The sequence below is a fragment of the Euphorbia lathyris genome, chromosome 1, assembly GCF_963576675.1.
Source record: "Euphorbia lathyris chromosome 1, ddEupLath1.1, whole genome shotgun sequence".
Lineage (NCBI taxonomy): Eukaryota > Viridiplantae > Streptophyta > Magnoliopsida > Malpighiales > Euphorbiaceae > Euphorbia > Euphorbia lathyris.
In genome coordinates, this window is record NC_088910.1 from 102312750 (window position 1) to 102383497 (window position 70748).

General features: G+C 37.1%; 8 protein-coding genes and 1 non-coding gene across 10 annotated transcripts; 5 read left to right on the forward strand and 4 right to left on the reverse strand.

Annotated features, from left to right (window-relative positions):
• Nucleotides 1-4160: 4160 nt before the first annotated feature.
• On the forward strand, nt 4161-7227 carry LOC136209251 (uncharacterized). Its single transcript, XM_066000677.1, has 5 exons — nt 4161-4732; nt 5241-5339; nt 5547-5591; nt 6231-6368; nt 6655-7227. The coding sequence occupies exons 1-5, from the start codon at nt 4349-4351 to the stop codon at nt 7015-7017; spliced, it is 1029 nt and encodes a 342-aa protein (XP_065856749.1). The 5' UTR covers nt 4161-4348; the 3' UTR covers nt 7018-7227.
• A 405-nt stretch (nt 7228-7632) lies between these two features.
• LOC136209261 (DNA repair endonuclease UVH1) lies at nt 7633-13204 on the forward strand. 2 transcript variants are annotated; one of them, XM_066000689.1, is made up of 9 exons: nt 7633-8632; nt 8856-9076; nt 9166-9251; nt 9487-9642; nt 10109-10927; nt 12079-12189; nt 12269-12529; nt 12612-12835; nt 12933-13204. In XM_066000689.1, the coding sequence occupies exons 1-9, from the start codon at nt 7761-7763 to the stop codon at nt 13141-13143; spliced, it is 2961 nt and encodes a 986-aa protein (XP_065856761.1). In that variant the 5' UTR covers nt 7633-7760; the 3' UTR covers nt 13144-13204. The 2 variants fall into 2 exon arrangements, with proteins under 2 accessions (XP_065856761.1, XP_065856768.1); XM_066000696.1 differs by having other exon boundaries at nt 7645-8632; nt 9163-9251.
• A 487-nt stretch (nt 13205-13691) lies between these two features.
• LOC136209275 (phospho-2-dehydro-3-deoxyheptonate aldolase 2, chloroplastic-like) lies at nt 13692-17490 on the forward strand. The gene is made up of 5 exons (XM_066000704.1): nt 13692-14212; nt 15291-15568; nt 15986-16262; nt 16499-16744; nt 16858-17490. The coding sequence occupies exons 1-5, from the start codon at nt 13733-13735 to the stop codon at nt 17140-17142; spliced, it is 1566 nt and encodes a 521-aa protein (XP_065856776.1). The 5' UTR covers nt 13692-13732; the 3' UTR covers nt 17143-17490.
• Nucleotides 17491-18535: 1045 nt separating this feature from the next.
• On the forward strand, nt 18536-18607 carry TRNAW-CCA (transfer RNA tryptophan (anticodon CCA)). The gene has a single exon. It is a non-coding gene; the product is annotated as a tRNA-Trp (tRNA).
• Nucleotides 18608-29020: 10413 nt separating this feature from the next.
• LOC136218900 (germin-like protein 9-3) lies at nt 29021-29882 on the reverse strand. The gene has a single exon (XM_066006071.1). It carries the CDS (start codon nt 29642-29644, stop codon nt 29021-29023), a length of 624 nt encoding a protein of 207 aa, XP_065862143.1. The 5' UTR covers nt 29645-29882.
• A 7492-nt stretch (nt 29883-37374) lies between these two features.
• On the reverse strand, nt 37375-40289 carry LOC136218907 (germin-like protein 9-3). Its single transcript, XM_066006082.1, has 2 exons — nt 39553-40289; nt 37375-37868 (listed from the first exon to the last, which is right to left on the reverse strand). The coding sequence occupies exons 1-2, from the start codon at nt 39686-39688 to the stop codon at nt 37375-37377; spliced, it is 630 nt and encodes a 209-aa protein (XP_065862154.1). The 5' UTR covers nt 39689-40289.
• A 3129-nt stretch (nt 40290-43418) lies between these two features.
• LOC136212628 (germin-like protein 9-3) lies at nt 43419-44192 on the forward strand. The gene has a single exon (XM_066002779.1). It carries the CDS (start codon nt 43446-43448, stop codon nt 44067-44069), a length of 624 nt encoding a protein of 207 aa, XP_065858851.1. The 5' UTR covers nt 43419-43445; the 3' UTR covers nt 44070-44192.
• A 1876-nt stretch (nt 44193-46068) lies between these two features.
• On the reverse strand, nt 46069-46744 carry LOC136212645 (germin-like protein 9-3). The gene has a single exon (XM_066002780.1). The coding sequence runs from the start codon at nt 46742-46744 to the stop codon at nt 46124-46126; it is 621 nt and encodes a 206-aa protein (XP_065858852.1). The 3' UTR covers nt 46069-46123.
• A 23143-nt stretch (nt 46745-69887) lies between these two features.
• LOC136218917 (germin-like protein 9-3) lies at nt 69888-70520 on the reverse strand. Its single transcript, XM_066006093.1, has one exon. The coding sequence runs from the start codon at nt 70518-70520 to the stop codon at nt 69888-69890; it is 633 nt and encodes a 210-aa protein (XP_065862165.1).
• Between the last annotated feature and the right edge of the window lie 228 nt (nt 70521-70748).

Sequence of the window (70748 nt, forward strand, 5' to 3'; positions counted from 1 at the left end):
TGAGTAAACAACAAGATACTGGCTTAGTCAACTGGTGACTAGGTCAGTTTCTTGGCTTGAGTCAGGAGATAGCACTTAGAGTCTATTCCTGAGCTCAGACGTTTAACACACACAACTCAACTTGACCTCTTTACTTGGTCAGTTTTTGGTTATTTTAAGCAAGCAATATAAATAAGGAGTTAAAGGTAAGAAATACTTTACTCAGCAGATTTATCCAGGTTCGGCTTCTTCTAAGCCTACGTCCTGTCCCCGGAACACGTTCCGAGATTTCGAATCCTCTACTAAGCTCTTTAAAGGTAGAGCCTCAAACCTTTTACAATCTTAGCAACTGAGTATAACAAGAGTACCTTCCTCTATACCTCTACTCAGTCCTAATCTCTCGCTGAGTACTATAACCGAGTACTCAGCCTCTCCTTTCTAATCTCTAGGAATGATAAGTGTTTTGTCCTATACAAAGATTTGCTAAGACACTTTAGACGATTGAAATAATCACTCTAGACTTTTACACAGATATAAGAATTGTAGTGTAAGATTTGCTTTGCTTCTTTGCTTACAGAACTTGTGTAGAAATTTGGTCAGCGTAATGGCTTGATCAAGTTCTGTGTTGAGTGAAGCTTCTGATGGCACTATTTATAGAGACGTCTGGGCATCGGTCATTTCGAATTTCGAAATAACCATTGGAGGGAAACGGCTACATGTCGTTGTCATCCTGACTTGCTCAGAGCTCTCGGCCAATCAGAATTGTGTATCTTCTGTCCTCGGTCAGCTCAGCAGACTGTCTCTCCTTTTATGGTAAAGTCAACTGGACAGCATACTGTGTCGTCTGAACTTTACTCGAAGGGGAAATACTTTGTCTGGAAGTTTTCCTTGGCCAGCTGCTGTCTTGTACGTTTGTCGAATCTACTCAGCAGCTTCATCTTGAAGTTGTTCCCGAAGGTCTTCTAGATCCTTCTTTTGCTGAGTTGCGTTTTGTTCAAAACGGCAACGTCTTGACAAACGCGGGCCGAGTTGTACTGAGTTGTTTGACTTGGGCCTTGACTTCCGTATTGAGCTTGGGCCTTTTAATTCTTGTGTCTTATAAACAGTTTTAACTCAACATTGAACAAACACATTAGTAGAATAAATCAAAGCATTTAAACTTAGTGTGTTTAGAATATGTATTTTAATTATACTTAAACAATTTTGTCAAATCAAAATTTATGTGGAAAGGTGTTTCAACAGAGTTGACTCGGCCTGTACAAGTAAAACGAACGTCTCGCTATATGTGACTTGACATTATCCATAGTCATAAGATTCAGTTCAAGGATGTAGTTGATAAATGATCGAATTATACTGTAACTAATACGGAAAGGTCAACGACAGAATCAACCTGTCTTCTTATAGCTCTGGGGGAATGTTTCGGATTTGCTAATCACATTTCGCGTACTCATTCCGTTATGCAAAGATTAAATATAATTTTGTGAAAATTAATTTAATAGTTGCATATGGCTAGAAACAATAAGAACCTAATGGGTCACACATAAGACTTGGAGCCCAAAAGAGAAACATATGTTAATTAATTAATGGAAGCCCAACTGAGTCCACTAAGGCCCAGTATATAGGGGGGGCGATTTTCATGTAAGAAATTACATGAATAATTAATTTGATTCTTAAACAATTCTAATTAGATTATGATTGTGAATTAAATTAAATTAATTAAATGATAAATAAGTTAGGAGTTTTAATTAGATTAAATTGCTCCTATTATTATCCTATAAGGTTACTATTATTATCTTTATATTTAAGATATAATTATAGATAATAAATAAGAATTATATTCCGAATTAAATTCTTATTTAATAACCTAATTCTATCTAACTAGGGTTTAGATACAAGAGAATATAAATACCCCCTACATGTGATTTTCGAAACAAACAAGTGCAATCGAGAGAGAGAATTTCGACCCCCCTTGTCGAGGACGAAATAATCCACCGCTTCCTACCGATTCAATTGATTTCATCTCTTTCTCTTTATCCTTGATCTTGTGTTGATTTATTAGAGACAATCTATTCTTGATTGTTTTAATACGGTTGATATCTAACTTGATTTGGGTTGTGTTTTGTCTTGTGCTCGGGAACTCGGAGTAAGAGTTGTGGGCACTTCGATTGCAACAGTAGATAGAACTTCATAAAGGTACTTCCTTCTATCCCTCTTTATATGAAATAACGATTAACGGATCTTGGGTTAATGGAAATAGGTTAAAATTTTTATATTTCCGCTGCCATAGGTTAGCCTTATTTCCATCACGTAGACCAATTGATACTTATGTTCATAACATGTCTTGATCCTTCAGATTTTTTTTGCTAATTTTGATCATGAAAGGCTGCTTTATTTTGCTGGGTTGTATTCAGAAGATTTTTCCTCCTTTGAGTTGAGCTTCACCATTAGCTTAAAAACTACGTTACTAATATTAGATTGAATGAAGCATTGCATAGTTTTCGTGATATTGGGGAGCTTGCAAAGAAGTTAGTGTAAAATAAATATCACACCACTATCGTTTGGTGTATCGATTAATCAAGTTATCATTGGTCTTACCTGTTGCAACAACTACAATTGAAATATGTTTATCTGGAATAAGCATTATCAAGACCGATTTGCACAACTGAATGAGATATGATTTGCTTGTAGCTTGTTTGATGTGTTACATTGAGGTCATTCCCTTCTATTAATAGGAACTAATTAATGGTGTATTTTTTAACTATCTTTTATTGGAATTATTGGTAGCTACTACTTTTTATATCGTTGATTTTTTTTTGAATTTTTTCGGTTGGTGCAAAATTGCCTCGCTCGGTTTGGTGTCAAATTGACTCCCTAGTCAAACAACTATGTATTTGCCACTGAGCATATAATAGTATGAAGATCAAATTGAAGAGAAGTTCTGTGCTGCTGAACTGATGTCACCTTGCAAATCGAGAATGGGGAGGGAGGGAGGGAATGGGTTTAGCCGTTTAGGTTATATAATTTTTTTTTTATTTCTTATGTTTTATTTAAATGAACTATATCGTTCCATTTGAGTGAAACTACTCCATTTCATTTTGTTATGTTATGTAACTTTTGACAATCTCTAATTTCACCCCACTTCTGACGGTTGCAACTAGGCTTAGTATGGATTTTGAAAATTCTTAAACTTGACCGAATACCAAATAAAAATATCCAAAACTAAATTGAACCGTTGACGATTTTTTAAACTGAACCGAATTATACTGTTGACTATATTAGATACAATTCTTCTTTCCGGTTAGATGGAGCTCATTGACTGGGGGAAACTAAAAAGCCGACTTTAAGAAGAAGGGCTCAAACTCGAGAAAAAGCATATCTCAAAGTCGGTGGCTTACTTCTTCACTAGCCTGCACATTGAGCGATTGCTGTTCATTTCGCAGCATTTGTAGCCTCCTTTCGAAGCCCCTGATCCTCTCTTCCGTTGCGTGCATAATAGAAGTGGGTTTGCTAGTTGTGATGCTGCTATATTGAAGGATCAGGGACTAGCTTAAGGTCTCAGAAGGAGGATTCGCGAGACCATAGTTAAACAGGAGGTTCAGAGGGAACTTGGAGTTCTCGCTAGAACTCTAAGTTTATCGAAGATTTCCAAATTTCCGGATTATATCGAACGATACTCATCCTTAGTTAGAATAGGGGAGCTCGATATTATTTTTCGAGCAATTATCCGAAACACTAGCCCTTCTAATTCAGCCCTTTTAATGGTAGGAAGGAAACTCCTTAGAGGTAACTTTTTAATTATTTCATTTTTTTCTTGGTGCAATCTATGGTTACTTTGTTTTTGACAAAGTAACCATTACTTTGTTTTTTTCATAATTGTATGATGAGATATAAAATTAATTTAATGGTGGAAAAAAACAAAGTCACCATCTAATGGTGAAAAAGATAAAGTAATGGTTATCTTATAAAAAAACAAAGTAACCATAGTGTCTTGGTGACAAATTTGGAATTTCTTTTCTTTCCCTAGAAAGAATTTCAATTTATTACCAAAAAAGAATGAATTGACACGGTGTCGTTCTCATGTTCTTGCTCTTCCCTTCCCTGTCAACTTCTCAAATGGAAACAAAACCAGCCGACTATACGCATCCATTTCACCCACTCCTTTTTCTCTCTTTCAACCTCCCTTCTTCTCCCTTCTCATTTTTATTATTATTAATTTGTCCGTCATAATGGCTGATCTTCCTCAGATTCTTCTCTCTCCCATCAGTCAACGCCAAGCCAAACACAAACACAAACCCAACATCTTCCTCTTTCTCCCCCATTTCACAGCTTCTAAATCCCGCCGTGTTTTGCTCTGCATTCCCAATCTCAAATGGGTCGCAGGCAAAACGACTCGGAAACTTCCCGTTTCTCATCTCTCACTCTTCTTTTTTTGGGTTTCATCTCCTGTGCTCTGGTCTACACTATTCTCTCATTAGTGCTTAATCCCAATTCAACTTTTTCAAATTTTGGAACTCAGTCGTTGGCATTGGTAGAGGAGAATTATGACGGAAATGGTGGAGGGTGCTGTCGAGGGATTGACAATTTGGAGCTTTGGGGAACTGCAGTGAAGTGGGGATCAGAGTTTAAGTTCAATTCTTCCAGGGAATGCTGCGAAGCTTGTAAGACTATGTGTAATGGCAGTGACGGGCCTTGCTTGTGTGATTCTTGGGTTTTTTGCGGGAATAGAGAGCTTTGTGGATCGAAATTCGGTGAGGTCAGATTGAATTTGGTGTTTGACTTTTCATTTTTGGCTTTGTGACTTACTTGGATTGCATGATCTACTGCACTTTTTTAATCCTGGATGCATCAGTGATCTTATCTGAAGTTAATTGCAGATTCAGAAATTAATAATGCGTGCCTTACGAATCATGATTAATAGTTTTCTTTAGCTCCAATTTTAGTTGGTTTAACTTTATAAACTATGAATTAGTTCAATTGCAAAGTCTTCTCTTGGCTTTATTGTTCAAGTGATTATAATAGCTTACTTTAAAAGCTTTTTGCCATTTATTAAGAACTTATATCTGATATATTAGTTTAAAAGCTTCCAGTAACTACATTTATTTATAATTAGGGGTGACAATTTCTGTCACGATTATCATTTTTCCTGCATTTATATCATATATAATCATAAGATAACATAAGAGGATTTTGATCCGATAATCTAGAATTGTCATCTCTATTTAGAATCTCATCAGGGCGACTTTCTTCATTTGTTTGTCCAGTGCTGGTTGAAGAAACAGAAGGATATATTCTCCCCTGATCAGCAGGAAGCAGGTGCCAAAGTTAGCTGGACTTCAGGACTCATCTTTGGAAAAGGAGAGGTATCCAATTTTGTTATCCTTTTTTCTTTCCTATTTCATTTGAGATTGAAATGCGTTTAATGTAATCTCACTGTGTAAATGTTCCTCTGCATCTTAAGGTTGTTGATTTTTTCTCTTCATTTTTTTTCTGTTATGCACTAATATCTTTGCTCTTCTGGTCATATTGAATTCAAACTATGTGCTGCTGACATTTTTGACTCATTATAGGGCATTATTGGCTTGGAAACAAAATATGGAACTCTTCACATAAAAGTAAGACTTCATGCTCTTGACTGGTGTACTATGATCCAAATATTTGTGACAAGAATTTGATTTGCTTCAATTGTGTTTGGCCAGAGTATCATATTTTGTAGTGCATATTTAAAGTTCAATTTGTTAATTTTTTCCAGAGGCAACTTCTATAGATTGTTAGCTAGCTAACCGGAGTAGCATCTGTACTTCTTGGTGATAAATGAACACAATCAAGAGATGACTATGTCGGTGTGTTTATTTCGCATTAGATGCTAAAGATTCAAGGAATTTGCATGTCATTAATTGCTCATCTGATTTCCAGAGTATCGTAATTTAGAACTTTGTTTTGTGTTGATAAAATGTAATATCTATTGACACTAATCATATGTCATATATTAGTTATTATTCTGCTAAGGTTTGTAATTAATTTCTATTGCTTTGAGATACACCTGTCTACATAAAAGCAATTAGGATTCCTGTCATCTCATATCATTATATATGTATATGATCATGTTTGTTTAATTGTTTTCCTATTTGAGTAATTTTGAAAAGTTTCTCCTGATTTATTAATTTCATCCTCTTTCTTTGGATTTATGTTTTCCATTTTTCTGTTTTCTTTCAAACAAATTTTCCCTTGGGTTGATACTTGGCTTTGTGCAGCTTTTCCCAGATTGTGCTCCTCATTCTGTTGCTTACATTCTTGAGTTGATAGCTTTGCACCATTGCGCTGGTTGCGAATTTTTCCGAGCAGAGAGCCGAGGCCAATTTTGGGATTCGGAAGGAAACCACATAAAAAATGTGAGGATTCATTTGATTCCTTTCCATTTCACCATTCAATTTTCTGCTGTATAAAACAAATTTAATTTGCATCTCTTAAGCATCAAATTGGTTTCAGCAGAACTCCCCATATTAGTTTTGTTTCTCTACATTATAAGCATTTATTACTTGAGGTGTCCAATGGATCGAAGCTTCTGCGTATTAGTTTTCGATTTGTCATTTCCATAGCGCAAATCTTTTTTTTATCTTAGCTATTTACTCACTCTTACATTCTGGAACTTAAGCCTCATTTCCTCGACTCTTTCAGGCGCCTTTTGGCCCTCCTTTTGCATTGATTCAAGGAACATTGGAAGCTCAAGGAAAAGCATTCGAGAAAATCCCCAGAGAAGTTTGCCCAACAATAAAAAGGGGTTCAGTTGCATGGGTTGGTTCCGGACCAGAATTTTTAATTAGCCTAGCCGACCACCAAGAATGGAAACATTCATATACGGTCTTTGGTTCTGTTCTTATGGAAGACATGGGAATAGCAGAAAAGATTGCACAGCTCCCAACTAAATCAGATGTCTGGAACAATATCAATGTGTCTGTTTTGGTGAATCCAGTTCCCATAACGTTCCGAAGAATCAAGATGAGTAATGGAGAAATTGATACAAATGCAAAATCAAGTTAAGAAGATATGAAGATACCCTTGTCTGAAGCACCAACTTCAGAAATGAAGAACACAAGTGTAAGATTATATTGCAGAAATAAGTTATTCATTATGTACACATATTTCTTCTCATTCCCTTGCGTTCTGATTGTATTATTGTACATTATGTACCCAATCTCAGTTAATCTGTTCTTTAACTGTATATTTATGAAGTCAATTTTGGTTCATCTACTATTTGTTTAGAATTCCAATTACTTGGGTCGTGGGTATTCCTGGATTTTGACTAATTTTTAACAGAAGTGTAAATGTTCAACCTTTATTTTGAATTAGATTAATGAAATTGGAAAAGATGAAAATTTGGTCAGTCAAAAAATTGTACTTTAATTTTTTTTTTTTCGTGGAATATAACTAAATTCATAAATTTTAGATGAAATCCCAACTCAACCATGCTGTCAATTTTTGACACTGATAAAATAATTTTAGAGAAATAAATTCATTTATATTATATATAAAATTATATGAAAAGTATAGCTATGATACTCAAGTTTAATGGTTTGCATTTTTTTTTTTTTTCTAAACTTTAAAACGGATATAAAAGTCTTTGAACACAGATCAGGTTTGTTTTCCTACGGGTTCATCTTTTTCAAACCCACCTATACGATGTCGTTTACATTGCCCTCCAAATCCCAATTTCCCCACCCTTGAAATTCTTCTTAAATCTTACCACCACCATCAACACTTGTCTTCCCGCCACCGGAAGAAGCATGGTCCAATTTCACGAGCACATAATCACAGACCTCCTGGAGGAACCATCAGGCGGACTGGTAATCCTTTCCTCTGGTCTGTCTCTTTCAAAACTTCTTGCTTCTCTTCTTCTCCTTCACCATCCCTCTCAAGGCACTCTTCTCATTCTCTCCCCTTCTACTTCCCTAAAATCCCAAATCCTCCACCACTTCACCACTCACCCCTTTCACTCCCCTGAAAACCACCAAATTACCGAAATCACCGCCGAGCTTCCCTCCCACTACCGTCTCTCTCTTTACTCCTCCGGCCAAATTTTCTTCATTACTCCTAGAATCCTAATCGTTGACCTTCTCAGTAATAGAGTCCCTGTCAGTACATTATCGGGATTGATTCTTCTCAATGTCCACTCTCTTTCTGAAACTGCGACAGAAGCTTTTATTGCCCGAATCCTCAAAACCCTATCTAAGACCATTTACATCCGTGCTTTCACCGACAAACCGCACGCTATGGTGGCAGGGTTTTCGAAGACGGAGCGTATAATGAAGTCTCTTTATATAAAAAAATTGCATCTTTGGCCGAGGTTTCAGGTTTATGTATCGGAGGAGCTTGAGAGGACTCCGCCCGAGGTAATTGATGTGAGGGTGCCGATGAATAAGTACATGGTGGGGATACAGAAGGCGATTGTGGAAGTTATGGATGCGTGTTTGAAAGAGATGAGGAAGACCAATAAGGTTGATGTTGAGGATCTGACTGTGGAGAATGGATTGTTTAAATCTTTTGATGAGATTGTGAGGAGGCAATTGGATCCCATTTGGCATGTATTGGGAAAGAAGACTAAGCAGCTGGTTTCTGATTTGAAGACCTTGAGAAAGTTGCTCGACTATCTTGTCAGGTAATGTTTGTTTTTAGGTAGAAAGAGAATATTATTTGAAAAAAGAAAGATTGAGGAGATTATAGGATCATAAACAGTCGAGAAGTACGTTTATCATCCAATTCTGGTCTATTACTTATACTTCAAATTCAAGGTTTTGATGGGAATGCTGGACAAATAGTCATTGTTAGCCGTGTAAAAATCTGTGCACTAATAGCAATTTGTGAATTGTTTTATTTCTTAGGTATGATGCAGTCAGTTATCTGAAATATTTGGATACACTTAGGGTGTCAGAGAGTTTTCGGTCTGTTTGGATATTTGCAGAGTCCAGCTTTAAGATATTTGACTATGCAAAGAAGCGTGTGTATCGTTTGGCGAGGTCAAATGATGCAAAAGGAAATGGCTCAAGAAGTAGCACTGCCAGCAAAAAGAGGAAACTGAAGAGGAAGGATAATGAGGAAGAAGGTGAGGGCATCTAATTCATTTCCTTTTTGTATTTGACAATTACCTATTCCTTGAGTCTTAATTTGCTTCTTTAAATGCTGATTCAGTAGCTGATGGAACTTCATCAACTGATCCAAATGGTGGAATAATACTGGAGGAGGTTTTGGAGGCAGCACCGAAGTGGAAGGTGTTACGTGTGAGTGAGTGAGTTCCAATTTCTATGTTATCTTATTGTTGTAATCAATGGAGAAGTAGTGCTTGAGCCTGATCTTTTCAGTAGTACTTCTATTTTCCTGTATTACTAATGGCCCCTTTGGCTACAATTATGGTTATTAGTGCTAGTGTGGATGTCTATAAAATGAAAGATGAAGGAGATTTTTATTAAGGCTTGCAGAATCCAGTGTTAGTTAACATAAATTTGCTTGTTATAGGAGATTCTCGAAGAGATAGAGGAAGAAAGGCAAAAGCACAGAGAAGAGAATTTGGTTGAAATTGGAGAGGATGACAATGGCATTGTTCTAGTGGCTTGCAAAGATGAACGCTCATGCATGCAGCTTGAAGACTTCATCACCAATGGCCCACAAAAGGTTTTTCTATTGTTTCTTTCATTCTTTTTTTCCCTTTCAAGTTTTGTCCTCTCTTTGGACAAGTGCTTACAATTTCACACAAGTGCACTTTTTTCTTTCAGCAATTGCCAAATGCAGTTCAACACCTTATCCTTTCTTGTGTCTAACTCATTTTGGCAGCTCATTTCGGTGCTCATTACTTACTTTGTGCAATTGAATAGTAGTTTCATTTTGTTGATATGTAGGTAAAGTTTTCGATTATGTTGTAAAGACAAGGTTGTGATATCAAGGGGAACTCGTCCTTGTAACTTGCTAACTTAGGAATTAATATTAAGTCTTTGGAAGGATCTCTACTGGCTATCAGCTAAATTGAGCTAGTGTGTAGCAATGAAATAGAACTTTTTCCTCAGCTTAGCAAATAAACTAGAAATTAGTGCAGCTGTACAAGTCATTGAAAATGACTGTTTTGGTATATTTCCTTTTGAAGGTCTTGCAAGAAGAGTGGGAGAAGTACTTATTGAGCAAAGTAGAATTGCGTGGCTTGCAAAAACCTCAGAAAAAGAAGCCTAAACCAAAGGAATCAAAGGGATTTGGCATTCTTGATGGTGTTATCCCTGTAACAGCTGCACTAAATACGGAAGCAAGCAGCATAAACAAGCAGGAGCATTTTGCCCTGTTGGCAGCTGCATCAGAAATCAGAAATCAGCGTAACAAAGATTGCATTATTCAGGATGAACCACAGCCTCTTGACAGCAGCAAACAGGGAAAAGAAAGGGGGAAAGGACAGAACAAAAAACAGAGAGCTAATGCTAAAAATTCTGAAAAGAAAGACGATAATGTCAGTGATAAAGTCAAAACAAGCGATAAACCTGAATTGTCGAGTTCTGGGCATGATGGCAAAACTTCTGGGTATGATAGACCTGTTGCTGATGGATATTGTGAAGGCAACTTCAAAGGTGCATCTATAGAGCAGGGAATCCTTCGCAGGCATTCTCAACAGCCTGATACTTCAGATGGCACTGCTAAACGAATACCACCAGTGCATTTTTATGCTCAAGAAAGTGATGAGTCCATACTTGACATTCTAAAGCCCTCTGTAATTATTGTTTACCATCCAGACATGAGGCTTGTTCGAGAAATTGAAGTCTATAAAGCTGAAAATCCCTCAAAAATGGTGAAAGTTTATTTCCTTTTTTATGAAAGTTCTACTGAAGTCCAAAAGTTTGAGGCAAGCATACGAAGGGAAAATGGAGCATTTGAATCCTTGATCCGGCAGAAATCATTGATGATGATTCCAGTTGATCAGGTATGTTCTACTTGAGTTCTTTCTCATCCTCAATGGATATAATATTTTGGAGATTGACGTGTTCCTTGGGTACTGGTATCCCTTTCCCTTTTTAATCTATATGAATTACAAATCTTAAGATTGGAGAAAAATCTTTGATAGTCATATGAACTATAGATTGTATTCTCTTTATTAAGCTCATATCACTTTAATTATGATGTAGCTTGAACCTGTTAAAGGAGGAATTGTTGGTAGGACACTATAGAATTGGAGGATTTGTAATCAATGTTCAGGATTCAACTTTTGTGCTACTATTTCCAATTCTCCATTTCTAAGAATTTTACAACCAAACACTGATTTCTATTTTCCAATTTCCAATTTTACAACCAAACACTCAAGTAGAACATACCTGATGATGATTCCAGTTGATCAGGTATGTTCTACTTGAGTTCTTTCTCATCCTCAATGGATATAATATTTTGGAGATTGACGTGTTCCTTGGGTACTGGTATCCCTTTCCCTTTTTAATCTATATGAATTACAAATCTTAAGATTGGAGAAAAATCTTTGATAGTCATATGAACTATAGATTGTATTCTCTTTATTAAGCTCATATCACTTTAATTATGATGTAGCTTGAACCTGTTAAAGGAGGAATTGTTGGTAGGACACTATAGAATTGGAGGATTTGTAATCAATGTTCAGGATTCAACTTTTGTGCTACTATTTTCATATTTGCTTTGTCTGCTAATAGTGTCAACAGAATCACTTATTCTTCTTTGCGATGAGGCTAATTCAGTGATACATGTAACTAAATTACACATAATCTCATTGTTTCTATAAATTATTGTCCTGAAGTTGTTCATAAAGTCATTTGCCCTATATTTAGTTGTGGAAAATTAAGCCCGTTTACTAGAAATTTTTTCTAGAAAATTGGAAAATAGAAATCAGTGTTTGGTTGTAAAATTCTTAGAAATGGAGAATTGGAAAATATTTTTCTCCATCCTCCAAAGTTATGCTTAGCTGTGGAAAACATCATTTTGATGTTAATTTACTACAAATTGGAAAATATGGACAACTCCAAAAACTAAACAACGCCTGAGTAGTGCTGAGTTACAGTATCAATATCAGTTACTATTTCCTTATATTTGTTTGGATTCCACATGGTACAGAATACAAATGGCATTGGATTGAGTTCTTCCATGGAGTCACAACCTTCTAGTTCCCTAAATTCAGTTACCAGAAAGGCTGGTGGAAGAAAAGAAGCTGAGAAAGAAATGCAGGTGTGTATTATAGCCCCTGTTCGCCTTTTCCAATCCTCTATCTGCTGCACGATATTCTTTAGAAATTTTAATTTTTCAGGTCATTGTGGACATGAGGGAATTTATGAGCAGCCTTCCAAATGTTCTCCACCAAAAAGGTATGCGTATTATACCTGTAACCTTGGAGGTGGGAGACTATATCCTCTCTCCATTAATATGTGTGGAGAGAAAGAGTATTCAAGATCTTTTTATGAGCTTCACGTCAGGCCGTCTTTACCACCAAATCGAAACAATGGCCCGCTATTATAGAATACCTGTTCTTTTGATCGAGTTTTCACAAGACAAAAGCTTCTCATTTCAGGCAAGCTTCTTAAATCTAAGAGGATATGTTTAGGGTTGGCTTGCTTGTTTCATTGATTTACTATTTGGATATGAATTTGCAGTCAGCAAGTGATATCAGCGATGATGTTATGCCAAATAGTATAATATCGAAGCTGTCATTGCTGGCTCTTCATTTCCCTCGTCTCCGCATCATTTGGTCTCGGAGTTTGCATGCTACTGCTGAAATATTTGCCTCACTCAAGGCAAATCAGGATGAACCTGATGAATCTAAGGCAACAAGAATTGGTGTCCCATCTGAAGAGGGTATCATCGAAAATGACGTCAGGCAAGATGCATACAACTGTCTCTCTTTCCTCATTGCCATGTTTAGAGCTTGCATAATTACGATTGGAATTTCATTTTTCTTGGTTATGTGATTACAGAGCAGAGAACTACAATACATCGGCGGTGGAGCTTCTGAGACGGCTTCCAGGAGTAACAGATTCAAACTACAGAGCTATAATGGAGGGCTGTAAAAGCTTAGCTGAACTGGCTCTTCTTCCATTAGAGAGGTTAAGTGAATTAATGGGTGGTCAGAAAGCTGCTCGAACTCTGAGAGACTTCCTGGATGCAAAGTATCCCACCTTGCTATAATTCATTATGTTTCCATTGAACACAAATTGTGCCTAATTTATTCATTGGTTAGCTTTTTCAATTTTTCGTGTTGTAATGTATTCTAATTTTTTTTCATTAAGCAGAGTTTTGCATTGCAATATGAAATATATAAAATTGGTGGATAATTTTAAGAAAAATTAAACGTGTTAACTGTGCTAAAATTGAAATATGGAGAATAATGATTAATTGTGCAAGTGTAGGAATGAAATCGTAGCTTATTGAAAAGAAAATGTTAATCTGGGCTAAAAATCTTAATTTATCCAACCAAATATTAAGATAACCAAAACATTCTGTACACTAATTTCATGTAACAAAAGAGACCAGTTAAAGTCACTTTAAATTGCGGCAACTTGTAACCGCTACGTTTTGTCTTTTTCGAGCAAGCAAGAGTTTTTTTGTTGTCTTTTAATTTAACTAAACGGCCTCCTTCTAAACGACACCGTTTCAAATTAATGACAACATCACCGGCAAGAGAAAAAATATACGCCTTTCATCTTCAGTATATTCTATTAATTATATACCTACGTGGCTTCACTGATCCACATTCATTCCTCCGTTTCTAGAAGCAATGGCTCTCTCTGCTTCTTCCTCTCCCAATCTCGCCGCCGCAAATCCTACCGCCGCTTCCTCTCTGAAACCTCAAATCTTCCCCCTACACGTCACCCCCTCAGTCAGCGCCAAGAAATCCAGACCATTTTTTGTCGCCTCAGTGTCCACTTCGTCATCTAACGCAGTTTCTTCCAACTGGGCGGTGGATAGCTGGAAATTGAAACCAGCCCAGCAACTCCCTGATTATCCTGATCTGGATGAACTTGAATCGGTGCTTCAGAGCCTTTCTAGCTTCCCGCCCATTGTTTTTGCTGGGGAGGCGAGGAAGCTCGAGGAAAGATTAGCCAGTGCTGCCGTTGGAAATGCGTTTCTTCTTCAGGGTGGAGATTGTGCTGAGAGTTTCAAAGAGTTTAATGCTAATAATATTCGGGACACCTTCCGGGTTTTGCTCCAAATGGGTGTTGTTCTCACTTTTGGCGGTCAAATGCCCATCATCAAGGTCCCAATTTTATATATACTATTACTATGTGCTTGTATTGAATGCCAGTATAATTGCATTTTTTGAGTATTGGGATTTTCTTTCATTTTCTTCTTCTATGTTTAGTTGCCCTGAATTTATTGCGAAAAATCCAGTTTCATAGAGTGCTAATTTCTGCAGAAATTCAATATTTATAATTTCTGATTTTCATTTTGCTTAATCTATATTAGGAACTAAGCTTTTATCACTAACCTCTCCTAGTTTGAGGTTAGGGATCCACATCTGTAGGTAGCTGTTGTATTGTGTTTGCTACCATAATTTTGGCTTATGTATTTGTTTATATGATGTTTGTTCTGAAAGTCTCCAAACCAACATGTTCCTTCGAATGGTTAAGAAGATATACCAAGTAAAAACCTTTGTTTCTCATGGAAAGAGCTTTATAGGAATCATACTGGGAAAACTGCATATCAGCTGCGAAGTTGCTAGACTAGAATATTACCAAATATTTCTTTTTCTGAAATAGGACAACTCTGTTCATTCAAATTCGATGCATGCTTAGTTATGAAAATATTATACTTTGTGGATGCTTACCTTATGAGTTGAATATTTTTGAATCAGATTCCCTAATTATTGATGTTCAATTTTAATTTTTAATACTTATGGTCTCATTTGATGTAGTTTTCCATTCGTATCTGCAATTTTCATACAACACATTAATTACATTTCATCTTTCAGTGTGCATATTAAGATCATATACCTCACTTTCGTCTCTCATACTCGAAATTAGGTATCACGTTTCTCACTAATGAAAATGATTTTTGCTGCATTTTTTCATTACTGTGGATTCTACTTTTACTGATTCAGTTGTGTAAATGTTCAGTCTCTGGGATTTGATTCTCTTGGTTTATGCTCCATCTTCTACTGGTTTATGCCTTTTAAGAGTTTGGTTTCTAACAGGTGTTTGATACTTAATGCAGTTTACTTTGCTCAAGTGTTGTGTAGCATTTGCATAAATCCCATATTCCTATTTGGAGCCTTGCATAGTTCGGTATAAACAAATTTTCATATCAAAATTTTCTTTGCTTTTTGGTTGTTATAGGTAGGAAGGATGGCAGGCCAATTTGCAAAACCTAGGTCAGATAAATTTGAGATAAAAGATGGTGTGAAGCTCCCAAGTTATCGAGGAGACAATATTAATGCTGATACTTTTGACGAGAAGTCTAGAATGCCTGATCCTCAAAGGTTGATCAGAGCATACCTGCAGTCTGTTGGTACCTTGAATCTCGTTAGGGCCTTCGCAACTGGTGGATATGCTGCAATGCAAAGAGTTACACAATGGAATCTCGACTTTGTACTGCATAGCGAGCAAGGAGACAGGTGCATAATGAATTTGAACATTCTTATTTATCTGTGGGCTAGACTTTTCATTTTTGGGTCTTGTTTTCGTCTACACTTTCATATCCATCTTGGTCATGCATATTGACCACCTTTCGAACTGCCAGGCCTTGCATGGTCTATGATGGAAGTGATTTACTTCTACATTATTTGATCTCGAATGATTTGATTGCTTCCTGGTTTCTATCTAAATGTATAACAGTCTATTAAAGTTGAGGATTTCCTATGACTAGCTAGACTTTGATGACCTCAATTTCTGCTACATAATTTGTGAAATTGTTATTTTTCTGCAAACATGTTCTATTAATTTGCAGGAGCTTGTATCTTCTTCTAATTTTTTTTTTTTTTTTTTTTTTTTTTTTTTCTGTATTGAATGGTTTCTGTTTTGGTTGAAACCAGGTACACGGAACTTGCACGGAGAGTTGATGAGGCTTTAGGGTTCATGGCTGCGGCAGGTCTCACTGTTGATCACCCTGTAATGAATACAACTGAGTTTTGGACGTCTCATGAGTGCCTTCATTTGCCATATGAGCAGGCCTTAACCAGAGAGGACTCAACATCTGGCCTCTATTATGACTGCTCTGCTCACATGCTCTGGGTAGGCGAGAGGACTCGCCAGTTGGATGGAGCACATGTTGAATTCCTACGAGGGGTTGCCAATCCTCTCGGCATCAAGGTAAGTGACAATTGCAACCTTTCGAATCTTAGGGAGCTGGGAACTATACATAATGCTGTATTATTTGTGTTCAATAAGTTGAGGGTTACGGATTATGAGATGTAAAATTAATGAAGCTGGCTTAGTTGTTTTGATGCCATTTGATATTAAATTATCGAGGGAACACTATTCAGCCAACTGTGTTCGAGCTTATTTATTTATGGTTTTGGTTCATTGATGGGTGGATTGTTGCATAGGTGAGTGACAAGATGGATCCAAAGGAGCTTGTAAAGTTATGTGAAATTCTGAATCCTCACAACAGACCTGGAAGATTGACAATAATAACGAGGATGGGTGCAGACAATCTGCGGGTAAAACTCCCCCATCTCATCAGAGCCGTACGCCAGGCTGGGCTTATAGTCACCTGGGTTAGTGATCCCATGCATGGAAATACTATTAAGGCACCATGTGGTCTCAAGACTAGGCCATTTGACTCAATAAGGGTAAGATATCTAATGAACTCCATTCTACTGAACTTTGAATGTTATGAATTGCTCAGTCATTTAGGCCTTGGGGGGATTTAATTGGAGTAACTAATAACTATGGTTGTGTTCAGGCTGAGTTGAGGGCATTCTTTGATGTACATGATCAAGAAGGTAGCTACCCTGGAGGAGTCCACCTCGAGATGACAGGGCAGAATGTAACAGAGTGCGTTGGAGGGTCAAAGACCGTGACTTTTGATGACTTAAATTCGCGTTACCATACCCACTGTGACCCTAGGCTAAATGCATCACAATCACTGGAGCTGGCGTTTGCAATAGCAGAGAGATTGAGGAGAAAAAGGTTAAGAACTGCCAATAGCATCCTTAGCGCGCAAAAAGTTGCCGGGTCTGTGGAATGAGATGAGATGCTCAACTTTTGATTTTTGATGTTAGTTTGTATTGCATTTTGGTTTGGTTAAGACAATATCTTTAAAAAGTTTTTTAAAAAAAAGTTTAATTTGTTTCAATAAAATCGAGTAAGTTTGCTTTTGTCTCAATAAAGTCATTTTGAAGGTTATTCGATTTTCTCATCGGATTAGTTGATGTGACATTTAATCAACTATTGTAAAAATAAACACCATATCTGAACGAATGATGTAAAAACGGCAAGGAGATGAAACTTTAGATAGGAATATCTGAATGTTCAAACTTTTATTTCAGGAGCTAATATGTCAAGTAATACTAATTATTCTAGGCTACATTTTATCTACTCTATGTATTTCCTACTTATCTATCATTTGGATAATTCAATATTGGTACTTTTCAAAAAATTTAACTAGTTTTGGTTAACATACCATTTGATCTAATGTTAATGTGTGAATAACTCATCCTGATAGTATCTCCAAAGGAGTGGATGATATATAGCTATCTAATTAAGCAACGTGAGATATTTAACATAATGTTTGGATTGCCAAAAGAATACATGTTCGTTTTAATTCAAACAGTTCTTTTATAGTATGAAACCGATGTTTTAACAGTTCTTTCATAGTATGAAACTGATATTTAAAACATCGGATATTTAAAGCATCGGTTTCAAAAGAAAAACCCTTGACAAATTAGCTAGATTCAGTGGCCAACAAAATAAATTTAAGTAATTTTATTAGAAGAAATAATATAGCTATTAGGAAGCTATCAGGTTAATCTCAAATAATATAGCTATTGGTTTGAATAGCAAGAATCTGATTAAAGGGATCAAGAGGCTCTGCCATTTCTTTGTATCTATCTCTTTCTGCCATATCTTTAGGGAGCAAAACAGGGTGGTGGATCGTCTGGCGGCTGCTGGTCATGAAGGAAGTTGGGGCGTTACTACTTATTCTTCTCCTCTGGCCTTTCTTTCCTCGATCCTTCTGGAGGATGTGGTGGGGGTTAGCTTCCCAAGGCTGATCCCGGGTTAATTTTTTGTTTGTTTGTTGTTATTTTTTTGATCCTAAAAAAAAAAAAAAGGAAGAAATTAAATATTTGTGGCTGCTATACTAATTACCTGATGATTGAATGATTATATTCATGATTACTTCTCTTAAAATTAGTGTACCCAAAATGCAGAAAAGTAAAAGTAGACAAAATATGATTAGGTTTTATGCATATGATATGACAACCATTTGCGTTATCAAAAAAAAAAAAAAAAAAATGACAACCATTTGCTACAATTATTGTAATATAATATTCAACTGACGCAAGGAAAGTTGTCGTTTTGTCTACTTTTTGTATCTATTTAAAGAATATATAAGCTGATAAATGAGTCTAACCACCGAAGGATCCGTGGCGCAATGGTAGCGCGTCTGACTCCAGATCAGAAGGTTGCGTGTTCGATTCACGTCGGGTTCAAAATCCTGATGCTCATACGGGTCGTATTTTTGATTCAATCACCACTAAATTACAAACATGCCCCTGCTGATTGATAAAATAACAGTTTACTACCGCTTCCATCTAAACCTCAATTAGTTCTCTCTTCCCACCAAAATAGTAAAATATTGGAGTTTTAAGGGGTTTCGTCTTTTCGTATAAGTATTTATTTTTGGAGATAATGAAAATTAAACTCAATAGTTAGCACTTTGTTTTTGAAATACAGTAGTCATCAAACAGTTTTTTTGGTGGTTTTTTTTTTTTGTGAAATGATTATTATTATTTAGATTTAAAAATTCCTATAACGTTTACCATCAGAAGTAATTTTACTTTAACATCTAAAATGATGCAATTTTATTCGTAAAGTTGGCAGCCAAGAACAATTTTACCTCTAACATTGATAAGTTGGATCAGTTTAAAAAATAATTCTCAAACTATTTTCTCGGTAATAATTTTTTTTTTATTTACACTTCATATATGCGTCATTTTTATAACTAATCATTAATATATCACAAACTTAAAATTAGACGTGGAAAAAAATAAAATATATACTGTATTTTGTACGAGTTGGATAAAAAAAATTTAAATATTTCACCAAATTTAAAAATATTAATTCCAAATTTTATTATTAAATCACAAAAATATAGGGATAAGGTACAAAAATAGGCCTATGATTTTTGAGGAAGTATCAATTTAGGCATCACGTACAAAATAACACCAATATACTCTTAACGTTTAAAAAAGGATACCAATTTAGGCTTCGATAATGGAACAAGACACGTCATTGATATTACTCCATTAAGTTCTGTCAATTGTACGTGGATGGAGAAATCAGAACTTTACAGAGTAATAGGAATGACATGTCCAATCCGTTTTCGAGGCCTAAATTGATACCATTTTTTAAACGTTAAGCCTATATTGGTACTATTTTGTACGTGAAACCTAAATTGATACTTCCCAAAAAAATCATAAACCTATTTTTGTACCTTATCAAAAAATATGAAATCTTTATTTAGAAACAACAGATATAAAATTGCTTCAGAATAAAGAACAAAATATCTGTATTTTATAATGATGTCTGAAATTAACCGAACTTGCGAACGTTAGAAGTAAAATTGTTATTGACTGCCACGTTAGAAAAATTACTTCTGACGGTAAATGTTATAAATATTTTTACCTACTATTATCATTATTATTATTTTGAATCAGTTATTATTATTAGGGAAAATTATAAAACTGGGTCAAATGGAAGGCCCATTTACATATTTAACCCATTTACTCAACCTACTACATATCTAGACTGATTTTGTGTGACTTTCTCATAATACCCCTAACCTTTCCACTTCCACACTCGCGAATCGCCGCTCCCCCTATCTCATTGGTTATGTGAAAAGTTGCTCCTGCATTAATGATTTCAAGACTTTTGCTCTTCCTTTCTTCCTTTAAATTGCACGAAATCTGCACCATTTAGTCAAAATCACAATGAATTTCTCTTTTTCCTCTCTTCATCTCTTGATTCTGCAACTTCCCAACCGTAGAAAACGAAGCCATGGTTTTTCATCTTCCTGTTCGTTGCTTGGTTTCTTTCTTCTTGTTACCATCAAAGAAATGGTTTTTCTACGTTATTTCCTTCTTTCTTCCCATGTTATCATATTGTTATTGTCGCTTTTGGGGGTGAAAGGGGTGAAAAATGTAAGTATCTGTTTTTTTTCTGCGTTTTTTCATGAATTCACTTCACAATCAATGGTTTCGCTAAGCTTTGCGAAGAGAACGAGCCTGGAAAGTGACGATCTACTTCGTTAATCGATGATTTCGCGAAGATATGCGAAGAGAAAGAGTCTGAAACGTATGGATCTACCTCGCGAATCGATTATTTCGCGAAGTCTGTGACTAGATCCTCACGTTTCAGACCTCGCAGACTTCGCGAAAGCATCGATATGCGACGTAGATAGTCACGTTTCAGACCTCGCAGACTTCACGAAAGCATCGATATGCGAAGTAAAATCACCTCTTCCCTTGCACATTTACATTCGCATACTTCGCTAATCTTCATTTCGCGTAGCCAAAATCGTCTTTTTCCCTGCCTAACACGATTAATTTTTTCTGTAGATGGTTGAATACGTAACATCCCTTTCTGAAAGGCGGCGTACTGGGCTGCAGGGGAGATGATTTTCCTTCCTGTATAGGGATGAACTTCCCCAAGATTGACACATTCACTCCTAAAGTGGTTGGTTAGGAGAGGTTGTGTCAATCTTAGGGTGCACCATGGGACACGTCCATCCCATGGTGCCAATCTTCAAAGTGAACCAAACTTAATCCGGTACCAATTTTAAATCGGATGAGTAATCTTAGTGTGCACCGTGGGACACGTCCATCCCAAAAGGTCTGGAAGTCCAGACCTGAGAAATGGAAGTCCAGACCTTTTGGGATGGATGTGTCACATGGTGCACACCAAGATTACTCATCCGTTTCAAGATTGGTACCGGATTAGTTAGGTTCACTTTGAAATGATTAGTTAGTAGAGTTCATTGTGGCAATCTTGTTGTAAATTTTGATAATGTTATGATTTTAATGTTGTTATTGTGGCAATCTTGTTGTAAATTTTGATAATGTTATGATTTTAATGTTCGAATCCGTTGTTGTTTGCCATTTTTTTTGTTATATACCACTTCGCGAATTAGCTTCAAATCATATCCGGCATTCGCATATGCGAACTAAATTCATCAAGCAAAACAAACTTCAGCTTCGCAGGCTTCGCATATGCAAACTAAATTCATTAAGTAAATCCAAACATTAGCTTCGCAGGCTTCACATATGGTCGAATATGCGAAGTCAGACGGGATGGGGCGAGCCGCGCGTAAATATTGAGGGTATTATGGGAAAGTCACACAAAATCATTCTAGATATGTAGTAGGTTGAGTAAATGGGTTAAATATGTAAATGGGCCTCCCATTTGACCCAGTTTTATAATTTTCCCTTATTATTATTATTATTATTATTATTATTATTACTACTACTACTACTACTACGGATTTCATCCAAATTTACTGAAAAGTTCAGATTTGCCAATAACGTGAATTTTTTTATAATTTTACTTCCAACTTTTTTTTTTTGACAAGATGAAATTCATTCCTTAAACCAAATCAGCAACAATAGTCTCCTGCAACCAAACTGGAGCAGAAAAAGATACAAACTCGTTAGCATTGGACAGGGCATAACGTGCAACGACATGAGCACCCCTGTTCGCTAGACGTGGAGAGAAAGACACTTTATAATCGTACCGACTACTTAACAAAACCTTGCAGTCCTGAATAATTGACCCATAAACAGACAAGTCTGGATCAAACGATTTGACGCTATTAACCACTATCAACGAGTCACTTTCAAACAAGACATTAATACAATTAAGATAAACACACCAATGTAATGCCTCACGTAGAGCTAAAGCTTCAGCTTCTCTGATATCATCGATTAAGGGGATTAGACGGCTACGACAGGCCATAAAGGAACCGTCAGATGATCTAAGTAAAGCTCCCACCCCACTCCGGGCCTCGGCTTTGAAAGTAGCCGCGTCACAATTGCATTTGACAAAGCCAAAAGGGGGGCGAGACCAACTAATATGTCGTACCCGTGGCACTGTCACACGCATCGTGTGCTCATGACCATGGGCAGCAATACCAGCAGTTACATTCGCGCCGATGGTGATGGTAGTGGGCGGCTGGCGCTGCGCAGCATGACGGGCAGGGGCCGCAGCATCCCCCTGAGGTACTTGGCTCGGGCGATTGAGTGCGGTGACGACATCTGTATGAACTTCTAGGGCCGTGGAAAGGTGACGGGCAGCAACAGGGAGGTTCTTCAGCTGGGACTGGCGCCAAGCAGCAAGGTAGTTATCCGCAAGAGAGATTGCCGTTTCTGGTAATTGGACTTTGCTCTCCCAGACTATCTGATTCCTCTGATTCCAAATGACCCAAAGCGTCATCACCACCTTGGTTATGGTGTCTTGGTTATTGGACAAGAGTACCTGCAAAATAGAACCCGTTAGATAATCAGGTTGGAATACATCCGTATTGATCCCGGATAGGTTCCAACATTCTTGGGCGTATACACAATCCACAAAGAGGTGATGGTCATGCTCAGAATCATAATGACAGAAGGGACACTGCATTAGGATTGACAGACCCCTCCCTGCCAATCTATGTCTAGTAGCCACACAACCCGAGGCCAGCTTCCAAACAAACATTTTAACATTTGAAGGAACGTGCATCTTCCAAATTCTACTCCACCCATCATCCTGATTCTCACTACCATAGCCATCACAAAGCGCTTTATACCCTGATTTACTTGTGTACATGCCATTTTTGGTAAAATTCCACATTGGTCCATCTTCTACTTCTCTGATTGTCAACACCATCCTACACACAATTCTGGCATCTGCCTCAGTTAACAAGTCCTCCACTTTTCCTCTATCCCAGATTTTCCTACCTTGGATAAACAGGTCAGCCACTTTTGTATCATCCTGCTGCATAACAGCATCCCCCTGGGCCATGAATGGGGCCATAGTGTTTACCCATGGATCTTTCCACACATATATTGACTTACCATCCCCAATTCTCCATCGAACTCCCAATCTCAACACCTCAATGGCTCTCCAAACACTCCCCCAAACAAAACTAGGATTATTGCCCAATTTGGAGGAAAGAAATGGGTCTCTAGGGAAATATTTAGCTTTGAACATTCGACCCACTAAAGAATTTGGAGTAACCATGAACTTCCAAGCCTGTTTGCCTAATAAAGTAAGATTGAATTTTTGGAGGCTCCTGAAACCCAAACCTCCCTCTCTCTTATCCCTACAGAGCCTATCCCAACTCTGCCAATGAATCGACCTCCTACCCCCTGGTTTCATACCCCACCAAAATGAATTCATTATCATCTCCAAATCTAGACAAAGGGATTTAGACAATTTAAATACACTCATACAAAAAGTTGGCAGAGCCTGAGCAACCGCCTTAATTAGCACTTCCTTACCCGCAGCAGAAAGAAATCTAAAAGACCACGCACTTAACCTCTTCCTGAGTCTATCTTTGAGGAAACTAAAAATCGCCACTTTGGACTTCCCAATTAGTGAAGGAAGGCCCAAGTAGCGACCAGTATCCAGAGGATGAAATACCTGAAGAGAGTTACATACCTCATTACGCAGATCCATGCCAACATTCGGACTAAAGAAAATCCCAGATTTTTGCAGGTTGATAGCCTGACCAGATGCTGCCTCATACTCAGATAGAATCATCCCCACTTTGTTACACTCATCCATAGACGCCCTGAAAAACAGGAAGCTATCATCTGCAAAAAAAACAAGTGTGTAATGGTTGGCGCACCCCTAGCGATGAGGCACCCATTGAGGGAACCCTCATCCTCTGCCCTTGTAATCAGTTTAGATAAGACTTCAGCACACAATATAAATAAATACGGCGACAGAGGATCGCCTTGTCTCAGACCCCTACCAGGAGTAATTGGACCCACAAACATACCATTCAGCGACACAGAGTACTCCACAGTAGAAATGCACAACATGATCCATTCAATACACAGCCCAGGAAAGCCTAATTTTTGCATAACAAGTCTCAGGAAGGTCCAATCTACCCTATCATAGGCCTTGCTAATGTCTAATTTTAAAGCCACCTCACCAATTCTACCCTTGTTCTTTCTCTTCATAAAGTGTAATGACTCAAAGGCTACCATAATGCTGTCAGAGATAGACCTGCTAGGGACAAAAGCAGATTGAGACTCATAGACCAAGAAAGGTAACACAAGCTTGAGCCTATTAGCTAGGACTTTGGCAATCAATTTATAAAGCACATTGCAGAGGGAGATAGGGCGAAAATCCTTCATACACTCAGGCCTATCAATTTTGGGAATAAGGACAATTATTGTGTCATTTAAGTGCGGGGGGAATTCCTTACGGGCTAGGTAACCCTTACATGCATTAACAATCTCGGGACCAATGAGGTCCCAAAAGTGTTGGAAGAAACCCGAATTTAACCCATCAGGACCAGGGGATTTATCAGGATGCATTTGAAACATTGCAGTTTTGAATTCATCAAATGTAAAAGGGGAGCACAGGTCAACCTGCATTTCAGTCGTAACAAGAGGGGCAAGGGTATTCACAGCATCATAACAAGGGCTAGTAGGACCAGCAAACAAATAAGAGAAATAAGCTTTGGCAATAATCCCCATATCATATACTCCATCTACTATCAGACCGTTCACATCCCTAAGGTGGCGAATGGTGTTCCTCTGCTTTCTTGCTTTGACACGGGCATGGAAAAACTTAGTATTTTGGTCCCCCTCCTGTAACCAGAAATTCTTAGCCCTTTGTTGCCAATGTATAGCTTCAGAATCAAGAAGGGAATTCAATTCACTTTTGGCCTGAAGGAATCTGACCACATCAGCTGGTGCACTACTATCCACAAGCCTATCCAACTTCCTCTTGCAAACCTCAATTTGCTTTCTAAAGCTCAGCCGATACTTCTTTCCCCATTGCTCCATATTGCTGGCACAGGCTGCCAGCTTTGCGGCGAGGTTATGACAGCTACTACTTAGCTAACAAGTCCTCACCAGCACCTTGAACTCAGGGTCTGACAACCACTCTTGTTCAAAACGAAAATGACTACACCTCACATTGCTAGCCGAGTTATCAAACTCAAGAAAAATAGGTGCATGATCAGAGTAAGCTGAGATCAGAGTACGAAGCCGATGAGTTGGGAATCTGTCTGCCCAAGCACTAGTGACCATAGCTCTATCCAACCTCTCCCTGACCCACAGCCTAGTCCCCCGACTCCTCTCCCACGTGAATTGACTGCCCTGTGTAGGGAGATCAATCAGCAGATTCTCTTCCACCGCCTCCTGAAAACGACGCATCAACCCTTGAGGGTAGCCTGGCCCCCCAACCTTCTCCGAATCAGAAAGAATACAATTAAAGTCCCCGATCACTAGTAAAGGGAGGATCAAACAGGAAACACAATTGAGTCAAGAGACTCCAAGACCACACATGATTGGCTCGGTTAGAATGACCATAGAAGCCTACTAGCCTCCAATCCCCCTTTTCAGCATCATGCATCTGAACTTCAATATAATGATCAGAGAAAGAAACCACTGAAGCCATATCAGACTTCCTCCAAAGTAGGGCAATACCCCCACTCCTACCTCTACAATCAACTGTAAACGAACCTTCAAAGCCAAACTTCCTCCTCGACCCATCAATACAGGACTTAGTAACCAAAGTTTCAATCAGGAAGACCAAATCCGGCTTACTTGTCTTAACAAGCTCACCGAGAGACCGAACTCCCGGGCATTCCCCAATCCACGGCAGTTCCAGCTTAGGCAATTCATAATCCCCGGCGGGCCTGCTCCGCAGACCGCGTCGTTTCTGTGTCATTAGAAGAAGAAGAATCTACTTGGTTTGTAGAAACTGTCCTCTTCGGAGTATTAAGAACCTGGTCAGACCCATTCCCCTGCAGCTTATTCACAATAGCCTGGACTGATATCGAATCCGGGCCTGCATGCCTACGCTTACGATCCTCTGCCAATTCAAGGCCCTCATCATCACTATCCACAGCCATATTCACTATCTCCCCATCCTGCACTGGCTGTATAATTGGGTTCCCTTTCCCTACATCCATTTTGCCCTTCAACTTTGCCCCCTCCTGCCCCACAGGGATATTCTCCTTCCCGGCTTCCTTACCCCCACTCGACTGCCCTACTCTTAGAGCTTTAACAGTGTTTTCCAAAGCTGGCCCACTACTAATCTGACTACCCGGCTCTCTTAGCCACTTCACACTTTCTAACTTTGCTAACTTTACTTCTAACTTTCTAACTTTGCTAAATAAGTTTAATTTTACTCTTGTCAAACATGAATTTTGAATGGACGGATTCGATATTTATTTAACTATTATATTGGATCTTAAATTTACCCTTATGAATTCATAAGTAATCTGTAAATTTTTACTATAAACCTTTATCGAGAGTAATTTATCTTGGAAAAATTACACAGAAATTCATATTTTAAAAACTATTTACAATTATGAAAATCGCTTTTATGTATTTTATCATTATATGATTTTAAATTTTAAAATATCAGAATATCATAATTTTATTTCTATTTTTGTCAAATTTTCAGTTATTCAGTTGCAGGAAATAAAAACAGTTTTAAAAAACCCACCAAATATGACATTTAAATAAATTTGTTTGACATTTAAATAAATTTGTTTAAGAATCTGATACATTTATAAATAATTTGTTAATTATGATCATTGTGTAATTTACCCATTTATCTTCGCCTAGTGAATAGGCCCACCCTTAAGGAAACCAAATTAATCTACAATTTTATGGATATGATTAGTTGCAAACATTATAGAAGTTTATCAAAAAGTTCAGATTGATACGTATAACATTTTTAAACCAAGTTTTAGGATAAATACGTCGCACCCTTAAAATTGGTAAAAAAAATTGCTCAGTCTCTTAAATTTTTTTTTTTTTTGGAAAGATGTCAGTCTCTTAAATTTTAAAAAGGATAAGATATTAAAATAGAATTAAGGGTTTTTTTTAGAGTATCAATTTAGGCTATACGTATAAAATAACACTAATATAGATTTAATAATATCGATTGGGCAACGGGTGATAATTTCGTTCATAAATTATCAAAGGTATACTCAAGCTAAATCTGAAGGACCTGTGAAACCCCTAAATTCACAAGCTAAACCCGTATAGGAATTAGAAATCCAATTATTAAGAGGGATGAACTCTCAAACACTCTCAAAAAGAAATATATTTTAGATTGATAAAAATTGTCTTCTTACAAGAAAGAGTTGAATTTATATCATCCTTACATATAACTAATTAGATATTAAAGGGGTAAAATGAGACAAGAGTAAAAACATGGTAAACTTGTAAATAAGTTGATAGTATAAATTGTAAATAAAGGATGGTAAAATTGTAATTAAGAGAAAGCTGGAGAAAATAAGAGCTTGCTGGTTAAGTAAATCCATACACCGTATGGATTAATCAGAAAACTTTATGGGCTTTATCTTCAGGCCACACGTCGTGTGAGAAGTCGACACGCCGTGTGTATGTCATGTTGATACTCATTGTTGCTTCATTTAGGGCCACACGTCGTGTGGCTGTTTGGCACACCGTGTGAGCCCTATTTTTCACACGGTTTGTCAACTCTTTCCTTAAACGTGTTGCCACCCTTGGCTCGAAATGTTCACAAAATAGTACCAATTTAGAATGACATGTAAATTGATACTCTCCAAAAATCTTAAACTTATTTTGCTACATAATCCATTTTTAAAAATGTTTTATTAGCAATCCGAATTTTGATAATTGTACTACAATATCTTGATTTTTTTTGGAACACTTGAAAGCATACCATTCTCAATTGAAAAACATACCCTTGGAACCATTCTAATAGTTATTTAGATGTTACTTTATAGAAGAGTTTGCTATCAACCACATGATATTGTCATATTTGGTATATTACTCTTTTTGGTAACAAACTATTTATCTCCGTGATAAATAGATGTAAAGAGACAAAAATATGAGAGTGGACATCATACAGGTGCCAGACGCTGCATGCATATGACGTGTCTAACACGCATATAAGATTCGGCAGGTCTGATGCTTCATAAAGAAGAAAAGTTTGCTTTAGCCATGAGTCCCAGCTTCCTCGATATTAGTGTTTAAATCTGTAAAATTGTTTTCTTAGTCCAATTTTCTTAATTAACATTGTTTTTTACTCTATAAAATTTTGAAGTAGTAATTGCTTCTAATGGAATGTTTTGTTATTTGTTCTATGTAGCACCAAAAACTCGTTACTATCACTAAAAGTGTTGTTATGTACTCTTGCTGTCATCATAACTTCCAAGCCAATCAATGTCGGAAATCCAAACGAACTTTTACTGCTTCAATCCATATTTCATGATTGATTATATATCTCAACGTACTCTTTTTTTTATAGAAAAGATAATTGTTTCATTCATAATATATCTCAATATAAATAAGTGAAAATTTACAATCCGGAATCTTCAATATTCTTTTCATCTATATTTGAAATTATATATTTTACAATTTTTACAGTTTCTTACAATCTCATGCTTATGTTGGAAGTGATATAACAATTTGGACCAAGGTAGTATATTAATTGTTGAAACAAAAAATAGAATATTTTAACTTCCATGTATACAAATAATGAAACCAACAGGCAAGTTAATCATTAATTGTTGATGTTATTTGAGAACAGCAGAATCTTGCTCATAGCTTCATCCTGCTGATCATTATTACAATTATTAATTGAAAATTAATCACATATTAATGAACTAATATAAATATATATGTTGATCATGTTTTGATGGTATTAGCTGCAATAAGCTTGGAGATGGTTTGGGCATCAGTTTTGAAAGCCTCAGCAAGAATTTCAGGAGCAATCCCACTTCCGAACACAGAAACAGGCAGAGAAGAAGTTCCAGCATTGGCGCTGCCAAACATGCCAAGAGCAAAAGCAGGCGAATCACTCCTTGTGTTAACCTGAAAATGAACTAGCCCTTTCGGGAATATGAACATATCAGGAGCCTGAAGAGTCTGTGTGAAGAGCTTGTTAGTGGTGTCAACAAATCCGACTTCAAGAACTCCTTGGAGAACCATTAAAAGCTCGGCGGATCTAGGATGAACATGAGGAGGATTAATTCCAGAAGGCGGATAGATAAGTGCAGCCACTGATACTGATTGGCCTTCAAGGGCTGGGAATTCTTTCATTGATGCTTTTGATATAATAGCAGTAGAACCTGTTATATTGAGATCTACCAATTGTCTGAATCCGGTAAAGGTGAAGAAGTCACTGGTTAAGTTACCCATTATAGGTGTAATAAAGTCCTTGAGGATATCTGCATCTCCTGCGTTGGCTAATATTGCACTGGATAATGCCATCATCATGGCAATGGCGACCAAGCTTGAAAACTTTCCCATATCTTGATTTGAAGATTGACAATTAAAATGTTGAGTTGATGTTTAGGGTTTAATTTGAAGTGGCTATATATAGGGAGTGCATGAATCAGCTAGCTGTAAGGCGATGGTACATAGGCATTTTTGATAGAACTAATGTTTCTTGTTTCTTATATGGAGCCAGCCAGTTCCTTATCGCAGTCTAATATTTACAAAAGCCAAAAGCCAAAAGCTTTGTTGCTGAATTCTCAGTTGTTGGACATCCTATCCTATATGCGGACAACCTATTTTCAATGTTGTAAATTGGAAGAAGGGACTCATTATAGCATAACACAGTAATTTTTTTCATAAAAAGTTATAAATGTTGGGCAAAACAAATATAATAACACGAGCCAATGAGGATTGGTTCGAGTAGTAAGGAATTGAATTTATATATAATAACTGTTATTATTTTTCAATGCCTTTGATCTTCAAGTGAACTAGAAATAAATTAATTTTATTTTTTTAACATTCACTCTTTTTCTGTAATAAAAATTCAGTTGTCTAAATACATTATTCTTTAGCGGATTTATAAAATATATGCAATCTGATTTTGAATTTTCACCTATTTTTTTTTATCAATACATTCTCGAAGGAAATGATTAATGAAATATAAAATTCTTTGATAACGCCAATGTAGATTTATAGTTTATAAAAAAATTTCATCAGACCATATTCAATCATTTGAAATTTCTTTAGCAGTTTTTGGATCCAAATTGCATGACACATTTATGAGGTGTTTGCATCAACATATTCAAATTGGCAGGTGAATTATGTCACCATTACTTGCTTTTTAGAAGTTCAAATGAATGTTTTGTTTAAAAAATGCGAACCTGAACATATTCTGTCAAGTAACAAAAAGAATAATTAATAACAGAGTTGATGAGTAACAGGAATTTAATTAAGGTTGAGATGCAATTAACAGAGTGATCAAAATGCTTAACTTAGAAATTGGTACTAACAAGATAAGTATATATCGCAGAATGGACTTTGAGAAAATTTGATGATAACAACAGTTTATCAAGAATCATCAATTAACTTACTGACAATAACAGCAAAATGTAATTGACTGAATCAAACTAGTTAGTTAATAATCAACCAAAAGTTAATAAAAGCAACAACTAACCTAATAGGTATATTGATTTGAGTATAGATCAGGATGGAGTAATCTAACCAATAATCAGAGAAACGCACAAGAGAATCAGTCACAGTAGAAACCAAACAGAGAAAAAATATCAGCAAAAGTAATGGATGAGAAAACAGAAGAAAGAAATGAGGAATTCAGCAGCATACTTGCTTTGTTTTTTTACACATGAACGAACAATTCTAAAATTGAAACTGGGGCGTCGAAAGAAACAAGCTTACCTGATTTGACCACATACAATTCCAATTCCAATTCCAGCAGAAGAAATTAAGAACTAAGAACAAGCAAGCAGAATACGAGGAATGAATTTGGTTTCAATAAGACCAAAAACTGAAAAATTGGGGGGAAGTCTGTGATCCTCGGGAGAAACGAATAAAATTGGAGGGAAGGTTTGGCGCTAAAAGAGACGGACGAAAAAGATGAATTTTGAGGAAGTTCTACAAAAATTCAGTATTTTTTTTTTTTGAAAAAGTAAAAGATTATTTTAGTCATTCATATTAAAATATAGAGATAAGATACCAAATTAGGTCTAAAGTTTTTGGAGAAGTTCCAATTTAGGCTTAACGTTCAAAATAACATTAATATAGGCTTAATGTTTACAACATAATATCAATTTAGACTTAACGTTTACAATATAACATCAATTTAGGCCCCACGTACAAAATAACACCAATATAGACTTCATGTTTATAAAATAATACGAATTTAAGCTTAACGTTTTTACAAAATATATACAATTTAAGCTAAACGTTATAATTAAATTAATCATATTATATTCTTTCCCTATTAACTTTATATGCTATCTTTTTATTTAGTTCTATATTCTTATTTATTATAATACAATTAATTAGTATTCTTCCCTATTAAAATCTTATATTTGTTTTCATAAATAATTCCATAACTACTAAATTTCATTGTTTATGTAATATATGCAAACTAAAAATAATTGAATATCCACAATATTTCGAACAATGACATGTATCAATATTATTTTAACTAGTTTTCAAAATATTATGGATATTCAATGAGCCATGAAATTTCAGAATCATAGAATGATCGATGAAAAACAAATATAAGGTTTTAATGGACAAGAAATCTAATTAATTTTATTATAATAAATAAGAAAATAAAACTAAATAAAAAGATAACATATAAAGTTAATAGGAAAATACTATACTATGGTTAATTTAATTGTGACGTTTAGCTTAAATTGGATATATTTTGTAAACGTTAAGCTTAAATTCGTATTATTTTGTAAACGTTAAGACTATATTGGTGCTATTTTGTACGTGATGCCTAAAATGATGCTATATTGTAAACGTTAAGCCTAAATTGATATTATATTGTAAACGTTAAGCCTGTATTGGTGCTATTTTGAACTAGACCTGTTCATGGGGTTGGGCTATGTCGGGCTTATAAATAAAAACTCCTACCCAAACCCAACCCAACCCGCATGAAATATGCTTCGGGCTCGGGCCGGGCTGGGCTGGATCAGAGAACCTTAATCCCAGGCCCAACCCAGGCCCGCCCATACTGATATTTTGTTCATATATATATATTTCAATTTTCGTTTCAACTATAGATAAATTACAGTTTACAATATATGGAGAGAAAAAATCAGAAATAAACATAAATCTAATAAAATAATCAAATTAAAATAGGCAAACGTGAATGTGATATGGTGATGGAGGTAGGTAGGCAACATCTGATTAATTAATGTGGAGAAAAGAATGAGATGGTATTAGATTACGTTTATATATGTTTTTAGCTTTATGAGCACCAAGTAACGGTACTTTATAAAAAACAAAGTAATCATAGCGGGCACCATTTGTTGAGGTGTCCGCTATAGTTACTTTGTTTTTTACAAAGTACCGTTACTTGGTGTGTTTTTACCATTAGATGATGGAGCATAAAATTAATCCAATGGTGAATATAAGCACCAAGTAACGGTACTTTGTAAAAAACAAAGTAACCATAGCGGGCACCATTTGTTGAAATATTATTATATTATTAATAAAAGTAAATATGCATAAACTTTATAACAGGATACGAATAAGTTGTATAAATTTTAATAATATATAAATACATATCAAAGAATTACGGGTCGGACCGGGCTGAGACGAGCTTTTATAATAGGTCCCAAGCCCAACCCATAAATTAATGGGTATCTTCGGGCTTGGGCCGGGCCGGGCTTATTAAAAATTTATTCTGACCAAGCCCGTTCCATTGTCTACGGGTTTGGGCGGGTTGGGCGGGCCATCGGGTTCATGAACAGGTCTATTTTGAACGTTGAACCTAAATTGACACTTCTTCAACAATCTTAGGCTTATTTTGGCACCTTATCCTTAAAATATATAGTTTATATTTCATTATAATTCTTGAAAATATGCTTTTATTATGTCAAACTTATCTCATTAATGTTTTTCTTGTAGCAACAGGATATTATTATTGTGGTAAGCCAATAATTTAATATCATATTAAATTCAACTAATAAAAGATTAAAACTAGTTAATTAATTAATTATATAAATTTTTATATCCTAAAATATAAATCACATATCCTAGAAAATAAATTCTAGAGTCTAAATTAAAAACATTAGATAAATTAATGGTTAGATCTAATCCAATTTTTCAATGTTTTACTCCTAAAAGTAGATATCCTAAAATAAATCGGACTAAACCCTAATGTCAAAGTCTTTTAGATACAAAAGTGAAAAAGTCTGTGTCATAATAAAGAAAAGAGAGAAAAAAATACCATAATTTATAAGGTTTAGAAGGATGCGAAAATGCCATTGTGTCATTGCTTTTTGCGATGGAATGACTTGGTGGTTAATAGGTCTTTGGGCCTATGAGCTTTCTAGAGCGAGATGAGTCTTCGAGTAGCTGAATCTAAGTCCATTGACGCAACCATAAAATTACACAGAAATTCATATTTTAAAAACTATTTACAATTATGTCAAGACATAATTTTGGATTATGTCAAACTAGTAAAATCAATATTTTTAATATATTTTGAGGATTAGAATTTATAAATTAGAAGTTTAGAATATACTTTATAAGGTTTATGATTCATGAATTGAAGTCTAAAATTTTTAAATTAGGGTGTAAAATCATAATATATAGAAAATAATAACATATTAAGAATTAAGTTTCGTGATATGACTTAGTTGTAATTTTGTACTTAAGTATGATATTCATGTAATTGACCCATTCCAAATCCATATTGAAGATGAGATTCAATCTCTCCATGGTGTCACGTGTGCCATTCCGAGACTTAAAGTCCTGGACAATAATTAAAATTATAACTGCAGCAACCCTTCCCCTCATCCAACTCTCTGTTCATTTGAAAAATGGTGTTGTTAAACCGAGCCCCAAATTCCCACCCCTAGTTCCATGAAAGGACGAAAATGCCCTTTCATGGGTTATGAGGTGAAAAAGCTATTTTTTTTGCCTTTCCGTCACGCGGGCGTGTGGCTATCACGCCTCACCGCGTGGTCGGGCGTGATAGCCACACGCCTCACCGTCTGGTCGGACGTGATAGCCACACGCCCGACCACACGGTGGGGCGTGTGGGTGTGTGGCTATCACGCCCGACCACGCGGTGAGGCGTGATAGCCGCATGCCCGCGTGACAGAAAGGCAAAAAAAAATAGGTCATTAAACCCGTAACTAGGCCGTTAAACCCGTAACTACAGAATTGTACTTAAAACCTAAAAATACCATACAATTTTAACTAAAATCAGTAACAATAATATAAGTTCATGAATAAATATTATTAATTACAACACATAAAACTAATATAATCTAGTCCAAGCCGCTCTCCTTTCAGCGTATAGATTGTCCAAGTGACGAACACTCGGATCACGAAATATACGCCATTGGGTGGTAATGGGAGGCACTGGAAATTCAGGTCTTAAATAAAGACGTATGTAGTGTTGATAACTCTCCAAATGACAAATCACAATCTCTCGTTCTGGTGGTTTTCCATCGTCCGAACGCATCGGCAGTATAGTGCAACATCCTAACTATGATGTAGTAAAAAGGAATATTACTGCATTCAAAACAGATGCAACAGCATATAAGTCATCCAGACTCGCCATCCAGTGGGACTCACTACACCCCGCTCCTGCCTATTTAATACGCGTGAGGGCAGCATCGAATCCGTTCCCGAACACTGGCGCATACAGATCACGGTTTGCCCGCATCTCATTCTCTATGAGCACTCTCATCAGCTTCCACTCCTCCTGGTTATAGGTGATGGCATCGGCTAAAACACGAAATCCACAGTTACCATCTGCTACAACATCATGGTATCCAGTAATAAATGGTATGATGAGACCTTGAACCCGATGTAAATGGTGGTAACCGGCGATATCCGCATCAAATCCGGCTGAAAATATTAATATATGAAATTCATCAAAAAAAATATATTTACTTTAACTTCAACATATATATTACTAAAATAAAATATACCTGACATCTCATTGTTATGCACAGATGAGGATCAGCCTCGACTACGACTACTCCTCGAACCTGAGGACCGTGCTCGACCTCGTGGTACCTGACTGTACTCCCATGCACTCGGATTTCGTTTCGTTGTGAATTCCCCTTTGGTCTACCCCTAACAGTGTCTTTGACCTCAGGTTCTTTGAAGCCACTTTGTTCCGGGTTTATCTGATCATGAATCATCATCGATATGCTACGCACCATTGAAGGATCTAATTTTTCAACATTTTCCACAAGAGTGTGAAAAAACCGGCGATCCTCAGACCCGTCAGCATATACGGGAGCAGTAACTGGTATGTCACTCAAACCTTCAAACGCAAGAGATCTCCAAAAAGGATGGATTCAGTCAGCACGGACCGATGTGTCTGTGTCAATATACGTTTTAAGCTCACATATACACGGAATGCCATGAGTCATGAAATATGACTACAATAATTCTAAAATGTTGATTTTCTCTTCTAATATAAAATAATTTATCATATTCATTACAATAATATGACCAGTACATATCCTATAATCCTATATTGGAATGATAACATTGTTCAGAATGTGAACGGTGTTACGTATATGAAAATGGATCTAATCAGTTGAATATATTTGATGGTGAAATTGACTATACAAGTTTAGTTGAAGCGAGCGAGTTTGCTATTAGATATCAAAAGAATTTGAATCGAATAAAATATATTTTTATTCAACCAATTTCTACGCATTATAATTTTTATCAAGTTTGCTAGTAGAGTGACATCAAGTTGATAGAATGTTAAGGCAATTTAGTCTTAATCAACCAATTCCTAGCACTCCGAACCAAAGTGATTATGTATTTATATACGTTTGGAGGACGGATATCAATTGGGAAACTAAACATACAAGATGGATTAATGAATGGATGCATAAACTCACTAGAGTGTAGATCTCTAATCCACTAACGAGCGTTTGGTTTGGGGTCTTTAGGAATGAGAATGTTAATGGACGGGTTTCATTCCCTTTGTTCTTGTTTGTTTACAAAAAAAAAACCCATTCCCTTTACCCATTTTAGATTAAGCCATTACCCCACTTTAGGTTAAGGCATTACCCCATGCCCTCTAGGGAATTGGATTCCCTTTACCCCATTCCCTTTCTTAAACATATCCAAACACATAGGAGAATTAATGGTTATTCATTTCATTTCCTTTAGTTTGCCTTTCTTGATTCATTTTCTCTTACCCCTTGTGAACCAAACGCCTTTTAAATGAATCGTTATATTTTCGTTCTGAGTATATAGAGTGGTACATATACTAGAAGATGGATTTCTGTCAACGGTGCTATCGACATTGTGGTATAATTTTATGTTATAAAATATTTATAATACTGTGGGACTTAGCGCCTGAGACAACTTACATCCCTTGTTTGGGAATTAGCTGTTAGCTGATTACATTAGCTGTTAGTTGTTAGCTGATTACATTAGCCGATTTGACTATCTGTTTGTGTAGACCTGTTTGATAAAAATTAGCTGATTGATAATAGCGGTTTGTGCAAAAAGACGAATAAGGGCCTTTCTTTTTTTAATACATAAAAATATATTTAAAATAATTAGAGTTAAAGAAGTCCATTAATTTTAATATTGTAAAACGCTAATTGAAAAAGCTCATAAAAGGAGCTTTTTCTAAATTAGCGTTTTCATCCCAAAATTCTCACCCATTCATCTCCCCACCAAACACTCCAATTGGCGGTTTCAGTGGTCAAACCGCTAAAGTTGGTCAAAACCGCTCTTTTTATCCCAAAACGCTCTTTACCAAACACACCATTTCAGAAGTCAAACTCCCGAAAACTCCTTTGACCACCCTAAAACTAGAAATTGTTACAAATTTAACCAATATTTGTTATATGTTGCTACCGTAACATCAATGCGAAATAAACATATAATAATATTTTTTTTCCATAGGCATGAAAGATTAAAACAATGCACAAAGTTATTGATTACTTGTGTTATTATTTGATAGCAGAATCATGCATGCTCTCGGCTAGCTTAAACTATCCTGCTAATTATTACAATCAGAAAATGTTCATCACATAATCAACTAACTTCACTCATGTTTTAATGGTATTAGCTGCAATAAGCTTGGATATGGTTTGGACATCAGTTTTGAAAGCCTCAGCGAGAACTGCAGGAGCTATCCCACTTCCAAATACAGAAACGGGCAGAGAAGAAGTTCCAGCATTGGCACTGCCAAACATGCCAAGATCATAAGCCGGCGAATCACTCCTTGTATTAACCTGAAAATGAACTAGCCCTTTCGGGAATATGAACATATCAGGAGCTTGAAGAGTTTGTGTGAAGAGCTTGTTAGTGGTGTCAACAAATCCGACTTCAAGAATTCCTTGGAGAACTATTAAAAGCTCGGCGGATCTAGGATGAACATGAGGAGGATTGATTCCAGAAGGAGGATAGATAAGCGCAGCCACTGATACTGATTGGCCTTCCAAGACTGGGAACTCTTTCATTGATGCTTTTGATGCAATTGCAGTTGTGCCTGTTATGTTGAGATTCACCAATTGTCTGAATCCTGTGAAGGTGAAGAAGTCTGCAACATCCATAATTTTATAGAAGAAAAATAAAATTTTGATATCTATTATAATTAAAATATAATTATTAATTTTTTTATATGATCCATTAACTTTTATTACTAATAGATTATTATTATTATTATTATTATTATAGTTTTTGGGTTCAGGGAAAGGAAAAAAGAGAAGAGAAACGAGTTGAGGGTTTTGGGTTTTGGGGGAACAAACAAAAATCGCCGCTGCACCTTCTTTCTTTTCTTATTTTTCTTTCATTTTATTTTTCTCCTTAACTCCTTACTCCGATCACCTCTTGAAACGAAAATTACACTGTTAAATTCTTTGTTTCGTGAGGAACATTTCAAGACCACTATTGATATTTTTCCGAGCAAAAAGTATGGTGACCGGAGTGGGTATTTTCACCGGAAAAGTGTTAGATCTCAACCTTTTAGGCGGTTTTTGTTGTGAAAGGGGTGTACTTTTGGACTCCTCTGATCGTTGGCTATCTCGTTATAGTCTCTGTTCACGATTTTGACATCTCCGGCGAACTTCCGGCAACCGACCACCGCGCTCCGGCGAAACTCCGGGGAGCAAGTAACGAGTCAGTTAAAACCCGAACAAAATAATTAGCGTTTTGGGACGAGAGGTAAACTTAATTGCTTATGTTTATATATATATATATATATATATATATATATATATATATATATATATATATTTGGATGAGTGTCTATTGATATTTTGTCATAGTATAATTAAATGTATGTTGAACGAGTATTGAGTATTTGGTTATCATTTAATTTGTACTTGATTTATATATATGGTGATTTGAGATGTGAATGTATGGTTGAATTTATTGAGGTATTAGCTGTGAAATTATACCATGATAGAATTGCAATGTATATGAGTTCAAAAGTTTATAAATTACGAAATTGTATTGGAGTATGTTTGAGTTAGAACAAAACATAAATAACTAGCTTCGGTGAGTATATTCAATGGTCTGGAGGTTTGTTGATACTGTGATCACAGGCACCTGGATAGGGTGTTATTTTACTCTAATTGAGTTTATACTGTGTCCTGAAACTGGGGGCGATAGCAGTACCGTATTATAAAAAAAAGGAAGAAAAAGAAATCATTACGAGGTTAAAAAGGTACTATTGTTAACCATAAGACCATTGAGTATATTTCACTTAGGTTTAGCTGGGCCCTTAAAAATAAAGATAATAAAATTATAATTTTATTGTTTGAAGTAAATCGAGTCATGTACAAGATGATATGTTTATATTTTTATTTCTGATTGATTGATTGTTTAATTATTGGAGTAATTAAATGTATATTCATGTATATAAATATAGGTAATTATGTTTATTGAGTAGGCAGCTCACCCCTTGCCACGTTGAAATTTTCAGGCTAGGTTCAGAGGTTCTCTGGCCAGCACAAGCGTCTTATTCCCATTAGAAATTTTATGAGCATTTATTAGGATTTAATATATTATTGAACTGGATTAATTTGTTTAGATTGAGTAAATTTTTATTGATCGATTAAATTGTTTTATTGGTTATTGAACCTTTTGAATATTGATTTTTGATAGGCAATAATGAACAATGAGACATTATTTGAATATGTTGTTCTTTGTACGCAATTATGATAATTGATTGGGTTTTTGTGTATTTTCAACGTGACCCGGGACGGGGGTTACAAAGTCACTGGTTAAGTTTGTACCAGGTATTGTTATAGGTGTAATGAAGTCCTTTAGGATATCAGGGTCTCCTGCATTGGCTACTATTGCACTAGATAATGCCATTGCGACGGCAATGGCGACGAAGCTGGAAAAGTTTCCCATTCTTGATTTGAAGATTGACAATTAAAATGTTGAAATTATGAGTTGATGAAGTATTAGGCTTTGATTTGAAGTGACTATATATAGAGAGTGAATCAGCTGGATATATAGAGGAAAGTTCCAAGTGTTTTCCTCCATATTGAAATAATAAATCAGACGTTGTATGAGTTGGAAAAAGCTATATAGTATAAGATATTCTAATTTTTGGTCACAGATGAAGAAACAAACAAAAAACAAAGAAGTATTTAGGATATTCTACACTTTCTTGTTAATTATACTTTCCAGCTGTGAGTGAAAACAATGAACATATAATTCTCAAAACTTTAACCCCTTGTTCGAACCAATCTCATTAAAAAAAGAATGCAAGTTATATTTGTTATGGAACCGTTTGAACTAACAGTTCGAGTCGATAGTTAAGATCTCTGACACACCTCCAAATGCTTACATTGGGCTTGCAGCAGGCCTATACCACCGTATGTTTTTAATTCCATAAATTAATGAGGTTGTCAAGATTCGATCCCTCGACGGTTTGGTCTAAGAGACTCTGATACCATTGTTGAAATAATGAACTTATAATTAATAGTCTTTAATTTGATTCAGTGTATTATCCAAGAGTCATTTCTGTATCTGTATTTATAGAGTGTCCAAGAGTCATTTCTGTACCTGTGTCTGTATCTGTATTTATAGAGAGTTAATGTGGTTTACTAAGAGTCATGTTTGTAATCTATAAATATACAAAGTAGTAAGGAAAGAGAATCAGAAGAGAATTTCTTCCAGCAATTATACTCTTCCTCTTTTAGCTGTGAAAGTTTATTTATTTGATCCAACAAATTGGTATCAGAGCTAGACAAAAATTCTCCTGAAAATTGAGAATCATGGTGAAAAGAGAAATCGTCATTGATTCGTGGGAGACCAAGTCCCAGATTTGGAAAGCTATGCGCTTATGCATAGATGACATCAAAGAACAAGTTGATTCTTTGATGTCATCTATGCATAAGCGCATAGCTTTCCAAATCTGGGACTTGGTCTCCCACGAATCAATGACGATTTCTCTTTTCACCATGATTCTCAATTTTCAGGAGAATTTTTGTCTGGCTCTGATACCAATTTGTTGGATCAAATAAATAAACTTTCACAGCTAACAGAGGAAGAGTATTTATTTGATCCAACAAATTGGTATCAGAGCCAGACAAAAATTCTCCTGAAAATTGAGAATCATGGTGAAAAGAGAAATCGTCATTGATTCGCGGAAGACCAAGTCCCAGATTTGGAAAGCTATGCGCTTATGCATAGATGACATCAAAGAATCAAGTGATGATGATGAGAATTCGAAGGTTTTTGGAGAAGGAATTGGGATTGGAGAAATATACATTGGATGGACAGAAGAAATTTATCATGCAATGTTTGGTGGAATCCTTAGAAAATGATGATGATGAGAATTCTGAGGATTTAGGAGAAATTGGTGAAAGACATGCGAAGGTACAAGAACATGTATCTGATGATGAGGAGAAAATGGAAGATTCTCCTGTGATAGGTCTTTTGCTGGAAACTGATCCAGTCAGTAAGAAGAAAGAAGTTCCAAGTAAGTTCAACATTAGCAAGGCCATGATGAAGAGAGTTTCCTATATTAAAGCCAATTATGAGGAACTTACAACGGTCCGTCTTTGTCGAATATTAGAGGAAGATATGGGAATTGAGAAATTTGCACTTGATCCATTCAACAAATATATAATCAATCATATAGATGACGTATTGCAATGGGATGATGAGAATTCGGAGTCCTTAGACAGAGAGATTGATGAGGATGACGAAGATGAAGTAAAACCAGTGCAGAAGGTATTGAGAAAGCCTTTGATAAAATCAAGCAAGTGCTTGAGAACAAATGTGAGGTCAAGCTAATGAAGGAATTCAAGGAGACATTTTCCAATGAAGGATTGTCATCAAAAGCATCTGAAAAAGAAGTCAAGGAAGTTGAAAAGAGAAAGGAAAGAATGAAAGAACTCTGAGTAATTGACATGAGTAGTATTATGTCAATGTCATCTAGAAGGTGCACTATAAGTTATGTTTCACATCCAAACCCCAAAATACCAGTTGACAGTGATAATAGTGATGTTGATGGTACTGAGGAAGATGATGATGAGGAAGAAGAAAATGATGGAGATACTAATGGGGATGATGGAAGCTACCGTGAAGATGTCGATAACAATGAATTTCGAAGAAAATGTTGGAGGTAATAATGGGGTTGATGGCAGCTAGAGTGAAGAGATGAAGTTTGAAGATTTAAACAGATTACAGACTACAGACTGTTCTTGGTGTTACTAAGGGATAAATTATAAGTTTAAGGGGGTGTGTTGACATAATGAACTTATAATTAATAGTCTTTAATTTGATTCAGTGTATTATCCAAGAGTCATTTCTGTATCTGTATTTATAGAGTGTCCAAGAGTCATTTCTGTACCTGTGTCTGTATCTGTATTTATAGAGAGTTAATGTGGTTTACTAAGAGTCATGTTTGTAATCTATAAATATACAAAGTAGTAAGGAAAGAGAATCAGAAGAGAATTTCTTCCAGCAATTATACTCTTCCTCTTTTAGCTGTGAAAGTTTATTTATTTGATCCAACAACCATATCATACAACTATTTGAACTAACATCATATATATCAAATCTATCACTTAACTAAGAAATCAAGAACATAAATACATGCAAAGGGAAGATGACGTATTAATTATTACCAACATCAGAAAAATGGCAAAAGACATGTCCACAGACCACTCTCTATCCATATGAAGCCATATCCATTCCCCTTACTTCCTTTTCTTTAGCTCAGTTTTATTGTTTAATTCTAGCTGTGCTTTTCACTGCCTTCTTGACTGGGTGCTTCTCTGCTTGGGACTACCAGCTCTGTAAACAAATGGAGATGATTGACAAACCTATATAATATAATAAGGAACCATATAATTTTTTCAATTAAGCAATGTGGATATTTAACATGTCCACTCATACCAGTGGCGAATACAGGATTGGCCGGTTGGGGGCCGATTAATTTTATATGCGTGTAAATTTTTTTTTGCTAAACCGAACTTGTACAACAAAATTTCCATATATATACATGTTATAATCTGAGTGGTCAAGAATCAATTTTTTAAGTACCAATCTAAAACTTTTTAGCTACATTGTGTTTAACATTTTTAACATTGAAAAAAATTGTGTTTAATAGAAAAATTCGGTTTTAGGGAAGGGCCTAATAGATAAAAAAAATTTAGAAATTTGGATTTAAAAATGGATTTAGAAATTTAGATTTAAGGATGACCTAGCAGGAAAAAAAAAATAGAATTTTAGATTTAGAGAGGATCTAACGGGCACAAAAATTTAGAATTTTGGATTTAGAGATAGCGGAACACGACTTGGACTAATTTTGAAATACTAATTCAGCACCTATCAAAATTTCTTGGACACAGGGAACCGGAACCAACCACGACAATTTGTATATATGTATAACAAAATTTTAGTATATCCATGACATAGGATGGACGTGGCCTGCCGATTAATGCTACAATGCATGTTTAAAGTTTATTATAATTAATAGCAATCTATGAAAAATGACAAATAGGTAAGACAATGAACACACTTTGCACTTTCCTCAATTATATATCCAGCTCATTCATGCACTCCCTATATATAGCCACTCCGAATTGAAGCCTAGTACTCCATCAACTCATAACCTCAACAATTTACCTGTCAATCTTCAACTCAAGAAATGGGCAAGTTTTCAAGCTTGGTCGCCATTGCCATGATGATGGCACTATCCAGTGCAATAGTAGCCAATGCAGGAGACGCAGATATCCTCAAGGACTTCGTTACACCTATAATGGGTAACTTAACCAGTGACTTTTTCACCTTTACCGGATTCAGGCAATTGGTAGATCTCAACATAACAGGCTCTACTGCAATTATAACAAAAGCATCAATGAAAGAATTCCCAGCCCTTGAAGGCCAATCAGTATCAGTGGCTGCACTTATCTATCCTCCTTCTGGAATCAATCCTCCTCATGTTCATCCTAGATCCGCCGAGCTTTTAATGGTTCTCCAAGGAGTTCTTGAAGTCGGATTTGTTGACACCACTAACAAGCTCTTTACGCAAACTCTTCAGGCTCCTGATATGTTCATATTTCCAAAAGGACTTGTTCATTTTCAGGTTAACACAAGGAGTGATTCGCCTGCTTTTGCTCTTGGCATGTTTGGAAGCGCCAATGCAGGAGCTTCTTCTCTGCCTGTTTCTGTATTCGGAAGTGGGATTGCTCCTGCAATTCTCGCTGAGGCTTTCAAAACTGATGTTCAAACCATCTCCAAGCTTATTGCAGCTAATACCATCAAAACATGATCAACTTATATAGTATATAAATTAGTTCATGAATATGTGATTCATTTTCAATTAATAATTGTAATAATGATCAGCTGGAAGCTATGAGCAAGATTCTGCTGTTCTCAAATAACATGATTTACTAGCAAGTTAATAATATCCTTGAGAATTTCTTTTAATCATATATAATTATCCATATCCAATGTCTCCTGCTTTGCTTAATTGGTTTATCATTTATATGTATTAATATCTTATACTAGCATAGTCACTTAGTTTCTTTGTTTTTTGTTTTGGTTCCAGGCTTTTGCCTCCTAGTCAACAAAAAAAAAAAAAAAAATCACATACTATATGATAATTAATGGTTTTGATTTTCAAAGATGCCAAATAGGAAAAGCCATATTTCTAAATTAAAATTTTGACTTAAACTTTCACACTATGTTGCACGGAAACATTTTTCACTAGCGTTTCCACGTTTAGTGTCCGTTTCTGTTCCTATTTCCATTAACATTACTATTTCCTAGCCAAATTTTCTTAAAAATATCCATATCAGTTCCATTTCCAGTTCTGTACAATATAACTTTGACGGCTTCCATTGAAAAATGATAAAACAGACCATGAGAAGCAATCAAGCCGAAAAAGGCCGCGAATCAGAACATTGAAAACCGGGGAAACGTTGGATTAAAGATCTATATATTTATCTATATATAAAACTAATCAAAGCATATTTTCATTCTCTACATTAAGAAAATGTAAACAAATAAGCCATTAGAACCATGTTACCTAGTAAAAGGCTCACTAATTCTACTAACACATGAATTAAAACATGAAAATTTAATTAATTAAAAAAACATAAAAATATGAGAATTACTTAGACCACTAAAACATTATCAATAATAAAAACTAACTTTAAATCATTCTTTTAACACCCTTTCTTGATTCAAAGTTGTAAATTTCTTTTATTATATATCATGTACTTCACATCATCAGTTTCATAATCAGTACACTTTTCACCAATTTAATTTGTTAATGCACTTCTTACCAAATTTCAATTGTTGCACATCTCTCCAATATCAGAATACTTACCAACATATATCAAATTGACAATTTCTGCTGTCTTGTTCCCGTCAACTTCTCAACTATACATGGATCATTGAAGATTTGGATGGTGATGAACAACCACTCGAACCGCCTTCCAAGAAATAAGCAGACCAGGGAGTTTTCCCAAAGGAGTCATTAGCTTTGTGTGAAACTTTTCCATTCAAGAAAGAATTGAAATGTAAACAGCAAACAATGACAGAGACGATGTCATTAAGGTGGAAAGTGGAACCTAAAAAACTAGTATTATCTGAGACGCTACCACCAAAAAGGAAGGTGGAGGGTTAGCTAAAGTCGTGCAAGAGGATGCCACCGAAGATAGTAGTGGAGATAATGTTGGCAAATTAGATTAACTTGTAACTATTAGAGTTACTTAATGACTTAAATTAAAATTAACTTGTAAACTATTAGAGTTACTTAAAGTGGAAAGTGGGATTGCTCCTGAAATTCTTGCTGAGTCTTTCAAAACTTATGTTCAAACTATCTCGGAGCTTATTGCAGCCAATACCCTCAAAACATGATTACCATATATATTTAAATTAGTTCATTATTATGTGATTCGTTTTCAATTAGCAATTGCAATAATGATCAGCAGGATGAGCCATGAGCAAAGATTTTGCTGTTCTTAAATAACATCAAATAATTAATTATTATCTATTGGTTTCATTATTTTTATCTATGGAAGTTAAGATATTCTTTTTGTTCCAAATTGATATACACTACTACCAACATTCTTATATATGGTTTTAACAATAATCAAAATAGATAGATACAATCAACATTCTTATATGGTTTTTCATTCTTATTATGAAAAAAATGAAACATATTACTTTGCATATGCATAATCTGAACAGTAGACAGGTTATTGACAGAACAATCTTGATGATCTTAGCTTCATCCTGCTGATAATTATTACAATTTTAACTTGAAAATTTGAATTAACTTTTATATATATATATATATATATATATATATGGTAATCATGTTTTAATGGTATTAGCTGCAATAAGTTTGGAGATGGTTTGAACATCAGTTTTGAAAGCCTCAGCAAGAATTTCAGGAGCAATCCCACTTCCAAACACAGAAACAGGTAGAGAAGAAGTTCCAGCATTGGCGCTGCCAAACATGCCAAGAGCATAAGCAGGAGAATCATTCTTTGTGTTAACCTGAAAATGAACTAGCCCTTTCGGGAAGATGAACAAATCAGGAGCCTGAAGAGTCTGTGTGAAGAGCTTGTTAGTGGTATCAACAAATCCGACTTCAAGAACTCCTTGGAGAACCATTAAAAGCTCCGCGGATCTAGGATGAACATGAGGAGGATTGATTCCAGAAGGAGGATAGATAAGTGCAGCCACTGACACTGATTGGCCTTCTAACGCTGGGAACTCTTTCATTGATGCTTTTGCTATAATTGCAGTGGAACCTGTTATGTTGAGATTTACCAATTGTCTGAATCCAGTGTAGGTGAAGACATCACTTGTTATATTTGTAGGGTTGAGTCCTAGAGGTAGTAAGAAATCTTTGAGGATATCAGGGTCTCCGGCGTTGGCTGAAATTGCCATGATCACGGCAACGGCGACGAATATGGTAATTTTTCCCATTTCTGGATTGTTTTGATTGAAAAGAGTTGAAGTGATTAGGCTTTAATTTGTAGTGGTTATATATAGGGAGGGATTGCTATATTAAGTAATTATAATAATTAAACATGAAACAAAGCTTGTCTGAGTTGGCAAGCGATGCTACATAGGCATTGATACTAATATTTGACCAGACCTTATCTGTTTCATTATCTGTCTTTTTAGCAGAAATATAGTCACAACTTGATCGGAAGTGATAAATGTGAAATACTATATAAACCAAAAAACTTCATTTACATCGTCTTAATTGGCAGGACATTCTATTTTATTTTATAACAAGAGATGAGAGATACTCAACAATTTCCAGTAACTGGAGTAATATTCTTGAGAATCAATATTAAATTAATGTTTCGTTTTCCTCATTCTTCGAGGCTCATTTGGTTCGCGGAATAGAATAGTTATTCATAATCTATTCATGTTCATACATTTAGTTTGTTTTTTTAGATTGAATAACTATTCCATGGATTTTGTATTCCATAATTACTGAAATATGGATTTTGTATTCCACAATTAGTTAATTTAATCTACTAACTAGGGTGTTCATCAGTCTGTTCAGTCTGAAAACCGAATCAAACCGAAATAACTGAAAACCTAATAACATTTAAAATGAGAACCGAACCGAACCGAATAATATTTATAAACCGAACCTAATTGAACCAAATATTTCGGTTCAGTTCGGTTCGGTTTTCGATTTCAGCACATACTAGATGAATTATTTTTGTTTCTTGTGTTATGTTATATAATTATAATATCTATACTATTTATAATTAATAAATTATTGTGTATCTACTTAGCTATGGTATATTAACTTATCAAATCTAATTATTGTATATCAATTTATCTAATTATTGAATTATTTGAGAGAATGAAAATGGATAAAACCGAATGAATATTATTGAAGAGAAATACAGCTTATATAGCAAAGTACAAAAACTAAGTTTAGCTATGCTGAGCTGAGCTGTGCTGAGCTGAGTTGAGCCGAGCTGAGTTGAGCCGTGCTGAGTTGTCAACTTATACAGCTGTCAACACCCGCCCCTCAAGTTGGGTGAGTATATATCATCAAACCTAACTTGGATAAAGCTGTATGCATTTGAGCACCAGTAAGGTTCTTAGTTAACAAGTCTGCTAACTGCTCATGTGAAGGTACATAGGGTGTGGAGATAAATCCTTGTTGCAAAAGCTCCCGCACTATATGGCAATCAATGTCTATATGTTTAACCTTTTCGTGGAATACTGGGTTAGCAGCTATGGCAATAGCAGCTTGATTGTCACATCGAAGTTGAATAGGTAGGCTTACAGAAATCTGAATTTCTGGTAGCAGGTAACTAAGCCATTTTAACTCACAAGTTGTAGTTTCCATGGCTCGATATTCAGCCTCAGCTGAGGACTTGCTCACTGTAGGTTGTTTCTTGGACTTCCATGAAATGAGACTGTTACCGAGCAAAATACAATACCCAGTCACTGAACGTCTTGTAGTTTGACACCTGCCCCAATCTGAATCACAGAAAGCAGACAAAACAAAAGTATTCTGAGCTGAATAAAACAAGCCTAACTGTTTTGTGCCTTTTAGATACTTAAGCACATGAATAGCTGCATCCCAATGCATCTCTGTAGGAGCATTCATATATTGACTAAGTTGTTGTGTAATGAAAGCCAAGTCAGGACGAGTGAATCCTAAGTACAAAAGCCTGCCAATGATCCTCCTGTATTTGTTAATATCATGAATTGCAGGAGATGAAGTATTAGCATCTGGATCATCTAATTGTATTCCACTTGGAAGAGGACTGGAAACAGATGTACAGTTCTCTAAACCAGTATCAATCAGCAAGTCGGTAATATATTTTCTTTGTGAGAGCAAAATGCCATCTTCAGACCTGTGTAACTCCACTCCAAGAAAATACTTGGCAGTACCAAGATCTTTAATGGTAAATTCCTGGTGTAAAGCAGCTTTAATTTCTTCTATTTTTTGCTGGGAAGAACCTGTCAGCAGCATATCATCCACATAGATGACAATGGCAGTAAAATGTCCATTTGATTGTCTAGTGAATAGACAATAATCATGTACGGATTTAGTGAAGCCCAAATTCTTCAAAACAGAAGTAAAAGCCTTATACCATTGTCTGCCTGCTTGCTTCAGCCCGTATAAGGATTTAGTCAATTTACAGACTTGACCTGGTTGTGCCTTTGTGTAACCTGCTGGTGGAGCCATATATATATCTTCATCTACATAACCATGAAGATAAGCATTGTTCACACCCACTTGCTCTATTGGCCAACCATTTGCAGCAGCTACAGCAATGAACAATCTTACTGTCACTGTCTTTGTAACTGGAGAAAAATCTCTGTATAATCAACACCAAATTTCTGGCCACCAACCTTGCTTTATACCTTTCAACACTTCCATCAGCATTGTATTTAACTCTGAAAATCCACCTTGAAGTAACAGTCTGTTTGCCCTCAGGTAACTTAGTTAGAATCCAAGTTTCATTATCCTCTAAAGCTTGCAACTCCTTTTTCATTGCTTCCTGCCATGCAGGATGAGCATTGGCCTCTGCAAAAGTGTTTGGTTCCTTGACTTTGATGATCTCTGGCAAGTAGGCTGAATGATCATCAGTAAAAATCAAAGATTGGTCAACATGATTGACAACAAAATCCTGCATCCAAGCTGGAGGTTTAGAAATTCTGGTTGTGTCTTAGAGGTGATATTACAGGTGTTGGTGGTTCTGCAGAAACAGGAAAAGTAGGAGGAGTATCATTTGTGGGTGTCAGAGTTTGCATTGTTGTTGGAGAGGAAGGAGCATGTGAATTTTCAGAGACATTAACTGAGGGTGTATTGGTAGATGAAGTAGTGGGGGGTAAATGTATAGGTGCAAAAGAGATATCTGAAGGTAAGACAGCGGTTTCAGAAGGAGGAATAAAGCCATCTGCTGTCTGATTCCTGGTATTATCTCCAGGAAACATGGATTCATAGAACTTAACATCACGAGAAACTCCAATCTTATGTGTTTCCAAGTTATACACCTTACTACCCTTTTGACCAGGTGAGAATCCTAAATATAAACCCTTATAGGATCGAGCTGCAAATTTATCCTTATGAGTTTGTGTATCTGTAATATAACAGAGACAACCAAAACTCTTGAGATCTTTGTAATTAGGATCCTTATCATAAAATTTTCTATAAGGACTTTGCCAATTCAGGACTTTAGTCGGCATAAGATTGATAAGGTAGGTTGCATGCAACATAGCCTCTCCCTAAAACTTGTTTGACAAACCTGCCTGGAAAAGCAAGGATCTAGCAGTTTCAGCTAAAAATCTATGCTTCCGTTCCACCACGCCATTCTGTTGCGGGGTGTTAATGCAGGATCTTTGATGAACAACACCAAAATTCTGCAATATTTGTTGAGTTTGTTGACCAGTAAATTCAGTGCCATTATCTGTTCGTATGGTGCAAACTGCAGCATCAAATTGTGTCTTGACCAGATGTAAAAATCTTTTAATTAATGAAGGAACTTGATCTTTGTTAGCAAACAAAAAGATCCATGTAATTCTGGAGTAATCATCCACAATTGTCAGCATATATCTAGCTCCTGTGATAGATGTTTGTTTGTAGGGACCCCAGACATCTAGATGTAAGAGTTCAAAAGACTTTACAGATTTTATTTCACTCTTAGAAAAAGAAAATCTATGTTGTTTAGCCTTGTGGCAAGCATCACAAACAAGATCAGTTTGTTTACATGACAAATCTTTGATATGCGCTATTTTGCTAGATGAAATATGACCTAGTCTATTATGCCAAAGCACCATATCATTTTCATCATTATTTTGTAAAACAACATTAGTAATAAAGCTATGAGAAATATCTTTCTTACTAGCTACTCCTAATTGTTGTATTTGGTATAAGCCACCTGTTTGTTCTCCAATAGCTATGACCAAATCAGAATCCAGGGCCTGCAATACACATTTTCCAACAAGGAATTTAGCACATAGTTGATTCTCTTCAACTATTTTTCCTACTGACAGTAAATTATACTGAAAGGTAGGAATGTACAACACATTCTTCAGCTGTAATTGTGAGTTGATATCAACAACTCCAAAATGTGTAACAGCTTGTGTTGATCCATCTGACAAATAAACTTTTCTAGGCATTCTTAGGCTCTGAATGCTAGAGAACAAATTTTTGTTGTTGCACATGTGAGCACTAGCTCCAGAATCAACTATCCATGTTTGGTTATCACTAGTTTTAACAGCATTAGAATTAATTGAGAGAGCATGAAAGTGTACAATACCACTACAATCTCCCTTAGCAAAAGCAGAGAAATCAGTTCCAGTAGCTCCCGTGCCTCCCGTGCCTTTGCCGCTGAAATATTTGTGCATTTCCCTCTGCATCATCTCAGAGAATCCTTTATCAAACATTCCTAAAGAAGAGCCTTCAGTGAGTTTGTCATTTTGCACTTCACATGGAGAATCAATCTCATAGGCTACACAAGCTGCTTGAGGCTTCTTTCCTTTATAGTTCGACTTGAACCATTCCGGATAGCCAACAATTTTGAAGCATTCTTCCTTGACATGACCTCCTTTCTTGCAATGTGAACATTGCTTATCTGCCTTCGCAAGAGCAGTTTTCTTCTTAAGAGAATCAACATTGCGAGTATGAACTGCATTAACAGTTGAAGTAGAAAATTCTACTGTGTTCTCTGAGTCAGTTTGTTTCTCAACACGTAGAACCATAGAGAAAGCTGTATTTAACTCTGGATAAGGATCGATCAACAAGATCTGATTCTTAACATGCTCAAACTCATTATTTAAGCCACCAAGAAACAGCATCAATTGATCTTCGTTACAGTACTTCTGAACTCCACAACTACAAGAAGGAATATGCCTCATGTTGGTCCCTAATAATTAGTTCCAAAGGGGGGGGGGGGTTAGGAACTAATATAACTTTTTCGCGATTTAATTAAGCTGACTGGAAGTAATTTTTGAGAGTTTATTAACTCTGCTTTTGGTCAGCTTGGTGAGATATGTTTGAAGACAGATTTAATCAGATGTTGACTAAAGTTGTCTTCTTGTGAGTTGAGAATTGACACTCTTGGAGGTCAGCTTCTAACTCAACACCACTTATTTACTCAAGGTCAGCTTAGGCAATTTATATGCTGAGTAAATTTAGCAAACAACACATACAATATAAGAGAGAGTTCAGAGATTACTCAGTATCACTTATCCTGGTTCGGCCTTTCTGCCTACGTCCAGTCCCCAGAGTCCTCCGGGCTTTTTGAATCCAATACTGAGCTCTTTAACGGTAGAGCACAAACCAATTACAAGGCAATTGAATATGCAAGAGTACCTTCCTCTATTCGTCTACTCAACTCCTACTAAGTGCTACAACCCAGCACCTAGATTTCCTTACTACTGAAATGCTTACAACTTAGCACTCAGATTTACTCTCTCAATATTGCTATTGATCACAGACTTGTTCCTTTTTGAACTAAAGAACACTTTAGATGATTAAACTCAATCTAGCATTTACACATAGAACAGAAACGTGGGCGTAAGATTCTTTTTGTATTTGAGTGCTTTTGAAACTTTCTCTCTTGTATTTTTCTTTTTATGCTTCTCTCTTGTATCTATTTTGGTTCTTCGATTGTCCTTTTATAGACGGAAAACTGTGGACTTGATTGTTTGAAATGTCTTGACCGTTGCAACCAAAACGGCTCTTTTGGGGAATATTTTCTGGAAATCTTCAGACTGCACACCATTCCCTGCTTCTGTTTTACTTCAGGCATCAGGTTGTCTTTTAGCGTCTGTTTTGTTTGTTTGTGACAGTTGTGTGTTTCCAATAATCCAACGTCCCATGACTCTCGGAATCAGTCTTCTTAGGTATCTTCGAGGTTCCAATTATTGGTGCAGATGATTGGCAGATTTTGTCTTTTAGTAGAACGGATCCTTCATGTTGTCCTGATGAATACTCAACTCCGTTTGTTCATGGTTCATGCTGAGTTCCTCCAAGGTCAGCTTCGTTTTGTTTAAACGCTCCTGACGAGGTCTTCAGCTTTAGTCAGCTTTGTTTTGTTTCTGACCTTTAACTCCACTCAGCTTCTATTCTGTCATGCTGAGTTCTTTGCTACTTAGCTTTGTTTGTGCTGACTTTTGTCCTGTCTTTTACCTTATATATTTTTGCACTCAAGATTCAACAAACATATTAGTACAATTAAATCAAAGCATCTAAATTTAATTGCCTCTTAATCATGGATGATTTTGTCAAATCAAAATCTTGTGGAAAGGTGTTTCAACAAACTCCCCCATTTTGATGTTGGCAAAATACATAATTACAGAACTCAGTTTTAAGTTGCCCCATGATTGATATTTCTGAATTGACTCCCCCGTAAGGGTTGCATTCATTTTGTCTTAAGCCTTCCAAGGTCTAATTTTATTAGGTTTGTTATATTTGTGTATACTGGCTTTACTTTTGGAAAGATGTTGTCTCTTTTTGAATTGTTTGTTCAAACTTGACTGGAAGAGAAAAGAAACTGATATTGGATTTAAATAACAGTCAACAACAAAACATATTATCCTAAGCAGTGGATAACAGAAATAAAAACAGATAACAGGATATGGTTTGATATGGTGCCAACAAAACAACATTGGACAACAAAACATATTATCCTAGATTCACTTCTTCTTTCTTTGAGCTGAGGGGTCAATATGAGCAATGCCTTTTCCTTTGCTCCCAGAGGCAGACGCAGTTCCTAAAGTTAGAGGCTGAGTTCCAGGCTGAGTTCCTCTTTTACTAGTCTCCCCCGTTTTGCCATCATCGGGTTGATAAAGGAAGGTTTTATTCCTGGCGGCCGAGGAGAGGTAGTTGGAATAGCGCTGAAGCCTCTTTGTGCTTTCTCCCAAACTGTCAATAACAGGAATGCTATCGTCTTGGACGTGCCTGGGGACTCGAATGGAGCTGCTTATCATGCTAAGAAGACATTCATGGGCTTTGCTGAGGCAAGCAATAGAGTTGGTGACCTGACCATAAGATTGATGAAATAGTTTCAACAGAGCAGAGTCATAGAACATTCGTTGTGCATTGTTGATCCTCATGGCTTTCATGATAGCCTGCGAGAAGGTCATTAGCTCTGTGTTGGATACTGGATCAACGTCCATCTGGGCCCGATCAATGTTCAAGAGTCTCACTGCCTCACTCAGTTGATCAATCGTGCATTGAGAGGAGGAGGATACAAGGTCACGGGTACTTGTCAGCTCTGCTTGAATCTTAGTAAACCATTGTTGGAGCTCAGTGGAGGTGACAGATTCTGTAGTGCTTGGTGGACTGGATTTAGTTAGCTCAGCATATAGCTTAGTGAAGCAATCTTGCAACTCAGCAGATGTTGCGGACTCAGTGTGTACAGTTGCTCTGGAGGGGGTCAGTTCCGCTGCTAGCTTAACAAAATAGTTTTGAAGCTCAGAGGAAGTGACGTACCCTGGATTGACTTCAGATAGGTGTTGAATTTTTCCTTCAAGAGAGTTCAGATGAGTAGCCATGGTAAGCACTACTTCAGTCAGTTTGGCCATTTGCTCTTGGTTTGGCTACTGGGTTTGCACTGCAGTGATAATACTAACCAAATCTTTCAGGCTACGGAGTTCTTGTAAAAGTTGAGTGATACTGGTTAGGTGAGAGGGCTCTTGAGTGGACTGACAACCTTCAGCGTGAGTAGAATGAAAGTCTTGAAGTAGAGCCTGAGCTGAATCAATGACCCTACGGCCAGACTCAGTTGCATTCAGGTATGCAAACTTTGCAGCATTGGACTCAGAGGCTGGTGTAGGATTTTCTGATGGTGGAGGTGTTGGTTCCTTGCCAGACTGAGTACCTGGACTGTTATGAAGTTGTTGAGCTGAGTTATCAGCATTTTGTGATGGAGGTGGAGTTGAGGTATGAGTTGGCTCAATTGGTGCAGCTTGACTTGGATTTGTAGGGTTCTTGGCATGTTCCTCATGTTGAGTAACAGTGGCTTGCTTTTCCGCTAGATCTTCTGGTGGAGATTCAGTGGCAGTTGAGAAATACTTGAACTGAATTTTAGACAGGTCAGTTTCTGGCTCGTCAAGGGGAAATTCGTTCATGAGATCAAGGTGTTTTTGCGCTTTCTTCTTTAATCTCCGCCGGGTCTCAGTTTTTGGCGGAGAATGGTCAATTTGAAGACCTTCACTTGACTCAGCAGCCACAGTTCCTTCCCCTACAAGTTGCTCAATATTATCTTCTTCCCTTGTTTGCTCAGCATCATCACGAGGGCATGCTTCCTCCTCAGTATTACCTTTTTGTTGCTCAACGTGTTCCATATCTTCTTTTTCGTGGTCAATCTCATGACCTTCAGTTTGAGGAGAGGTTAGTGGTACGGCTTCCACTATTTTCAAGGAGTGACCTCTTTTCTTATTCTTTAACGGGGTCTCAGGAGTTTCTTCGTTTTCATCATCAGGCACTTCTGGCCTCTTTCTTTTCCCAATGTGCTCATCAACCTTGTCAGTTTGGGCTTTCTGTCTTGATGAAAGTCTTATTTTCTTTGGAACAGAATGGATATCTTTGGAGCTAACTTCTGCAGCCTTCCTCTTCTTCCCTTTTTCAGGCTCAACTGTCTTGGGTGACTCAGTATGAGCCTCAACTTCTTGTGCAGGCTCAGCTTCAGGTTCCATTTCTGCTTGCTCTTCTTCCTCATTTTCCTCGGCTTCTCCAGTTCCTTCATACCCCTTCAAGGGTTGATTATACAATAGTCCATCTAGTAGGACTGCAGTGATTTCACTTCCCAACGAGCTTGTCTCGTCCACTGTCTCTATTTGCTTGTCCTGTATGATTTTCATGATAAGTGAACCCAAACGTAGTTTCCTACCGCTTCGTTGAAGGGCTCCAACTAGAAACACAGGGAGATTGAATGGAGTTGAAGTCAACATGTGCCATATAAAGCACTGTTCGAAGTTAGATGCGGAGGAGGCAGAGCTAAGTTTGGGAAAGATAAAGTTAGTCAGCATGAAATGAACCATCTTTTGATCCTTACCCATGCAAGTACTGGGTATTTCTCCTTTGTGATCTTTGGGTTTACAGAACCCTTTTAACTTTTCAGACGTGGCTTTAGGTATCTTCTCCTTTGTTGTTCGAAATTGGATTCCTTCGTTCGGTATCTCTAATAGTGTGGCTAGATAGGCAGGGGTAATAACGATTTTCTGACCTTTCACATTTGTCTCCAAGTAATCTGAGTCGTCTGCATCAACTCGTAAATTTGAGTAGAACTCTCGAACTAACCTTGGGTAGGCTGTTCCTGGAAGGGAAAAGAGACCTGTCCAGTTGTTTTTCGCAATCCATTCACAGAATGGTGTTTCAGTCGACACGAAGCTCGGAGAGAACCACCGGCATTTTAACACCTCCATGTTGTTAACCTTCGAGTGTACTTTCAGCAGTATCCTCTCCTTTTCCATTGAAGGACTAGCGTGGTCAGTGAGTGTGTTTTGCGCTTCTGGGGTTTTCTTTTTGCTGGGAGACATTTTTTTTTTGACGAATTTGAGATTTTTGGAACGGAAGAAGTTTGAGTTTTAGGGATTGCAAGAATGAGAAAGGACGAGTGGGGGTTCAACTATTTTATATAAATCAATGAGGATCCTAAATCATTATCTTGTCGTTTTTCTCCTAGGGACGTTCAAGCGTCAGATACTCTGTTAATTATGACATCTTCGGCGCATGGGTTTTTGCCATTAATGTGCGTCTTCCCAATGTGTCAGAATTTACACGTGTAAGTTTATTTTATACAAATGGGTTATTGCCGAAATTCGAAGCGTCAATAATATTGAGTGCCTATCGTTTGTTAAGACGATCTCTCTATCTCCTATTAACTCCTCATAGGTTACGTGCTCAGCGTGTGTCTTTACTCAGCATGACGTGATTTGTCTATCTACTCAGCATGGGATGTTTACTTAACCTTTATGCCTAACTCAGTATTGTTGCTTACTATGTGTACGCAGGGTGGCTATTTCAACCTAAGCTTAGTAGGGAATAGATATTTCACTCAACATGGCATTCGTACAGTCATTCAAAGTTCCACTCATAATTATTTAATGCAAAATTTAGTTACAGTGGATTTGACATACCAATTGCTTCCCTTAGTGTGTTGAATTGCTCTCGGGCCAAAGGTTTTATGAAGATATCTGCAAGCTGATCGTTTGTTGGCACGTAGGTCAGCTTGATCTCATCTTTTAATACGTGATCTCTGATGAAGTGATGCCTTATGCTAACATGCTTCATCCGGCTGTGTTGGACGGGATTTTTGGATAGATCAATGGCACTTTTGCTGTCGCATTTGATCTCTATTGTCTTTGTTTTGACTCCGTAATCCTCAAGCTGTTGCTTTATCCATAGGACTTGTGCAACACAGCTTCCTGCAGCCACGTACTCAGCTTCAGTTGTAGACAGCGCTACGGATGATTGCTTCTTGCTAAACCAAGATACTAGACAGCTTCCAAGGAAGTGACATCCCCCTGAAGTACTTTTTTGTTCTAGCTTATCTCGTCCGTAGTCAGCATCAGTATATCCAATGAGTGTGAAGTCATTTGAGGTTGGATACCATAGACCTACATCAACTGAGCTTTGCAAGTATCTAAAAATTCTTTTTACAGCAGTTAGATGAGATTCCCTGGGGTCAGCTTGATATCTAGCACAATAGCATACTGAGTATTGAATATCTGGTCTACTAGCAGTGAGGTAGAGTAATGAACCTATCATACCTCGATAGAGTTTACTATCAACTGACTTACTCTTTTCATCCTTGCATAGGACAGTATCAGTACCCATGGGGGTTGATATTGGTTTGCATTCTTCCATGCTGAACTTCTTTAACATTTCCTTGGTGTACTTAGATTGACTTATAAATATGCCGTTCTTGCCTTGCTTGATTTGGAGTCCAAGAAAGAAGTTGAGTTCACCCATCATGGACATTTCGAACTCAGTTTGCATCTGTTGGCTAAATTCTTTGCACAAAGATTCGTCAGTAGCACAAAAGATTATATCATCAACATATATCTGTGCAAGTAGGGTATGTTTACCCTTTTTCTTAATGAACAAGGTTGTGTCAGCTTTTCCCCTGACATAGTTTCTGGTCAGCAGGAAGTTGGTCAACCTCTCATACCAAGCTCTTGGAGCTTGCTTTAGGCCGTACAGAGCCTTTTTGAGTTTATAAACGTGATTTGGAAATTTTGAGTCTTCAAATCCAGGAGGTTGATTGACGTATACCTCTTCGTTTATAAAGCCATTAAGAAATGCACTTTTTACATCCATTTGGTATAATTTAAAATTCATGTAACTGGCATAGGCACACAATATTCGTATAGCTTCTAATCTAGCAACTGGGGCAAATGTTTCTCCATAGTCTATACCCTCTTGCTGACTATAGCCTTGAGCTACAAGTTGGGCTTTGTTTCTAATCACATTCCCATGTTCATCTAGCTTATTTCTAAAGACCCACTTAGTTCCTATGGGCTTTTGATTCCTAGATTTAGGTACTAAATCTCATACCTCATTTATGGTGAATTGATCAAGCTCTTCTTACATGGCATTGATCCAATACTCATCTTGCTCAGCATCAGCAAAATTCTTTGGCTCATGTGTTGATACGAATGCAACATTGCTGAGGTATTTTCTAAGTTGATCCCTGGTCATCAGTTTGTTGTTAGCGGCATCAAGAATGGCTTGTTCTGTATGGCCTCTTGGGATCTTTATTTCCTTTGGTAGTGCTGAGTCGTTTGGAAGAGGTGTTTCTACAATCTCTACAGGAATAGATTGGTCAGCAAATGATATTTCAATTTCTTGCTTACCTTGAGTCAGCTCCTGTATGTTAGGCATTGTGACTTCTGGTTGATCAGCGGAAGCTGAGCCTGATTCTTCTTCTTCAGGCTGAGCTGACTTACCTGTAGGGTCAGTTTCATCGAACTCAACATGTACAGACTCTTCTACAACTTGAGTTCTTTTATTAAATACTCTATATGCTTTACTGTTTGTTGAGTACCCTAAAAAGATCGCCTCATCAGCTTTAGCATCAAATTTAGCAAGGTTGTCTTTTGTATTGAGTATAAAACACTTACAACCAAAGGCACGAAAGTATCCAATGTTGGGCTTTCGACCTTTCCAAAGTTCATATGGGGTTTTCTTAAGTATCGGTCTGACTAGAGCCCTGTTCAGTATATAACATGCTGTGTGAACAGCTTCACCCCAGAAGTACTTTGGAAGCCTATTTTCACTCAGCATCGTCCTAGCTATTTCAACAATGGTTCTATTTTTCCTTTCAACAACCCCATTTTGTTGAGGTGTTCTTAGAGCAGAGAAGTTGTGGTCAATACCACAGGTTTCACAGAATTCATCAAACTGTTGGTTTTTGAATTCTCCACCATTGTCGCTTCTAATGTGAGCTACTTTTAGGTCTTTGTCATTTTCAAGTTTTCTGATCAATGTGGTGAACATCTCAAAGGTTTCATCCTTGCTACTAAGCAAGATGATCCAAGTATACCGAGAGAAATCATCTACAATAACCAAAGAAAATTTCTTACCTCCCAAGCTGAGTGGCTGGATAGTTCCGAAAAGATCTAAGTGTAGTAATTCCAATGGCCTTTTGGTTGAGACGACAGTTTTACTATGAAATGACTTTTTAGTTTGTTTTCCTTGCTGACAGGCTTTACATAACTGATCTTTTTCAAACTTTAATTTGGGTAATCCCTCAACTAATTGCTTTCTAGCTAATTTGGCAAGAAGATCCATGCTGACATGCCCAAGTCTTCTATGTCATATCCAGGAGTTGTCCTCTTTAGATACTAAGCATATATTTTTAGAAAACTGTTTTTCCAAGTTCAACATATATACATTTTCTACACGAGGGGCAGTTAAAATCAATTCATTTGTATTTCCCTCGAGTATTTGACACTTAGTATCATCAAATACAACCCTTCTGCCGCTTTTGCAAAGCTGAGCTACACTCAACAGGTTGTATTTTAGACCTTTAACTAAGGAGACATACTCAATGGTTGGGTTACCTCCGATAGTACCTGAGCCGACTATCTTACCCTTCTTATTGTCTCCAAAGCTTACACTTCCACCTCGTTTAAGCTCTAGTGTGATGAACTGAGTTTCATCACCTGTCATGTGCCTTGAGCATGCGCTGTCTATATACCATAGTTTTGACTTCTCCACGCATGTCAAGCTGACCTGCAGTTCAAACTATTCATTTTTAGGTACCCAATTTCTTTTGGGTCCTTTCTTGTTAGTGTAGACAGGTGCAAAATCATGTTTCAGCTTATGACGGCATACTTTTATGGTGTGGCCTGGTTTACCACAGAAGTCACAAAAAGGTACCCTTTGTGGGTTGAACTGAGTATAGTCAGCATTGTTGTGTTGGACATGCCAACATACTTTTGTGGTATGCCCTTTTCGTCCGCAGAAGTCACATTGGACAGTCCGCTTGTTATGCCAACACACATCCTTTGTGTGTCCACGTTTTCCACAACATTCACATTAAGTGACTTGCTTATGCTGACTATTATTTGTGTACTCAGCATGTGCTTTGTTTAAGCCTTTCCCTTGACTTTGTAGGTGTGTGATATCCTTCCTAAGTTTCTTTGACTCAGATTGGACCTCCGTGACAAACTTATGTAAGATTTGCATGTTGGTATGCAAGTCAGAGTTGTCCTGGAGAAGATATCGGAGATCACTCAGCTTGACCTCTTCAATCTCATCACAGCGCCTGTTGAGTGCCTTAATCTTTTTGTTACACTTCTTAGTAAGTGTATATAAGTCACTCAGGGCATTCACCATTTCATTTCTAAGTAAAAGTAAAGATGTTACCTCATTGTTGTGGTTCTCTTGGTCAGTTCCATCAGAAAGGTCAGCATGCTCAGACTGGGATTGGTCAGCTCCATCATCTGCCATAAAACATATGTTGGCTGTTTCATTTTGCTCAGCTTCAGATGATGTTGACTCATCACTGTCACTCCATGTGGCTACCATAGCCTTTTTGCTTCCCTTCTTCTCTTTCTTGAGATTGGGACAGCTTGACTTGATGTGCCCGGTTTGATGACACTCAAAACATGTGACAGATTTCGAGCTGTCCTTCTTCTACTTGTCGCTTGACTCAGCTTTGTACTTATCATTTCTTCTAAATGGTCTTTTGCCATTTCTATCATTTCTTCTGAACAGCTTTTTCATCTTTCTGGTGAACATGGCCAATTCCTCATCATCGGTTGACTCAGCTTCAGTTGAGTCTGCTTTCATGACAAGGGATTTTTATTTCTTATCCTCTGATTTTTCTTTTTCTTTGGCTTCAAAGTTTTTCATAGAGATTTCATGGGTCAGCAAGGATCCTATCAGCTCATCATATTTGTAGGTAGTCAAGTCCTGAGCTTCCTCTACGGCTGTTTTCTTTGCTTGCCAGCTCTTGGGCGGACTTCTCAGAATCTTCTTCACTTGTTCTTCTTCAGTGAAGCTCTTTCCAAGCCTTTTTAGCTCATTTATAATGTTTGTGAACCTTGCATTCATTTCTGAGATGTCTTCATTTTCTTTCATCTCAAACAACTCGTAGAGTCTCATATGTTGATTGACTTTAGACTCTTTAACTTTGCTTGTGCCTTCATAGGTTACTTCAAGCTTCTTCCAGATCTCCTGTGCTGACTCACAACCTGAAATCTTATTGTATTCTGCAGCATCTAACGCACAGTGAAGCATATTTATAGCCGAGGCATTATTTTGTAGTTTTCTGAGGTCATCCTCTGTCCACTCAGCCTCACTCTTAACAATTTTCTCATTGTTAATAGTTTTGTATGGCACATGTGGACCTTGAACAATTGCAAGCCATGCACTCATGTTTGTGGCTTGAATAAAGTTCTTCATCCTATTCTTCTAGAATGTATAATTCGATCCAAAGAATAGGGGTGGTCTAGTGATTGATAATCCCTCAGGGAGTATCTGTGTTGTTTGGTTTCTAGGAAGGAAACGAGTGCTATTCTCACCCATTTTTAGGGATCAGCTCAAGATTGTTAAATCTCTGAGTAGTGAGCTTTTGGGCTCTGATACCACTTGTTGGTCCCTGATAATTAGTTCCAAAGGGGGGGGGGGTTAGGAACTAATATAACTTTTTCGCGATTTAATTAAGCTGACTGGAAGTAATTTTTGAGAGTTTATTAACTCTGCTTTTGGTCAGCTTGGTGAGATATGTTCGAAGACAGATTTAATCAGATGTTGACTAAAGTTGTCTTCTTGTGAGTTGAGAATTGACACTCTTGGAGGTCAGCTTCTAACTCAGCACCACTTATTTACTCAAGGTCAGCTTAGGCAATTTATATGCTGAGTAAATTTAGCAAACAACACATACAATATAAGAGAGAGTTCAGAGATTACTCAGTATCACTTATCCTGGTTCGGCCTTTCTGCCTACATCCAGTCCCCAGAGTCCTCCGGGCTTTTTGAATCCAATACTGAGCTCTTTAACGGTAGAGCACAAACCAATTACAAGGCAGTTGAATATGCAAGAGTACCTTCCTCTATTCGTCTACTCAACTCCTACTAAGTGCTACAACCCAGCACCTAGATTTCTTTACTACTGAAATGCTTACAACTTAGCACTCAGCTTTACTCTCTCAATATTGCTATTGATCACAGACTTGTTCCTTTTTGAACTAAAGAACACTTTAGATGATTATAACTCAATCTAGCATTTACACATAGAACAGAAACGTGGGTCTAAGATTCTTTTTGTATTTGAGTGCTTTTGAAACTTTCTCTCTTGTATTTTTCTTTTTATACTTCTCTCTTGTATCTATTTTGGTTCTTCGATTGTCCTTTTATAGACGGAAAACTGTGGACTTGATTGTTTGAAATGTCTTGATCGTTGCAACCAAAACGGCTTTTTTGGGGAACATTTTCTGGAAATCTTCAGACTGCACACCATTCCCTGCTTCTGTTTTACTTCAGGCGTCAGGTTGTCTTTTAGCGTCTGTTTTGTTTGTTTGTGACAGTTGTCTGTTTCCAATAATCCAACGTCCCATGACTCGCGGAATCAGTCTTCTTAGGTATCTTCGAGGTTCCAATTATTGGTGCAGATGATTGGCAGATTTTGTCTTTTAGTAGAACGGATCCTTCATGTTGTCCTGATGAATACTCAGCTCCGTTTGTTCATGGTTCATGCTGAGTTCCTCCAAGGTCAACTCCGTTTTGTTTAAACGCTCCTGACGAGGTCTTCAGCTTTAGTCAGCTTTGTTTTGTTTCTGACCTTTAACTCCACTCAGCTTCTATTCTGTCATGCTGAGTTCTTTGCTACTTAGCTTTGTTTGTGCTGACTTTTGTCATGTCTTTTACCTTATATATTTTTGCACTCAAGATTCAACAAACATATTAGTACAATTAAATCAAAGCATCTAAATTTAATTGCCTCTTAATCATGGATGATTTTGTCAAATCAAAATCTTGTGGAAATGTGTTTCAATACCTCAAAGTTGCCATTTCATCCCAGACTTTCCTTTGCTTTGTGAAATAAGAAGTGACTGACATTGAACCTTGAATAATACTGTTTACCTCTTGTTTCAGACGGAAAAAGAGGATTTCATTATTCGCACCGAAGCGTTGTTTGATATTTTTCCACAAAGCATATGCAGAAGTAGTGTAGAGAAAACCTTCAGCAAACTCCTTTGAAATACAATTGCAGATCCAGGAGGACACAAGGTTGTCTTCTTCTTCCCAGCGAATATGCTCCGGCGTATCTTCCTTTGGTTCGAAATCTTCCTTTAAGATGTAATCAAGTTTTCGCTTAGCTCGAAGAGCTCGAAGCATCGCATAACTCCATGAGATGTAATTCCTAGTGTTGAGAAGCGTAGGAACCAGAATCAAACCAGGATTTTCTGTTTGTAGTGTTGATCGAAACGGATCTGGAATTTGACTCATCTCGAATCTCTGATGCGATGCTGTTGGATTTTCTTCGATCGATTCTACTGAAGAATCAGATTGATCGTCTTGATTTTCTTCGATCGATTCTACTGAAGAATCAGATTGATCGTCTTGATTTCCTTCGGTCGATTCTACTGATGAATCAGAGAAATCATCTTCAAGTCTCTCATCTTCGAATTCTGTCTGTAATGCACGTAGATAGGAATATGAATGCTTTACCATTGAAAAAGCATGAATTCCTCAACCTTGTGCTCTGATACCATATTGAATTATTTGAGAGAATGAAAATGGATAAAACCGAATGAATATTATTGAAGAGAAATATAACTTATATAGCGGAGTACAAAAACTAAGTTTAGCTATGCTGAGCTGAGTTGAGCCGAGCTGGGTTATCAACTTATACAGCTGTCAACATATATCAACTTATCTAATTAATGGTATTATATTATTTTATCATAGAATGAAACTGAAAATTTAAAATTGAAAATATAACTCGTAAATTCAAATTGAAAAAAAAAACATATATAATCTATAAATAATTAATAAACAATTAATTTATATATAATTTATACAAATAAATAACTAATAAATAATTTATAAATAACTTAGTAAATAAACGATTATATACTTATTCGGTCCGTTCAGTTAATTCGATTATCTTTTCACAAAAAAAAAAACATATGTACACCAGATTCTGGTCCATCTCTAACATGTTGTTTCCATCTCTGACATATTGTTTCTCTCTTTCGGGTTACCTAAGAAGCTTCGAGAAGACGACACATATTGATTGACATCAAGGTGTAAAGTTAAAATGATACCCCTCGTTAAAATTAAGAAACTGTGGTCAAACTTCCATGATTTGAGGAACTTTTGATATTATTGTTGAGTTTAGTTTTATTATATTCGTCAAGCATAAATTTTTTAAAAATTTTGCGCAATGCGCTTACATTAAAGAAGAAAGAAAAATTCCCACCAGACCCAGATGTGATTCGAACCCATGACCTCCCAAGGAGGGTAAGCTCTCAACCAAAGAGCTTCACCACAAAGCATATATCATTTTATTAAAAGAAGAGATTTAATGAGAGATTTAAGGAGGGTTTACAGTGGAAGACGGAGTGGGGAATCGAACCTCAAACCTGTCAAGCAGAGGTTCAACGCCTTACCACTCGGACCTATTAGATATGGATATTTCTGCTGTAATTTAGGAATATAATTGATTTGTAATTATCATGTTCACACATATATCTTGTGTATATATATCACATTATCAATGAATGGAAAGGCAAGGATTCTACATTATCATGGTATCATGAGCCTAATTTCTTTCCTAAAAACTCTCTCCTAAAATTTCTCTCCCTAATCCCACCCAAATCTCTTCTTTCTCTCTTCCTCATTCTGCCGTTCTTCATCCCTAAAAACTCTACTGCCACCATGCCAAACAATGAACAAAACAATGGTGCCGCCGCCGCACCAACTCATCCGGCCCTCTCCATTATCAACATTACCTCCTTTATTCGTGATCCTCTCGAATCCGGCAAAGGCCTCTATACCACTTGGGCTGAACTTTTTAAAACACATGCCCGTGCTTTTCAAGTTTTTGATCATATCCTTCCTGAAACCGACGATAAATCGGAAACCTCTTCTTCGGTTATGAAAGCAAAGAATCCAGGTTTATGGTCTCGTGTTGATGCCATCGTGTTGCAATGGATTTATGGAACCATATCTTCAGACCTTCTCAACAGTATCATCGGATCAAATTTAACAGCCGCCGACGCTTGGAAACTCCTAGAACAACAATTCTCCGATAATAAAAATTCAAGAGCCCTTTATTTACAACAAGAACTGTCCAATGCTAGACTTGAAAATTTTGATGATATCTCTGCCTACTGCCAACATTTGAAGTCCCTCTCGGACCAATTAAGCAACGTCGGGGCTGCCGTATCCAACGATCGTCTCGTTCTTCAATTAATTTCGGGGCTCACTGACGCCTACGAGACAATCGGAACACAAATTCGCCACAATGACATTCTGCCCAATTTCACAAAGGCAAGGTCCATGTTATTATTGGAAGAATCTGCCCGTAAAAAACGCACAGCCGCCACCGTCGGATCTGAAATTGCCGCCGTTACTATCGCCCAACAGTCCCCGTCGAATCAAGCTCCTCCATATTCAAATCACGTTCGGCCTTCTTTCCCTCAAAATTCTGGCGCTGCTCGCGGTGGCCGGGGTTATTATCGCCGTGGCAGAGGCGGACGGGGCAGAGGCGGACGATGGCAGCAAAATAGCGGTCCTCGCTGGTCAGGGGCTGTTTCTTTACAACAGCCATGGGGGTACGGGCCATGGACTGGACAGGCGCCCCAATGGGCCTATCCCCCATGTCCTTATCCTTCTTGGCCCAATTCTTCACATGGTGCAACTCATGGTGCAACTCGCGGGCCTGTTTTTAATAACAATTCTTCTGCAGTCCAGCCAGGCATATTGGGAGCCCATCCGCAGGCCCATCTGGCCCAGTATTACACTCCAACAAACATTGAGGCGGCTATGCACACCTTGACAATCACACCACCTGCAGAACCTTGGCATATGGACACCGGCGCCACTTCTCACATGAGCGGGGATGGAGGTAAACTCACATCTTATTTAAATAAGAGTCCTAACACAAGTATCGTAGTAGGTAATGGCACTTGTATTCCTGTTATCGGTCTTGGTAATGCATCCTTAAAAACAAACAACAAAACCCTAGAATTGAACAATGTTTTACATGCCCCTAGATTAATCAAAAACCTTATATCTGTGCGGAAATTTGCTATTGATAATAATGTGTCCGTTGAATTTGATCCTGTTGGTTTCTCTGTGAAGGACTTGCGCACGGGGATCCCTATTATGAGATGTAATAGCACCGGTGATTTATATCCAGTCACATCCTCCTCTTCAGAGTCTTCTTATGCTTTAAATGCTTCTGTTTTATCTCCTTCAGTTTGGCACAATAGATTGGGCCATCCTGGTCCTCAAATTTTAGACAATCTTCGAACTAATAATTTTATTTCTTGTCCTAAAAATGTTGATTTTTCTATTTGCAATTCTTGTGTGCTTGGGAAACATATTAAATTGCCTTTTTATGCTTCTAAAAATATGTCATCAATGCCGTTTGATATTATTCATAGTGATATATGGACATCTCCTGTTCTAAGTTCTAGTGGCTATAGATATTATGTTCTTTTCCTAGATGATTATTCTAATTTTCTGTGGACTTTTCCCTTAGCAAATAAATCTCAAGTTTTTTCTGTGTTCCTCACATTCCGAAATTACGTACGTACTCAATTTGAAAAAGATATCAAAACTTTTCAGTGTGATAATGGTGGTGAGTATAACAATAGTCATTTTCATGATTTTTTTAACAATAATGGTATGCAATTCCGTTTTTCATGTCCACATACTTCCTCCCAAAACGGTAAATCTGAACGAACGATTCGAACAATCAATAATATAATTCGCACTCTTCTAACACATGCTTCTTGCTCTCATTCTTTCTGGTCTCATGCTCTTGCTCATGCGACCTATCTTTTAAATATTCTCCCTCACAAAAATCTTAGTCTTCTTTCACCGACTCAAATTCTCTACAATCGTACTCCTTCTTATACTCACTTACGCACTTTCGGTTGTCTTTGTTACCCACTTGTCCCTTCTTCCTCTAGAAATAAACTTCAACCTAGGTCCTCTCCATGTGTGTTTCTTGGATATCCATCCAATCATCGAGGCTATAAGTGTTACGACATCTCCGCGCGGAAAATAATTATATCTCGTCACGTTATTTTCAATGAAAGCAAATTTCCATTTTCCACTCAACATGTCTCGGCCTCCCCTCCCATTTCTTCTATTTCCAACTCACCTACACAAACAACCCAACCCATTATTCCCTTCCCCACTAATGCGTCCACTCCTAACCAAAGCCCAGTTTCACCACGGCCCAACAGTCCCAACCCATCTTCCCAAAACAGCCCAGCACTTCCCCCTTCTCCTCTCGACAGTCCCTTTCCTTCTCCAATTCAACACGGCCCAAACACAAATTCCCCACAACAGCTCACCTCCCCACAACAGCCCACTTCCCCGCCTTCTCCCGATCCTATACACGCCAACCCAACCCAACCGACTCACCCTATGACAACCCGAGCTAAACTTGGAATTTTCAAACCCCAAAGAAAGCTCAACTTACACACCACCACTATTTCTCCTATTCCTTCTAATCCCTCACTTGCTTTACAAGACCCTAATTGGAAACAAGCCATGACTGAAGAATATAAGGCTCTTATTGAAAATAAGACGTGGGTCCTCGTACCCCGTCCTTCTAATGCTAATGTTCTTCGTAGTTGGTGGATTCTCAGGCACAAATTTAATGCAGATGGATCTTTTGAAAGATACAAAGCAAGACTTGTTGGAAATGGGGCGAATCAACTTGTTGGGGTAGACTGTGGTGATACTTTCAGTCCAGTTGTTAAGCCAGCAACAATTCGAGCTGTATTAAGTATTGCACTTTCTAAAGGTTGGCCACTACATCAGCTGGATGTAAAAAATGCTTTTCTTCATGGGGATCTTCATGAGACTGTTTATATGCATCAACCACTGGGATTTCGGGATCCCAACTATCCAGATCATGTATGCCTTCTTCAAAAGTCTCTTTATGGTCTCAAACAGGCACCACGGGCGTGGTACCAACGGTTTGCCTCTTTCTTGTCTACCATGGGTTTTTCTCACAGTAAATCTGATCATTCACTGTTTGTCTTTCGTCGGGGAGCAGAGATGGCATATCTACTCTTATATGTGGATGACATCGTTCTAGCTACTTCTTCCACTGCTCTACGAGAGTCAATTATCAACAAATTGAGTTCCGAATTTGCTATGAAAGATCTTGGCCCATTGAGTTATTTTTTAGGGATATCTGTCACTCGGAGCGCCGGCTCTCTTTTTCTGTCTCAAAAGAAGTATGCTACTGAGATCATTTCTAAAGCCGGTCTTTCTTCAGCAAATTCCTGTACAACACCTATTGACACTAAGCAAAAACTGAGTGCTTCATCTGGTTCTGCTTATCATGATCCATCTGAGTATCGAAGTTTAGCTGGTGCATTACAGTATTTGACTCTCACTCGCCCAGACATCAGTTATGCTGTTCAGCAAGTCTGTTTATTCATGCACGATCCCAAAACGTCTCATATGGCAGCTATCAAGCGGATTCTTCGATATGTTAAAGGAACCCTGGAGTTCGGACTTACATTCACAACCTCTTCACTAGATTCCTTGGTCTCCTATACAGATGCAGATTGGGGGGGATGTCCTGACACTCGACGTTCTACTTCAGGATATTGTGTTTTCCTTGGTGACAATCTTCTGTCTTGGTCTGCTAAGCGGCAACCCACTTTATCTCGTTCTAGTGCTGAAGCAGAGTATCGTGGTGTTGCTAATGTCGTATCTGAAACTTGCTGGATTAGAAATCTTCTTCTTGAACTTCATTGCCCTATTAGTAAATCCACCTTGGTATATTGTGACAATGTGAGTGCAGTTTACCTCACTGGTAATCCTGTACAACACCAACGTACCAAGCATATTGAGATGGATATACATTTTGTTCGAGAAAAGGTTGCTAAAGGAGAGGTTAGGGTACTTCATGTTCCTTCTCGTCATCAAATTGCAGATATTTTCACCAAAGGTCTACCACAAATTCTTTTCGACGACTTCCGCTCTAGTCTCAACGTTCGACCACCTCCCGTTTCGACTACGGGGGTGTATTAGATATGGATATTTCTGCTGTAATTTAGGAATATAATTGATTTGTAATTATCATGTTCACACATATATCTTGTGTATATATATCACATTATCAATGAATGGAAAGGCAAGGATTCTACATTATCAGGACCAACCCTCATTGGCAAAAGAGTCAAGCATAAATTAGTATTAGGAAACTTTAGTATTAACAAACTTTAGGATAGTGGCCAGATTCTGATCAATTACAGAAAAAGAAAGAAGGAAATTAAATTGATACAAGGATTAATTATTTGACAATATCAACGTTCTAGTTTGTTACTTATAAAAGAATGTTGATTAGTGAACATCTTTCAGTAGCATACAATACAAATGCTTTATGCTGCAAAATATAATTATAATTCCAAAATGTCACTTCTTGTTTGCTTCTATTAACTTAGAAATAGTCTCCTGATCAACGTTAAAACCATTAGCAAGTATTTCCGGACTAATCCCAGACCCGAATATAGTTCCAGGCAACGAAACAGTTCCGGAATTGGCACTTCCGAAAACACCAAGAGCATAAGCAGGCGAATCGAATCTCGTATTCACCTGAAAATGTATAAGTCCTTTAGGAAAAATGAACATATCAGAAGGTTGAAGAGTTCGCATAAAGAGCTTGTTCGTGGTGTCTACAAACCCGACTTCCAATGTTCCGAGAAGTACAACCAGGAGCTCAGATGCTCTAGGATGAAGATGAGGCAAGTTCATTCCTGAAGGAGGATAAATAATAGCAGAAACACTCACTCCTTGGCCTTCCAAGGCAGGAAATTCCTTAAGTGTTACTTTTGTAACAAGAGCTGTTGTTTTGCCTGTGAGATTAGCTTTTCTGAGGGGCCTGAAGCCTGTGTATGTGAAATATTGCCTTGTTATGTTTTCAGGATTCAGGCTTGGAGGCACCAGGAAATCCTTGAGGATGTTAGGATCTTCTGCATTGGACAAGATTGCATTTTCTATAATTGTAAGGACCAAGAAAGTAGCTAGAAGGGTCCTAAATTTTTCCATTTTTGGGGATGGTTTGATGTTTAGATTTATGGTTGCATATCTATCGTATATAGAGAGTTGCATTGAGCATATATGGACATTTCACAGCATTTTCTACATTTTGGAATTTCATCAAATTAAAACTTGAATGAATATTGCAAGCGATTCTTTTGAGAGTTGGTTTTTGGGCGTTTTAGTTTTATATTTATTATGTGCCTTCTTCCATACTTATTAGCTGTCAGTGAAAAA

What these genes read in the sequence shown, in the direction of transcription:
- LOC136209251 (XM_066000677.1), top strand. Translation starts at nt 4,349, where the DNA reads ATGGGTCGCAGGCAAAACGACTCGGAAACTTCCCGTTTCTCATCTCTC. An exon ending in GTGGATCGAAATTCGGTGAG is followed by an intron (nt 4,733 to 5,240) that starts GTCAGATTGAAT and finishes TTGTTTGTCCAG; the next exon opens with TGCTGGTTGAAGAAACAGAA. An exon ending in TCATCTTTGGAAAAGGAGAG is followed by an intron (nt 5,340 to 5,546) that starts GTATCCAATTTT and finishes GACTCATTATAG; the next exon opens with GGCATTATTGGCTTGGAAAC.
- LOC136209261 (XM_066000696.1), top strand. Translation starts at nt 7,761, where the DNA reads ATGGTCCAATTTCACGAGCACATAATCACAGACCTCCTGGAGGAACCA. An exon ending in GAAGGATAATGAGGAAGAAG is followed by an intron (nt 9,077 to 9,162) that starts GTGAGGGCATCT and finishes ATGCTGATTCAG; the next exon opens with TAGCTGATGGAACTTCATCA. An exon ending in TCACCAATGGCCCACAAAAG is followed by an intron (nt 9,643 to 10,108) that starts GTTTTTCTATTG and finishes TTCCTTTTGAAG; the next exon opens with GTCTTGCAAGAAGAGTGGGA.
- LOC136209275 (XM_066000704.1), top strand. Translation starts at nt 13,733, where the DNA reads ATGGCTCTCTCTGCTTCTTCCTCTCCCAATCTCGCCGCCGCAAATCCT. An exon ending in CATAGCGAGCAAGGAGACAG is followed by an intron (nt 15,569 to 15,985) that starts GTGCATAATGAA and finishes GGTTGAAACCAG; the next exon opens with GTACACGGAACTTGCACGGA. An exon ending in CCAATCCTCTCGGCATCAAG is followed by an intron (nt 16,263 to 16,498) that starts GTAAGTGACAAT and finishes ATTGTTGCATAG; the next exon opens with GTGAGTGACAAGATGGATCC.
- LOC136218900 (XM_066006071.1), bottom strand. Translation starts at nt 29,644, where the DNA reads ATGGGAAAGTTTTCAAGCTTGGTCGCCATTGCCATGATGATGGCATTA.
- LOC136218907 (XM_066006082.1), bottom strand. Translation starts at nt 39,688, where the DNA reads ATGGGAAACTTTTCCAGCTTCGTCGCCATTGCCGTCGCAATGGCATTA. An exon ending in ACCTGGTACAAACTTAACCA is followed by an intron (nt 37,869 to 39,552) that starts GTGACTTTGTAA and finishes TGGATGTTGCAG; the next exon opens with ACTTCTTCACCTTCACAGGA.
- LOC136212628 (XM_066002779.1), top strand. Translation starts at nt 43,446, where the DNA reads ATGGGCAAGTTTTCAAGCTTGGTCGCCATTGCCATGATGATGGCACTA.
- LOC136212645 (XM_066002780.1), bottom strand. Translation starts at nt 46,744, where the DNA reads ATGGGAAAAATTACCATATTCGTCGCCGTTGCCGTGATCATGGCAATT.
- LOC136218917 (XM_066006093.1), bottom strand. Translation starts at nt 70,520, where the DNA reads ATGGAAAAATTTAGGACCCTTCTAGCTACTTTCTTGGTCCTTACAATT.